The sequence below is a fragment of the Salvelinus namaycush genome, chromosome 22 (assembly GCF_016432855.1).
Source record: "Salvelinus namaycush isolate Seneca chromosome 22, SaNama_1.0, whole genome shotgun sequence".
In the NCBI taxonomy this organism is placed as follows: Eukaryota; Metazoa; Chordata; class Actinopteri; order Salmoniformes; family Salmonidae; genus Salvelinus; species Salvelinus namaycush.
This window is the reverse complement of record NC_052328.1, coordinates 21881600-21953688: the sequence shown is the minus strand read 5'-3', so window position 1 is coordinate 21953688 and position 72089 is coordinate 21881600. Positions and strand designations below refer to the sequence as shown.

Genomic DNA, 72089 nt, shown 5'->3' with positions numbered 1-72089 from the left:
CCTTTTCATACAGACTTATATCCTGGATTTAAAGATGGTTGATTTGTGCATAAAAAACGAACATACAAGAATCTACAGTTAAGTTATGATGTACAGAATCTCTCTCCATTAAGATTCTAGGGGACTTCGGGTGAAATTGTTGCTTCCGTACAACTAAAAAAATGATTCTCTAAAAAGGGATCATGCATTTATACATTTGGATTGGAGCAATTTCATGCTCCACCCTCTCACTCAGGTTTAAAAGCATATTAACCGCATATCAGCATTACGCATAATTACTGAACTCCTCTGATTCTGTGAATATTCATAGAATGACTGCTTTTCAAGCAGCACGCAATTGCAAAATGATACTAATGATGCAGTGGGTGAAACTTAATCTCCCCAGTTTCAGTAAGATTAATCTGGAATGTTTAATATGAGTAAGGATGAGAATATTCAATATGAGAAAATCATGGTTGGTATGGTTTAAATTGGGCCTATACAATTTGAGAAGGAAGTGTAGGCCTGCAACGTCATCCATTTCACTTATATTTGCCACCAAGCAGATTGAAACATGCATAAGCTACTTATGCATTAGTTACTTGCCCACAGGCTCATGACCAATGTAAATTGACTAAGTATTAGGCCTCTGATGTAGGCTACATAAATAAAGTGTGTGTGTGTGCCTGTGATGACGGCCATCATCATGTGACTGTAGTGCGCCATTTTCTCTACTCTGTGTAAGCTACACTTTACACTGAAAACATTTTATTGAGTGTTTTGCAGCGTTTTACCCGCTAATATTTAGTTGATTTGGCTACATTTTTGCATAGATTTTTCAAACGCTTTTTGCAACTAATATGAGCAAACTGCGATTGGCAACATTATGTCTCAGCCATATCCTTTGTAGCCCATTACAGTAATGTTTTTGTTGATATAGGCCTAATTGCATTTGAGTCATTTGAGTTACCATTCCAGTTTTCAAGAAAAAAATCTTACCTGTATCATTACCTTGTTCACCAGAGGTAATTTCCTTGGCGTGCACTCCCAGAAGAGCGTGGGTAGTAGTTTGGGAATAGATGCGGAGTCAATGGAACACAGACGCAGATGTTCCATTGACCAGATTGGCGCACAGTCAACAAATCTGATATAGCGAGGTAGATATTTGTCAAATCTGTCATGATTTATGTATTGGAACTGGCCCAGAACTTCCGCCTAAAATGACATGCCCAAATCTAACTGTAGCTCAGGACCTGAAGCAAGGATATGTATATTCTTGATACCGTTTGAAGGAAACACTTTTTGTGGAATTAATGTAGGAGACTATAACACATTAGATATAGTAAAAGATAATACAAACAAAAAAACATGTGTTTTCAATTTTATTTTAATCTTAGAAATGCAAGAGAAAGGCCATTCAATCAGATACGAGTTTAGGTATAATTTAGAGTCTGACTGATCCTGTGAAGCATTACATTACTATACTATATTTTGTATCAAGTCTGCCAGGAGCTTGCCCAAATGTGCCGAATTGGTCAATTGATATATGTGACTCACCACCTGGATTCGGTCTTATGTAGCAAAATTTGAAATGTTTTTTGTTTTACATTGGATAAAAGTAGAGACTCAGAGCTACAAAATGATATATCCCACACAGCATTTTTGAGGAACAATGGGAAAGTAATCCTACTTTGAAAGTTGATACACTTGTAAACTCACTTTTGAGAAAAGGGCATTTGAATATTTTGGTACATACTGGAGAGCTCTCCTTTGTCTACACCCATTCAGCATTGTTCAGATCCTCTTAAGACAGCCCCAACCATCTCTTTGAGGATTCACATAAACAGTGAGTAGTGTAGTAAAGAATAAGACTAAAAGTGGTAGTTGCCTACAATAAGGAAAAATTCCAGGTAAATGGAAAGTGTCCAGATTAAAATTACCCAGATACACTTGTCGAAATTGATGGGTCATGTGAAAGAAATGCTATAACCCAGAGTGGTGGAAAAAGTACTAAATTGTCATACTTGAGTAAAAGTATAAAACATTTCAAATTCCTTATATTAAACCAGACGGCACAATTGTTTTTATTATTTTTGATTATTGACAGATAGCCAGGGGCACAATGTGCTTAAGTATCAAAAGTTAAAGTACAAATATAACCCATTTCAAATTCCTTATATTAAGAAAACCAGATGGCACAATTGAATTATTTTTAATTTTTATTGATGGATAGCCAGGGGTACGCTCCAACACTCAGACATCATTTACAAATGAAGCATTTGTGTTTAGTGAGTCTGCCGGATCAGAGGCAGTAGGGATGACCAGGGATGTTCTGTTGATAAGTGAGAGAATTGGACAATTTACCTGTCAAAATGTAACGAGTACTTTTGGGTGTCAAGGAAAATGTATGTAGTAAAAAGTACATTATTTTCTTTACAAATGTAGTGAAAAGTTTCAAAAAATAAAAATAGTAAAGTAATGTACAGATACCACAAAAAACTACTTATGTAGCACTTTGAAGTATTTTTACACCACTGCCCAAATGCCTTCACACCAGTACATTAGCATGCTTTATATACTGTTACACATGCACTTATCACATAGTATTCCAAACATAAGTTAAGGCCATGCAACCTGAGTTGAAACCTGAGTGGGTTGTTTTTTTGCACATGTACAGTATATAAACAGATGCATGCACCATATATTTATGTGGTGGACACTTGATACGGTCACATGATATTGTTGTGGTATACATAACACAAAATCATGTTACGACCAAACATATCAATATTCATTTTATATATCAATATTTTGCTAAGTGGAGGGTCTCTACAGAAGGTGTAAACGGTACAGCCAAATGGTTACTTGCATTGTAGCAATATCAGAAATAGTGTCAATATATATCAAATATACAGTATGTACAAGAACAATATCAATAACGATATCAGTGATAGACGAGGTAGTTATATGCATACAATCAGGGGTAAAGTGGTTGAGCAGCAGGATAAAAACAAATAGTAGCAGCAACATATGGCGTGTGTGTGTGTTAGGATAGAGTCATGTGAATAGAGGCACTGCAGATAGTGCTGATGACTGGTCCGTCCAAACCACGCATGAACAAGGGAATCTATATTCGGCGAGCCTGTTTCTGTTCTGCCCTTGTTTTTGGTGCAGGGCATGTGATCTTGTCCCTGATCTTGTCAAAAATATAGTTTGACTAGCTGTGTCCAGTCCAGGTGGCGCTATGGGAGGAAGGATGTCAGCGTTGTGCAGCAGCTGAAACCTGGTGCCGACAGTCCAAAAGCTCCTTGACGACAACACCAGGCTCCAAAGCATGAAAGCGGTAAAACAGGGAATAACAAAACAAAAAATCAGGAGACATTACAATCCTGCACAACATCAATTCATCTCCCAAGTTTAGATAAGAATAACCTCATACAATGAAAATAATTTTTTTACCTGAAGTGCTGGTACTGCTTGATCTGTGGCAGCGGCCTGAAGTACGGAGTCAGGTGTTGTTGACAGCCATAGCTTTCCACCAGCACCGTGCCATCCTCCAGTCCAACCAACTGTGGGATATTGACCCCGTCACAGTGCTGTCCTTCACAACACCAGCAATCTCAGACAAAGTGTTCACTCTGGTCTTTCTGATGCGCTGCTTGATGAGGCCGAAGCACCAGTTAGGGGGCAAACTTGGTGTGGCCTGTGATCAGAAAGTGAAGGTCCGGTCCACCAGGCACAATACCAGAGCACAAACGTGTTCTTGTTTTGGCCACTGCAGTTATCACATTTCAGGTCCACATGTGTTTCCCCAACTCAATACTTGCATGCATAGTTGATGACTCCGCTGCTGCCTTTGCTTGCTTGTGCCAGCTCTTTTTTTGATGACTGTATGGCTGGTGGATTAGAGTCAGGCATGTTCTACTAATTGAAGCTGAAAGACAAATTCCAGATACAAATATTTTAGCATTATTATACAAATAGATGTGAAATGGCATTCTGAGATATGACTACACACAGTTCATACAAGTAATGTTAGCTACTGTAGCTAGCCAGCCATCTAACGTCAGCTGGCTAGCTAACAGCAAGCATTAACTAGCAATACAAACTGATTGTCATAGCTATCTAAAGTTAACCAATAGGTTCAATGTTAGCTAGTTAGCTAGCTAACATTAGGCTATAACTAGCAATGCAAAATGGTATTCTGAGAAAACATCACTAACGTCACACACACCTCATACACTTAAGTTAATGTTAGCTAGCAAGCCAGCTACCTAACCTCAGCTAACACTAGCTAGCTAACAGCAAGCTGGAGTCTTTTGTTTAGACATGTCACGTTGACATTAGCTAGCTAAAACATGAACTATAATCCCAATCCATAGAGTAACGTTACTAGCAATACAAACTGATTGTCATAGCAAGCTAAAGTTAGGTTCAAATAATGTTAGGTTCAATGTTAGTTAGCAAGCCAGCCATACATCAAACTCCAGCTCGCTAGCTAACAGCAAGCTTTAGCCTGCAATGAAAACAACTTTCTGACCAAATTAGAAATGCATATTATCTGTAGCTAGATTCTTACCTGTATACATGGATGAAAGCTTCACGGCAGGCTGCAACCCCTTTTATAAGACATCCTGTGTTTCCGTTTAGTTTGCACAGCTTGTTTGGCCTGTGTTCCACTGATTTCAAAATGTGTTATTTTCAGGGTGGGAGAGAGTCAGCATTGCATGGCAGACAGCAGGGATCCAAACTGTAGATCCCAGTTCCTACATTTAAATATAACAATTGATTTTATCAAACAAAACTATGCTACATTTTATCTCTGGGACCCTCAGGATGACAAATCAGGCCTCTGAATGTAAGTACATTATTTATCTTGCAGTGATAAAAGTGTTTTGTTGTTGTGCACTCTCCTCAAGCAATAGCATGGTATTTTTTCACTGTAATAGCTACTGTAAATTCGACACTGCAGTTAGATTAACAAGAATTTCAGTTTTCTGCCCATATAAGACATGTCTATGTCCTGGAAAGTTGTCTGTTACTTACAACGTCATTCTAGTCACATTAGCGCACAAATGTCCCGGTTTAGGGACACCGATCCCGTTTATGTCCAATTTGGATATATTTGCCTGTTTTCACTGCAGAACAATGAATGGAATTAATGAATGAATATTTTTCTATTCGTGTCAAATTGCCAATTAGCAACCCATCCCTTATGGGATTAATTGACACATAAACAAACATTACAATAATTCACTGTGGTAATTAAATGATCATTCTTCTTCCGGTGTTCTCTATATTGCACATCACATAAAAAGTGAAAAAAGGGTCAAAATCAATACATAATAGTAAATAAGGTTATCCAAACAATAATAACATCCCTAGAGCAGTAAAATAATATACATGCATACATACACACACACAGATACACACACTGTACATACATACATACATACATACATACATACATACATACATACATACATACATACATACATACATACATACATACATACATACATACATACACAAATTAGCATTCGTATGTACATGGAAGGTTAAATTAAATACCAAGATACATAAAGAACAAACTCTCAGCTTTAGGCACATACGGCAGATTTAAATGGTGTCAGCACTGACAACTCAGTACTCAACTAACGCCTCTCCCTTTGGGTCAACGTCAACAGCTGAAGGTGGAACAGAGGACAGCAAATGAGGGAATCATATTCATGTGCAAAACCAAACAAACAGGAAGTGCATACATATAAATACAGAAAAAAGGAAACAGAAGTCATTTGAACCCAGTCTGGTAAGAGAAGATTCATGTAGAAGTTGTCCCTTTCATGTTTAGAAGAAGTGACTGCTAAATGCTAATGTAAAGGATGTCACGCTGCTTGCTTAGTGAGTGCCAGTCGGCACCAAGCAGAAAGCTAGCTAATCGCTGGTGCAAGTGGGGACAGTTCAGGCACACACATCCCCATGTGCTACATTCACCCCTCAAACTTACTCGACAGCAAAACCAGCGCAACTGTAGATCTGAGTCCTGCAATTCTACGTATTTTGACATGGCTTAGGCCTATGACCAGGGTGGGACATTCTTTATAAAAACCACAGTTTAGGTGTATTCAGGATTCTTGGAACATTAAATGAACACACAAAATGTGACTACTTTTAGATTTTTGGGGAATGAAATTTAAAATATGCTAATATTTTTTAGGTGGTTTGACACTTTATTCAAACAGTAATGAAATAAGACAGGCAAATGGGAGTAACAGTGTGGAGGTTGGAAGCAGGGACTGATCCCGGTTCTCAGGTGGAAATTATGCCATACGTGCCGGGGAGTGTTACCACTACCTCAAGGCTCTGCACAAGAAATAGCCCTGCTAGTATTAATGGTTGTTGGCAGTGGGTAACCAAATCATAGATTGCAGTCTCCTTGGCCATAGACTGCTTGCAAAGTAAGGACACAAGCATTTTGTAAGAAAATCCTGCTTGCTCCCCAGGAGGGTTGGCCACGCCTGATCTATGTTTCCCAAGTACTAGGTGTTTGAAAATGTTCTTGTTCATGTTCATTTCTCTAAATCACCTAACCTTCAAGAAAAATATAATGAATATCAATATTCAGGTGGTTCATGCCTACTAGTTGAAGATCCTTTGCCATGATCTTACTCTACATAGACAAAATATGATGTGTTTATGAGTTGTGAGTCCCCTTACCACCTAGCATGTGCACAATACTAAAATGTCAAATTATTTGATTCTAGGAGCATTTAATATCCAATGCTTATTTGTATGACTTATTCAAAACTGTCCATGAACGGCTGCAAAAATACATTTATGATGTCAAAATTGTGAAGAAGTGGAATAATAAAATAAGTGTGGGGAATAACAGGAATGTTCTTGCTGACAAGCACACTAATTACCATATATTTTAGCCCATTGTTAAGAATGAAATTGTTCCACTGATCAGACTAAATAAAGTAAATAAATATTAAAATCTCCTGATGACAAGATGACAATCTGCATCTCACTCTAACCAAATAATTGTTATATTTATTGTCCCCCCTCTAAAAACGTATACTTTTGGGTTAGACAAAATTATGTTCATTGTTACAAATCACGTCACCCTACCAAACTTCCCTGCTAATACATACAGTAGGTCTCTGTCTGCTGCCTTTTTTGTTGTCTCAGCATAAATGCCAATCACTAAACAAGGGGACAAATGTACACATTTATTTAATTATTTAACCTTCATTGAACTAGACAAGTCAGTTAAGAGCAAATTCTTATTTACAATGATGGCCTACCCCGGCCAACTGTGCACCGCCCTATGGGACTCCCAATCAAAGCGGAATGTGATGCAGCCTGGATTCAAACCAGGTATTACACCTCTTGTACTAAGATGCAGTGTCTTAGACCGCTGCGCCACTCGGGAGCCCCTAAATGCAAGTGTGGATTAAATCGACTTTAGTACATGCTGTCAAAAGGCTGCATTCTCCAACAGGGACGGGTGTAACAGCAACCTAATTTTGTTGACAACGTTGTACATAAAACTACGGAAGTCCAGAGAGGTCATATAAAAATATATATATTCCTTGTTATGTTTGCTTGCATGTGATTGACTGTGGTCTTGGGGGTGGCACACAGCCTGGGAGACAGTGCTGCATGTCAGGCATGTTCACTGCTTAGATGCCCCATGAGGGCTTAGTTACCCCATGAGCTCTTAGCTCAAGGTAAGGGACATTTAACTTGCTAACATTCTAACGTACAATATAAACGGATAAAGAGCTCCAAACACAAATGAAAGCATGATGTTAGCATGAAATGTACCATCCCTAAGTGTGGCAATCAATAAACGTATGCACTGATCGACCGTGGCCTCTGCTGCCTCAGCCATACTGTCAATCTATCATCAATAAGCCCACTCCTATTTATAGTTTATCTCGTGATCTCGACAAAACAACTTTTGTTATGTTGTGATCATGAGAAATAATTTGATCTTGACATAACGAGGGAATCATTTTTTAAATTCATGTCCTCTCTGGACTTCCGTATAAAACAGTGCTAATGTGCTACTCTTTTTACAGTTTTATAAACTCAGCTGAGAATATTCTCTCACTCCATTCAGCTCCTCTGTAGTCTTGAGGGGCATTTCTTTAAAACATGCATCCAATCCCCTTGCTCCCTTGCATAACTAGACCAATCATATGCTTCAATGTGCCATGACTGACAGTGCTGTGGCATGACAGGACACTGATAGACGTTCCGCTCGGGATATTTATTACATTTCAGGTGCAGATGCTCTGTTTCAAAACGATTTGGAGCACAGTTGAAAAGTTAATGAGCTTACTATAAAATGGACTAAAAGCAGGACATTTCAATGCGTGAGATATAAGAGGTGTGCCGTGAGAGCGTGAGAAGAGGGTCAATTGCGTGTCTCACGGCCAATGCGGGAGAGTTGGCAGCTCTGCTACTTAGCCTACCTGATGCAACCTGTTTACAGAATGGGGATAGTAAGCCTACAGAATACCACAGTAGAAGTCATAATATCCATAAAACCGAAAGGTCAAACAGGGAAATGGTTCCAAAAACATTTCTCCAATAAGGGATTTTAGAAACAATTAAAATAAGGGCTGTGTTTCGTGTAGACTTACCCTGGTGTGATGTTTTGATAACCGTGTAAACCTCTCTTGGATATCCTTGATATCAATTAGCATTTTCGATTCTGAAAGTAAATAGAGCTGAATATATTGATAAAAGTCACCCTGTCCGAGAGAGATTTACATGGTTATCAAAACATCACGCCAGGGTAAGTCTACACAAAACACAGCCCTTATTTTAAGTGTTTCTAAAATCTCCTATGGGATAAAGGAATGGTGGAAAAATTATTGGAACCATTTCCCTGTTTGACCACTAGATGTTATGGGTATAATGACACCTCCAATGTCAAGTTAGGCCAATTTATTTTGCTCCTTTTTTTCTTGCTTTCTCCTTGGTCTTGAGCACATTAATGCAGTTGCCAATGATAGCTCCCTAAACCTTTGTTCAATAAATTCGGCACCTATTGGAAATCCTCTTGCATCCTGTTCTACCAACCTATCACCTCCTTTGGTCCTGAGACACTGGGAGATTGGGAGAATCTCAATTGTATACTCCTCACATCCTCTCTCCTTACCTCCTTCTCAAAACCGATTGGATGAGAAAGCCAGTCCCTCCCCTCTGACCTTCTCCTCCAATGGGTCTTGAGAAGGAGATGAGGAGAGAGGACGTATGCAATTGAGATTCTCCCACAGTAGACCTGTGTGTGTGTGTGTGTGTGTGTGTGTGTGTGTGTGTGTGTGTGTGTGTGTGTGTGTGTGTGTGTGTGTGTGTGTGTGTGTGTGTGTGTGTGTGTGTGTGTGTGTGTGTGTGTGTGTGTCAAATCAAATATAATTGTATTGGTCACTTAGGCTTACACATACTGTATTTTGTTAATGCTATCACAGGTGCAGCGAAATGCTTATGTTTCTAGCTCCAATAGTGCAGTATTACCTAACAATACACACATATAAATAAAAAAATATCAGTACGAGCAAGGTCCGAGTCCGGAATAAAATGAGAAAAAAAATACATATATATATATATATATATACATACAGTACAAGTCAAAGGTTTGGACACACATACTCATTCAAGGGCTTTTCTTTATTTATATACAGTATATATATATTCCGGACTCGGACATTGCTCATTCTAATATTTATTTTAAAAAATGTGTATTGTTAGGTATTAATGCACTGTTGGAGCTAGACAAATAATAATTTCGCTGCACCTGCGATAGCATAGGCAAAATACACTACATGACCAAAAGTATGTGGACACCTGCTCGTCTAACATCTCATTCCAAAATCATGGGAATGAATATTGAGTTGGTTCCCCTTTTGCTGCTATAACAGCCTCCACTTTACTGGGAAGGATTTCCACTAGATGTTGCTGCGAGGGACCAACTGCTGCTTGCTTCCATTCAGCCACAAGCATTAGTGAGGTCGGGCACTGATGTTGGGCCATTAAGCTTGGCTCGCAGTAGGCATTCCAATTCACCCCAAAGGGGTTCGATGGGGTTGAGGTCAGGGCTTTGTGAAGGCCATTCGAGTTCTTCCACACCAATCTTGGCAAACCATTTCTATATGGACCTCGCTTTGTGCACGGGGGCATTGTCATGCTGAAACAGGAAAAGGCCTTACCCAAAATGTTGCCACAAAGTTGGAAGCACAGAATCGTCTAGACTGTCATTGTATGCTGGAACTAAAGGGCCTACAGTAGCCCAAACCATGAAAAACAGTCCCAGACCGGTATTACTCCTCCACCAAACTTTACAGTTGGCACTATGTATTCGGGCAGGTAGTGTTCTCCTGTCATCCGCCAAACCCAGATTTGTCTGTCGGACTGCCAGATGGTGAAGCGTGATTCATCAGTCCAGAGAACGTGTTTCCACTGCTCCAGAGTCCAATCGCAGCAAGCTTTACACCACTCCAGCCAAAGTTTGGCATTGCGCATGATGATCTTAGGCTTGTGTGCGGCTGCGGAAATCCATTTCATGAAGCTCCTGACTAACAGCTCTTGTGCTGACTTTTCTGTTTCGAACTCGGGAGTGTTGCAACCGAGGACAGACAATTTTACTCGCTACATGCTTCAGCACTCGACGTTCCCTTTCTGTGAGCTTGTGTGGCCTACCTCTTTGCGGCTGAGCTGTTGTTGCTCCTAGACATTTCCACTTCACAATAACAGCACTTACAGTTGCCCGGGGCAGCTCTAGCAGGGCAGAAATTTGACGAATGGACTTGCTGGAAAGGTGGCATTCTATGACGGTGCCATTTTCAAAGTCACTGAGCTCTTCAGTAAGGCACACTACTGCCAATGTTTGTCTATGGAGATTGCATGGTTGTTTGCTCTATTTTATTCACCTGTCAGCAACAGGTGTGGCTGAAATAGCTAAATCCACTAATTTGAAGGGGTGACCACATACTTTTGTATATATATTTTTTATTTTACCAGGCAAGTCAGTTAAGGACAAATTCTTATTTACAATGCCAGCCTACCGCGCCAAACCTTAACCCGGATAACGCTGGGCCAGTTGGGACTCCAAATCACAGCCGGTTGGGATACAGCCTGGAATCGAACCAGGGTTTGTAGTGACGCCTCTAGCACTGAGATGCAGTGAATTAGACCGATGCGCCACTCGGGAGCCCCATATATAGTGTATGTGTAAGCCTATGTGACCAATAAAATGTGATTTGACACACACACTGTAGACCTACTGTGGGAGAATCTAAATTGCATTCTCCTCGCATCCTCTCTCCTCACCTCCTTCTCAAACTCCATTGTAGGAGAAGATCAGAAGGGAGGGACTGGCTTCCTCATCCAATCGGTTTTGAGAAGGAGGCGATTGGATGATGGTGTGTGTGTGTGTATGTGTGTTGCATAGTTGCTCTCGATTTAAGTAGGCCTAATCCTACCAGCAGATGGCTCTGTTGATACTGTAGTATAGGTTTTGTATGAGAACTGGATGACAACATTAATTATCCTTGAATAAACTTGATGTAGGCTAATAATTAAGTGTGTAGCCTTAATTACTTATTTATATACAAAAACTTTAGATAGGCCTTTACATAAAACAAAAACGACACATGTAGGCTACCAAAATAATAATCTCATTTTAATTTGCTTTGCCTTGTGCCGGTTTATAATATCTTTATTACACTTATGCTGGTACTCGTGCGATATCACTTCAAAGCGTAAGGCAAGGTGGTTACAGCAAAAATACTTAATCATAGAGATTATAATGGAACATCCAAGATCCTATCAACATCAGAAATGTGGATGATGCTATGCTCTGCTGCGGTGCTCATTTACAGATTAATGTATGCACCCCGGGGAGGGACTAGTTCGCTCGTATTTGTAACGTAGGGACTGTCATAAGACTTCTCTATCGGCCGAATAGCAAGAGAAATCCTCTCCTAAGAGGTTTGCGTCATGGAAGATAGGCTACATTTTCATATCCACTTCTCATAAACACCAGTGAATAAAAACATTAACGGAGCTTTTATTTCCTCAGACAAGAAATCATATCATTCCTCAAGACGCCGCGAGATCACATTTCCTACGTCTACGGTAAGAATGACTCTGCTTTGATGATGCCACTGTTATTCATATGCCAGCCTGAGCCTCGTTAGCATAAAACCAATTGAAATTGTATTATTGAGATATCACTCTAATGTAGGCTATCCATAGCCCACCCAATCATGTTTGACAATTAAATCCGTGTCAACGAGCTCTTTAAATAGGCCTACCGCATTAAGGCTAACGTTATATGGCAAATGTCAAAACATGTATTATCAGATTGTCCATGTAGCCTAGGTATATTGTGTGCTATCTTCGAATGCAACATGAATCAATCGATATGTTGCATACCGCTGTTCCTTAAATTGGCATGAGACAGAGGTTACCCCATGTAGGCAACGCCTACACACAGCCATACAGTAGCAGCCTACGCTACAGTAAATGTGGGTTAGTGGAGCAAGCCCGCGCCGCTTGCTCCCACCAAGAATATTCACAAATGCATTCATTGATAACGTTTGATAACTGGGAATCTAAACATTTTTAAATGGCACATTTACTGAGCCTTCAGTAGCTCATATTCACCAGCAGTAGACTCTCACAACCAGGGCCGGCTCCAGGCATTAGCAGTCTCTTTGGGCCCCCGCATCTCAGTTGGGGTCTCAATTTACAGTTGAGCGTTAGAATAGGAGAGTACACAAAGTTCAAGTTCAGAATTTGGTTGTGCATCAGAAGTTGTACTCTTGTTTTGTCAGCTACTGACAGTCGCTCAATTAGCCATGTCAGCTACCCATTTTTAGATTGGTTAGTTAGTCTAGCCAATTATCTACACTTTTAGTAAACATTCCCTAATACCGACCGGGCACACAGGGCACATGCCCAGGAGCCCTGACATCCAGGGGGTCCCCATTTTTATTTTGTGAGTTATCTCACTCAGATATCATTAATATGGCATAAGTCGTGGCAAAATGTGTAGAATTGCAGGAAATTTGCTTTAAAACTGCAAAAATGTCTCTCAACCCGATGGCAAAATATGTACAATTGCAGGAAATTAACTTTAAAATGTACATTTTTCTCTCCGCTGTCAAGAGGGGGACCACAAAAATATTTGCCCGCTTGGTGGGAGGGCCTCTCAACCAAATATTGCTTAGGGCCCCCAAAAGGCTAGAGCCAGCCCTGCTCACACCTTCAGTGAAGGAGGTTGAGGTTAGTCCACCTGGTCTAGACAGAGTTGTGAAGGCGTGAGGAGCAGAGAACACATTAATGCATATTTATTAGTAGGCTATCGAATACCGCAGGTTGCCTAATGTCTAGCTGTGCGTCTAAAAATGTGCTTGATACTGTAATTGTTCGGGGTGCAGTAGATATGTTATTGTCAAATAAGTATTATACAAATGATTACTCTTAATTTTTATTGTCAGTTAAGAACAAATTCTTATTTAGAATGACGGCCTACACCGGCCAAACCCGGACAACGCTGGCTGGGACAATTGTGCGCCACCCTATGGGACTCCCAATCACGGCCGAATGTAATACAGCCAGGATTCGAACCAGGGTGTCTGTAGTGACACCCCTAGCACTGAGATGCAGTGCCTTTGACCACTGCGACACTCGGGAGCCCCAAGTACATAATACATAAGGACATGGAATTGTGTAAATACTTCAGCAATAACTTGTGCTCAACTCTGCATATGTTTATGTGTGCTCATCAGTGAGGTAATATTGACTTTTCCATCTTGTGCATAACAGGAGCCTGCATTTAGCCTATCAGACAGCTTTCGGGGGGATTGATTGATTGAATGAGTGAGTGAGTGGATTTGTTTGCATACCTTTCTAAAAATCCGGTCCTCTTAACAAAGGCACATAATTGAAAGGATATACCATATGCAACGAGTAATTGCTCTGTGTAATGTAAGGAAAACTCTATTAGCCTGTATAACAGTAAATAGACTATGCGGCCACATTTGGCAGTAATTGGTCCATTATTTGACGTAGGCCTAGCATTCAAATGAATCAATGTTCTCACGCATGAATTATAGATGTTGTTCATTCACAATATCAGTGTAATGTCCTTCAGCACTATCCCTGATCAAATGACCCAATAAAGCTAGATCATTTTAGACTGATATACAGACGCTTTATCCAGAAGTCTATGAATAATATATTGGCTGTGATCTTCTTTCTCGACCTGGAGATATGTGGGATGGGATTAGATACAATGTGTTGCTCAAATGGAGATTATTAATTTCATGATTACTTTTTTTCCCCATGTCCTGATTCACAGTCCGGGGGTTGGTAATCACTTCAATAACAGTGTCTTGCAGGTTTGTCTTTTGCTCAATTGCAATCCAGTTAGGCTGCGTTTAGACAGGCAGCCCAAATCTGATAGTTTGTTTTTGCTAATTGATCTTTTGACCAATCAGATCAGCTCTGAAAATCTGATTGGAGCCTTAAATACTTTATCTGAGACATTTCAAACAAATGGCATAATACGTGTATTTTGTGGGGAACTTGGACCTTTGCAAATGCGTACTATTCCCATGGAGTAACAACAATACCCTTTATGCTTTTGCTTGGACAAAAGATTTTACCAACTGGTTTGGTATCTCCTCAGCATTCAATATACTATGTCCACTCTTACAAGAAAGCAGAAGGAAAGGCTGATTGAAACAGCTTAGCAGACGTGTTTATTGGTTTGAGTTTCCTCAAAATGGTTTAGCATTGAGTAAGCCTACCGTGTCTTCAGAAAGTATTCACACCCTTTAACTTTTTCCATATTTTGTTATGTTACAGCCTGAATTTAAAATGTATTAAATTGAGATTTGGTGTCACTGGCCGACACATAATACCCAATCATGTCAAAGTGCAATTATGTTTTTAGACATTTTTACAAATTAAAAGCTGATATGTCTTGAGTCAATAAGTATTCAACCCCTTTGTTATGGCAAACCTAAAAATGTGCTTAAGAATTCACATAATAAGTTGCATGGACTCACTCTGTGTGCAATAATATTGTTTAACATGATTTTTTAATGACTACCTCATCTCTGTACCCCACACATACAATTACCTGTACGGTCCCTCAGTCGAGCAGTGCATTTCAACCACTAAGACCAAGGAGGTTTTCCAGTGCCTTGTAAAGAAGGGCACCTATTGGTAGATGGGTAAAAACAAAAAGCAGACATTGAATATCCCTTTGAGCATTCTGAAGTTATTCATTAAACTTTAGATGGTGTATCAATACACCCAATCACTACATAGATCCTAACTCAGTTGCCAGAGAGGAAGGAAACTGCTCAGGGATTTCACCATGAGGCAAATGGTGACTTTAAAACTTAGAGTTTAATGGCTGTGATAGGAGAAAACTGAGGATGGATCAACAATATTGTAATTACTCTACAATATTAACCTAAATGACAGAGTGAAAAGAAGGAAAATATCCCAAAACATGCATCCTATTTGCAATAAGGCGCTAAAGTAAAACTGTTTAAAAAAAATGGCAAAGAAATTCACTTTATGTCCTGAATACAAGGTGTTATGTTTGGGGCAAATCCAACACAACACATCACTGAGTACTACTTCATATTTTCAAGCATAGTGGTGGCTGCATCATGTTATGGGTATGCTTGTCATCGGCAAGGACTAGGGAGTTTTTTAGGATAAAAAAATGGAATAGAGCTAAGCACAGGCAAAATCCTAAAGGAAAACTTGGTTCTGTCTGCTTTCCAACAGCCACTGGGAGACAAATTCATCTTTCAGCAGGACAATAACCTAAAACACAAGGCCAAAAATACCCTGGGGTTGCTTACCAAGACAACATTGAATGTTCCTGAGTGGCCTAGTTACAGTTTAGACTTAAATCAGCTTGAAAATATATGGCAAGACTTGAAAATGGCTGCCTAGTAAAGATCAACAACAAACGTGACAGAGTTTGAAGAATAAAACAAATAATAATGTGCAAATATTGTACAATCCAGGTGTGCAAATTTCTTAGACTTACCCGAAACACTCACAGCTGTAATCGCTGCCAAAGGTGATTCTAACATGTATTGACTCACGGCTGTGAATACTTACAGTTGAAGTCGGAAGTTTACATACACTCAGGTTGGAAGCATTAAGCATTATTTTTCAACCACTCCACAAATTTCTTGTTAACAAACTATAGTTTTGGCAAGTCGGTTAGGACATCTACTTTGTGCATGACACAAGTAATTGTTTACAGACAGATTATTTCACTTATAATTCACTGTATCACAATTCCAGTGGGTCAGAAGTTTACATACACTAAGTTGACTGTGCCTTTAAACAGCTTGGAAAATTCCAGAAAATTATGTCATGGCTTTAGAAGCTTCTGATAGGCTAATTGACATCATCAATTGGAGGTGTACCTGTGGATGTATTTCAAGGCCTACCTTCAAACTCAGTGCCTCTGCTTGACATCATGGTAAAATCCAAAGAAATCAGCCAAGACCTCAGAAAAAACATTGTAGACCTCCACAAGTCTGGTTCATCCTTGGGAGCAATTTCCAAATGCCTGAAGGTACCACGTTCATCTATACAAACAATAGTATGCAAGTATACACACCATGGGACCACGCAGCCGTTATACCGCTCAGGAAGGAGGCACATTCTGTCTCCTAGAGATTAACATACTTTGGGGTGAAAAGTGCAAATTAATCCCAGAACAACAGCAAAGGACCTTGTGAAGATGCTGGAGGAAATAGGTCCAAAAGTATCTATATTCACAGTGAAACGAGTCCTATATCGACATAACCTGAAAGGCCGCTCAGCAAGGAAGAAGCCACTGCTCCAAAACCGCCATAAAAAAGCCAGACTATGGTTTGTAACTGCACATGGGGACAAAAGATCGTACTTTTTGGAGAAATGTCCTATGGTCTGATTAAACAGAAATAGAACTGTTTGGCCATAATAACCATCGTTATGTTTGGAGGAAAAAGGGGGAGGCTTGCAAGCCGAAGAACACCATCCCAACAGTGAAGCATGGGGGTGGCAGCATCATGTTGTGGGGGTGCTTTGCTGTAGGAGGGACGGGTGCACTTCACAATATAGATGGCGTCATGAGGACGGTAAATTATGTGGATATATTGAAGCAACATCTCAAGACATCAGTCAGGAAGTTAAAGCTTGGTCGCAAATGGGTCTTCCAAATGGACAATGACCCCAAGCATACTTCCAAAGTTTTGGCAAAATGGCTTAAGGACAACAAAGTCAAGGTATTGGAGTGGCCATCACAAAGCCCTGACCTCAATCCTATAGAAAATTTGTGGGCAGAACTGAAACAGCGTGTGCGAGCAAGGAGGCCTACAAACCTGACTCAGTTACACCAGGTCTGTCAGAAGGAATGGGCCAAAATTCACCCAACTTATTGTGGGAAGCTTGTGGAAGGCTACCCGAAACATTTGACCCAAGTTAATCAATTTAAAGGCAATGCTACCAAATACTAATTGAGTGTATGTAAACTTCTGACCCACTGGAAATGTGATGAAAGAAATAAAAGCTGAAATAAATCACTCTCTGCTATTATTCTGACATTTCACATTCTTGTTAAAGTGGTGATCCTAACTGACCTAAGACAGGGAATTTTTACTAGGATTAAATGTCAGGAATTGTGAAAAACTGAGTTTAAATGTATTTGGCTAAGGTGTATGTAAACTTCCAACTTCAACTGTATGTAAATTGTATATTTCTGGCAGTGGGGTGCTTTGGATAACTACTGGCTGTATGCGAACGAGTGATGTGCGTTTGGACCAATACTGTCTGTATCCAAGGCTCAGCCAATCATTCACATATAAATAGAATGCAGCATGCGACTGAAGAGAGAACAAACAATCAATTTGCTAGTTACAGCATCAGCGCGCGTTCTGGAAAGTGGAGAGTGGAAAGGCAGTTTGCCAGTTTAAACCTGTTTGGGCGCATGAACCGCTAGCGGGACACCTACGACAACATCCGGTGAAATTGCAGAGCGCGAAATTCAAAATACAAAAATCGTAATATTAAACATTCATGAAAATACAAGTGTCATAAATCATTTAAAAGCTTAACTTCTTGTTAATCCAACCGCGTTGTCAGATTTCAAAAAGGCTTTACGGCGAAAGCATAGCGTACGATTATCTGAGGACAGCGCCCCACATCAAAATACTTTTTCAACGTGCACAGGCGTCACAAAATCACAAATAGCGATTAAATAAATCACTTACCTTTGAAGATCTTCCTCTGTTTGCAATCCCAAGGGTCCCAGCTACACAATGAATGGTCGTTTTGTTCGATAAAGTCCTTCTTTATATCCAAAAGGTCTGTTTAGTTGGTGCCAATGATCTCAGTAATCCACTTGTTCAACATGCATACAAACGAATCCAAAAAGTTACTGGTAAAGTTCGTCCAAACAAGTCAAACGATGTTTCTAATTAATCCCCAGGTACGCTAATATCTAAATAAACGATAATATTTAAGACGGAGAATAGTATGTTCAATAGGGAAGATAAATAACGAAGTGCGCGCAACTCATTCACGCGCCAACAAGACTACTTTTCTAATGAGAGACACCTTGTAGTTTGTCCAACTACTTGCTCATTTTTCAAAAAACAAGCCTGGAACCCTTTCTAAAGACTGTTGACATCTAGTGGAAGCCATAGGACCTGCAATCTGGGTCCTATCTATTTGTATTTCCCATAGGCTAGCACTGAAATGGCCTGTGACCTCAAAAAAAAAATCTGGATGGATTTCGCCTGCCATATCAGTTATGTTATAGTCACAGACATTATCTTAACCGTTTTAGAAACGTCAGAGTGTTTTCTATCCAATGCTACCAAGTATATGCATATCCTAGCTTCTGGGCCTGAGTAACAGGCAGTTTACTTTGGGCACGTCAGTCATCCGAAATTCCGAACAATAACCAGTCTACCAAAGAAGCAGCAGCGCGTCCCCTGAACAATACTGAAGAGGTAGGTGAGAAGCTTGACCACGGAGACGGGGGGTGAGAAGGTGATGAAGCCTACTTCATGAGCTGTAACCAAAAAACAACTGGCATTTGTAAAGTTTGAGGTGAGGGAGAAAGTGTGGTGGAACAAGTATTATTAGCATTGTTAAGTATCTTCCTAGCTGGATCGAATTCTCCGTTAGCTTGTCAGAGAAATGTTGAGCAACTAGCCAACGTTACAACATCAGATGCTATGTAACCTAATACTCTAATTCGCTATAGTATTAACTGGTATACGACTCCTTGCTGTTCCTCAAGTTATAACGCGTTAGTTGCTTACTGGACCCTGGCAATCTGTGTGAAATGTTAACTAGTTAACGAACTAACTACTATCTGTGAACTAATGTTTTCCCTCTACAGTATGTGGTTAATTTTCAGAATGAGAGAATTAGGTGAAAATGAGGCGTTGCTTGTTAAACAAGTAGATTCAGAGATCAAGTGGAGCTGGAGCGGGGCCTGGCTTTGGCTTAAGCTGGATGTCACTATAGAGTTGAAAGGAACACCACACACTTTCCCTCTTTCTCACTTTTTCAATACAGTGGATGAAAAGGTGAATACTCTCTGCCTGAAAGAGATCAATTATGCCAACAAAGGTTATCATTCTCTGCTGGCACATTGTAGAACAGATGTCCACAGGCAGAAAGTGTACAATGTAATAATGTGCAGTGTAGCCCAAATATATTGGTTTTTTTTGTGTTTAACTTGACAATAACGCGTGTGTGATTGAGGGGGGATTATTACATTTTTACTCTGTGAATGTAATTTTTTTTTTTGTAACACAACAAAATGTGGAATAAATCAAGGAGTATTAATAGTTTCTGAAGGCACTGTATACACTTCCTCTTTTTGACTCAACTAACCAGTGACCACATTAAGGCTGAACCATCAGCTACACCCATGCATGAGTATGTCAAATGTTTTAAAAAGGGGTTTCCTGTCTTCATCTCCTTTTCTTTATCGGCACCAATTTGACAACACAGAATAGGTTAAATACATGTGTAGTTGAATTAATCCCTTGTTGCTCTTATCTTGAGAGTAAAGGTATCATTACTCGTTGTTTACTACAGTTTGTTCATACACTGAAACACATACAGAACACGCCCATGGTTGCACAGAGTTGTTATATGAATTTCAAGATCCACTTCCATGCTCTGACATTGTTTGCCGAAAAAATTCAGATTGCAATCTGTCTGAAGAATAATTCAATGGTTGCCATAGATGTGCAATTATATTACAGCTATAAAATCTCTTCCTGCTGCCTTTACAGTCCCATCAGGCATGAGGCTGGACAATAGAGCATTAGGGTTGGATGGATGAAAAAGGTATGGTAGGGGAGGATGAGAGGGAGAGATTAGATGAGAGGAAGTGGATATCGATGAATTGGCCATCTCTAAGGAGAATGAGTCTAGAGAGAGGTCAAACAAGCCATTTTCCATGCTAATCTGAAATGGGAATTGGCTGTAAACTCAATCAATCAATCAAATGTATTTATAAAGCCCTTTTTACATCAGTCGATGTCACAAAGTGGTATACTGTTTAACATTCCATGATATGTTGTCAGTGTTATCAGATTTACAGACAATAACACTAGGGAGGACACTGGGAACCATGTTGACATCACTGTGTTTGCAAATGGCAGAAAATAAACACAGAGGCTACCTCATCCATCTGTCATCATTCATATTTTGTGTTTCAGTCATTCAAATCTTTGCAAAGATTGTGTTGCATAGTATTGGCAGGAAGTGTTAAGGTGGCTCGCTTATATCAAAATTGATTAATTGTCAAAGAAAATACCTTTTTATTTTTAACTGCCCTGTATACCCAAAGGCAAATATTGCAGACCATACATATTGAGTGACGCTTGCAAACCACCCTGGTATGTGTTCTTCTAAAGCTGACATAGGGGGTGCATCTGAGCTTATTGCTACTTTCAATCTGTCTTTGAGCGGCTGGTAATTACAATTGGGAGAATAAAGTTAAGAGGCTCTAGAATGTTGTTACGCATTTGATTTAGTCTGCCTTGCGTCATTGAAATAAGATGCTCCTGTCGATTAGGAGGCCTGTTGGCGTGAGGGAAAGAAGAGGGAGAGAAACCTTGTGTGCACTTGTATGCATGTGCATAGGCTACATCTGTTTATGGGGGAGTGAAAACATGACACGTTGAAGTATCAACCTCAATGTGCATTTTACAATGCATTAGTCACCCTGGAGCAAACCAAGTTGATGAGGTACGCCTGGCCTTGCACTGTCCCTGTGGTATAAGCCGTGGGAGGAGGTTGGCTTGCTAAAGGAACACACAACAAAGTTTCCTTGTTGTCATAATGATACATTGTGTGGGAATGGATTTGCTCCATTTGCTCCATGTTCCTTATATGGATTGTGGGACTGGGATGTGTTGGTGATACCAACCCTATATCCTCTGGTATAATAAATGGACCTTGCCATAACATTACTGTAATAGACAGTTAGTAGCAGCATCACAGTGAGGGGCAAGGTCATCAACAGGATGACCACCGTCAAGTCGTGATTTCATGTTGTGTGTTTTACATCAGATATCGTTCAACAACTTGATGTGTGCTGATCTGACTCAGTGGAGAGGATGTTCATTAATAGGGGATGCCAGTGGTTTCAGTGAGTAAATGACGGGGGAGAGAAGGAAATGTCTATTCACTTTAATGAGCCCGTCTGCATCATAACACGAAGAGCTGTTTAGCAGTCATGAATCCCAACTGTGAGAAGCTAACTTGGAACATTAGAGACTGAAACTGTAAAGTGTGTTTTATGATTATGACACTAGTTACCATGCATTTCTGTTCAAGTTGAAACCCACATTGTAGGATGATTTGTTCAGTTGTTATGCTAATGATCATGTTTGGTCCTGGTCCTGCCTTGGCTGTGGCCTAGAAGTGTCATTTTTGGTCCGCTGAAACTCAAGGGTGGGGATCTCTGGAGTCAGTGGTTGAGGTTTGCTCTTCCATCCACACTCTAACTCAATCACAGTCATTCATGACATGATATGCAATATCTGTGATGATAAATATGTATACCGTTAGCATTTCAAATGCACACATCCACTTTGCAAAAACTCCACAAACTTCTCCACACATCCGTGTTCAGTATCTCTCTGGAATCGGCAGACCACAACTACAGATGTTAGTAGCTTATGTTATGACAAGGAATGTTAGACACCTGTCATTTACTGTAAAATACAGGTTCAGATTTGTTCTCATACATGTACTGGGATGAGGAGAATCTGAACCTGTATTTTACAGTAAATTACTGTGTAACTTGTTTATTTGCATGTCACAAATTCTGCTTGGTAACTGCTACTCCATTTTTGCTGTCAATCTTCACTACCATTTCACAGGATGCAATTATATACACGCATCAATCAATATCGCAGTTCTTATCTTGTCATTGAGGTTTGGACCATGAGTAAAATAGCAAATCAAATCAAATGTTATTTGTCACATGCGCCGAATACAACAGGTGTTGACCTTACAGTGAAATGCTTACTTACAAGCCCTTAACCAACAATGCAGTTTTAAGAAAAATGGCTAAAAAAAAAAGAAATAAAAGGTACAACTAATTAAAGAGCAGCAGTAAAATAACAATGGTGAGGAAATATACAGGGTAGAGATCGACCGATTATGATTTTTCAACGCCGATACTGATACTGATATATATATTTGTAATATATATCAGTATTTGTAATAATGACAACTACAACAATACTGAATGAACACTTTTATTTTAACGGGCGGCTCTGGCAGCTCCAGACTGACGGGCGGCTCTGGTAGCTCCGGACAGGAGGGCGGCTCTGGCAGCTCCGGACAGGAGGGCGGCTCTGGCAGCTCCGGACTGACGGGCGGCTCTGGCAGCTCCGGACTGACGGGCGGCTCTGGCAGCTCCGGACTGACGGGCGGCTCTGGAAGCTCCGGACTGGAGAGAGAACCTGGAGGGAGGAGACGGAGAGACAGCCTGGTGCGTGGGGCTGCCACAGGCCCCACCAGGCTGGGGAGACCTACAGAAGGCCTGGTGCGTAAAGGAGGCACCGGATAGACCGGGCTGTGGGGGAGCACTGGAGCCCTGGTGCGCAGCCTTGGCACCACTCCTCCAGGCTGAATGCCCACTTTAGCCCGGCCCCTCCAGAGTGCAGGCACAGGTCGAACCGGGCTGTGGGGGAGCACTGGAGATCTGGTGCATACCACTCGCACCTCTCCCTTAGGCTCAATGCCCACATTCGCCCGGGCACAGGCGGAGCGCAGGCATAGGGCGAACTGCACCCTCCCAGCGCCCCGGAGACACAGTACGCAAAGCCGGCGCAGGATACCCTGGGCCGAAACGGCGTACCGGAGACCAAACATGCTGAGCTGGCACAATCCGCCCTGGCTGGATGCCCACTCTCGCATGGCACTTGCGGGGGGCTGGCCTATAGCGCTCCGGGCTATGAGCGCGTACTGGCGACACCGTGCGCTTCACCGCATAACACGGTGCCTGACCAGTACTAAGCTTCTTCCGGTAAGCACGGGGAGTTGGCTCAGGTCTATCGCCTGACTCCGCCAATCTCCCCGTGTGCCACCCCCCAATTTTTGGGGGGGCTGCCTCTCGTGCCTGTTGCGCTGCCTTACCTCATATCGCCGCCGCTCAGCTTTAGCTGCCTCCAGTTCGTCTTTGGGGCGGCGATATTCCCCAGCCTGTGCCCAGGGTCCCTTGCCTTCCAATATCTCCTCCCATGTCCATTTCTCCAGATAGCGCTGCTCCTCCTTACCATGCTGCTTGGTCCTTTTTTGGTGGGTAGTTCTGTAACGATCGTCGTCTTCTTCAGATGAGGAATAGGAAGGATCGGACCAAAACGCAGCGTGGTAAGTGTCCATGTTAATTTGAATAAATAAACTGAACACTGCAATAACAAAATAACAAAAGTGAAACAACGAAAATCGAAACAGTCCTGTCAGGTGAAACAAAGACAAAACAGAAAACAACTACCCACAAACACAGGTGGGAACAGGTTACCTAAGTATGGTTCTCAATCAGAGACAACGATAGACAGCTGCCTCTGATTGGGAACCATACCAGGCCAAACACAGAAATACAAAAAATAGAACAAAACATAGAATGCCCACCCCAACTCACGCCCTGACCAAACCAAAATAGAGACATAAAAAAGGAACTAAGGTCAGGACGTGACACACTATAGTATTGCCAGCCTAATCTCGTGAGTTGATAGGCTTGAAGTCATAAACAGCGCATTGCTAAGAGATGCTGGCAAACACAGTAAAGTGCTGTTTGAATGAATGCTTACGAGCCTGCTGCTCGCAGGGATGCTGTAAAATGATTTACAGTGAAAAAACAGTGCTGTATTATACAATATAGCATTCTATTGTAAATGAATGAGCATACAGAAATGCAGCCACACAGCTATATTATATAATTACAGTAATTTGCTGGCAACTCTGCTGCCAGTATAATGCTATGATCTCTTGTTGATGTCACCTGTTAAATCCACTTCAATCAGTTTATACAGTATATGAAGGGGAATTGACAGGTTAAAGAAGGATTTTTAAGCCTTGAGACAATTGAGACATGGATGCATATGTGTGCCATTCAGAGAGTGAATGGGCAAGACCAAATATTTAAGTGCCTTTGAATGGGGTATGGTAGTAGGTGCCATGCGCACCGGTTTGAGTGTGTCAAGAACTGCAATGCTGCTGGGTTTTTCACGCACAACAGTTTCCTGTGTGTATAAAGAATGGTCCACCGCCCAAGGAACATCCAGCCAACTTGACACAACTGTGGGAAGCATTGAAGTCAACATGGGCCAGCATCAATGTTCCCTCCAATGTTTTGGGGGCCCTGAGCAAATTTTAGGTATTGTGAGCGGAAACTTGAATGTTGTGAGAAGACAGTAGCCAATAGGCTATTCTGGCTATTTGAGCATAATATAGGCCTACCAACAAAACCATTGGAGCAAATCCCATAACATTTTCACATGGAAATAGCTTTTGATTTCTATAATATATCCTACAGTAGCCAGTATGTGATGTTCAACGCAGGCCTACATTGCATGAGACTTTTAAAAACCTTTTTACATTATGAAGGGCTTGACATTAATTCATGTTTTTTTTTACTGGTCTGTAACACCACGGGCCAAATAGGTGACTGTAACAAATGTGCACACTCACAGCTCTGCGCTCTGATCTGAACGGATCTGAAAATCGTATTCACTCACTGGTGATTGAAAGACCGTTAGTGGGCTACCCCAGCCAATAGGATTCTACTCTGTTGCGCTCCAGCCAATAGGATTCTACTCTGTTGCGCTCTGGCTCTGCCTAGAACAAAATCACAGACTTAATCTTGCAACAGAAATATCTAATTTACTTAAGTATCCACCATAAGTATTTACATAGACACACCTTTGTCAGCAATTACAGCTATGAGTCTTTATGGGTAAATCTCTAAGAGCTTTCCACACCTGGATTGTTAAAAATCCTTCAACCTCTGGTTGTTGATCATTGCTCGACAACCATTTTCAGGTCTTGCCATAGATTTCAAGTAGATTTAGTTAAGTTAAAACTGTAACTCGCCCACTCAAAAACATGCACTGTCTTCTTAGTAAGCAACTTCAGTGTAGATTTGGCCTGGTCTTTTAGGCTGTTCTGCCTTACCAAGCAAAAAGACAGTAATTCCTCATAGCGTGGAACTGAGAAAATGGCTTTTATTTACCTTGGTTTCACAGTAACTTTACACAGTTACTACTAACATGACCACAATTTTCTCCAAAACACAGTACAATAGAGGCAGGATTAAACATGATTGAACATGTATTTAGTGTAGCAAAAATGACATTAGCTCATTTTCGACCAAATGAGCAGTTACTGCAGTTTTGCTTGGTAGGGCAGTATTGTCCTGCTGAAAGGTGAATTCATCTCCCAAGTGTCTGGTGGGAAGCAGACTGAACCAGGTCTTCCTCTAGGATTGTGCCTGTTCTTAACTCCCCATGTCCTTAACGTTTACAAGCATATGCATACCATGATGCAGCCACCACTATTCTTGATATGGAGAGTGGTACTCAGTAATGTGTTGTATTGGACACTTAGTATGTAGGACAAAAAGTGAATTGCTTTGCCACATTTTTTGCAGTATTACTTTAGGGCCTTGCTTCAAACAGGATGCATGTTTTGCAATATTTGCATACTGTACAGGCTTCCTTCTTTTCACTCTGTCAGTTAGGTTAATATTATATTATAATTACAATGTTGTTGATCCATCCTCAGTTTTCTCTTATCCCAGTCATTCAACTCTGTAACTGTTTTAAAGTCACATTTGGCCTCATGGTGAAATCCTTGAGCGGTTTCCTTCCTATCTGACAACTGAGTTAGGAAGGACGCCTGGATCTTTGTAGTGACTGGGTGTATTGATACACCATCCAAAGTGTCATTTATAACTTCAGCATCTTCAAAAGGACATTCAATGTCTGATTTTTTTATTTTACCCATCTACTAATAGGTGCACTTCTTTGCAAGGCATTGGAAAACCTCTCTGGTCTTTGTGGTTGGATCTGTGTTTGAAATTCACTGCTCAACTGAGGGACCTTACAGATAATTGTATGTGTGGGGTACTCAGATGAGGTAGTCATTCAAAAATCATGTTAAACACTATTATTGCACACAGAGTGAGTCCATGCAACTTTTTGTTTGACTTGTTAAGCAAATTTTTACTCCTGAACTTATTTAGGCTTCCTATAACAAAGGAGTTGAAAACTCATTGACTCAAGACATTTCAGCTTTTCATTTTTAATCAATTTGTAAACATTTCGAAGAACAGAATTCCACTTTGACATTATGGGGTAGTGTGTGTAGGCCGGTGACCAAAAAAATCGATTTAATCCATTTTGAATTCAGACTGTAACAACAAAATGTTGAAAAAGTCAAGGGGTGTGAATACTTTCTGAAGGCACTGTGTATACACATGAATATTTGGTCTTTAATATCACTTGCACTTCTAGAGGCCTTAACAAACGTTTCCAAAGTTGCCGTGACTACAGGGCAAAACAGACCAAGGACATTGCAAATAGACGTGTTAGCTGCCGAAAACGATGTGCACGCTTCAATGGGGCAGAAGGCCGTGTATTGTGATTTTTGAATGGCAAGATCGGGACAGATAGCTAGCAACAATGACAAGAAGCTGCCATGTGAGGAATCGTAGGTGGCTTGTTTCGGCTAGTTTTATCTTGACCATGATAACATGTCTTGTTTTCAGGTGTTTTGACTGATGTCATGTCTATGCTAATATAGCTAAAATTCGCTATCTCAGGGGTCTTCAACCTTTTCCTGCCCAGGGACTCCCTCCCAGGTAAACCGGCGACCTAGGGACCCCCATCATACATTATCAAAACATTTTTTTGTCTTGTCATCAGGTGAATGATAATTTCAAGGAGTAATCAACATTTTAAAATAAATTGATTTGGTAGATAGTTTTTCATTATTTTGAACTCACCACATTATAATTGGATGAGGAAGTGTAACTCTAACATAGCCTATTAGCTAGACTGTTAGCCCCAAACACATTTTCACTTAGAGCAGCTGTTTAGCTGGTTAATCATAGGTTAGCCATGTGTTGGCAAAAATGTACTGTATGTTCAAGTCAAGAAAGCTTACCAGCAGCTAGCCTCTTAGCTACGGGAGACATGTATAACGTTACACATTGATCTGTAGAGATCTCTCAGAGCGAAGAGGCTAACCAACAATCAGCGGCACTTGCCGCACTCGGGCGTCATGCACCAATTATTTTAGAGGTGGCACGAAGTACGTGAGGATGAAGCGAGGGTGTTTGGAGATTTTTTAATTTTCAAACACCTGAAACAGCACTTTCCTGCAATCTAGAGCCACAATCATTATGCCTAATTCTATGTAAGGTTAGGTTATCTAAGCATACCTATTTACCTGTTCAATTGTGATTTTAATGAGGGTGTCATTCGGATTGTTATAAATCACACAGTATTAATCTGCAGGTAAAGTTAACCAACCAGCTAGCTAACAGTAGGCTTTAAATAGCAATGCAAACTAATTTCTGACAAATTGAGATACGATTTATAACATTAGCTGGCGTTAGATACCAAGCAACTAACATTAGCTAGCTAGCTATGTTTAATGTTGGCTAGCTAACATTAGCTAGCCAGTCAGTTAACGTTAGCAAGCCAGTCAGTTAACATTAGCTAGCTTGCTAACAGTAGGCTTTAACTAGCAATGCAAATAACATTGTAACAAAATTAAATACAAATATTATCTGTACACGAAGCTAATGTTAGCTGTATACGTGAATTCTTCCCCAGCCGACTGGAACTCATTTGATTAAGGAAAATGACCTCTGTCTGCTCAGCTTTTATCATGTTTTTCCTTGCTTGTTATTGTTCATCTACAATTTAGTTTTTCACAGTCTTGTATGGAGTCTGTCAGTAATTACTATATTTGTGACTTTCAGTGCTGTTGTACTTGTTTGAAAAACTCACTTATTTGTCATGGGGCAATCCTTTTTATGTAATTATGTTGCCATTCCAAAAACTCAACTCACAGAAAGTAAAATCACACCCATCTTTTTCTGTGGGGGATCCAGGGAGATTATCTATGCTTTGGCTATCCAGAGCATTTCATTAATTGTTAGAAACATCCTTTGTCATGGTATAGAAACAGACATGCACAACAGACACAATGTTGTAATGTGTATATTTAAATCCTTAGGACATATACTAGGACCTCATCGTGATTTTTAGTAATGTTGCTAAAATGTTTATTTCATGTGTTCAATGTTTCAATGTTTATTTCATACATTTCATGTATGTTGTAGTCTCATCAGTAAACTGGTCAGATTAAGATATGGACTTAATCCACACTGCTTCAATTAGAAAAATGTATTCTTCAGCCCAAAAAATGATTACATTAAGAATATGTAGATTTATTAGTTTATATATTTTTGTTCTGCGATTAGTCATTGTACAAAGATGGGAAACATTCAGCCAGGGTTAATCCACTTAAAACCATTTTAAGAATATAAAGTAAGTTTTATGTTTTCATACATTGAAGAATGTAAACAGCTGTCTTGTGTTGTGTAGCTAAATATAGTGCATTCGGAAAGTATTCAGACCCCTTGACTTTTTCCACGTTTTGTTACGTTACAGCCTTATTCTAAAATGTATTAAATACATTAAAATCCTCAGCAATCTACACACAATACCCCATAATAACAAAGCAAAAACACGTTTTCAGAAATGTTTGCACATTTTTCAAAATAAAAACAGATATACCTTATTTACATAAGTATTCAGACCCTTTGCTATGAGACTCGAAATTGAGCTCAGGTGCATCCTGTTTCCATTGATCATCCTTGAGATGTTTTTACAACTTGATTGGAGTCTACCTGTGGTAAATTCAATTGATTGGACATGAGTTGGAAAGGCACACACCTGTCAATATAAGGTCCCACATTTGACAGTGCATGTCAGAACAAAAACCAAGCCATGAGGTTGAAGGAATTGTCCGTAGAGCTTTGAGACAGGATTCTGCCGAGGCACAGCTCTGGGGAAGGGTACTAAAAAATGTCTGCAACATTGAAGGTCCCCAAGAACATTGTGGCCTCCATCATTCTTAAATATAAGTTTGGAACCACCAAGATTCTTCCTAGAGCTTGGGAGGTGACCAAGAACCTGATGGTCAGTCTGACAGAGCTCTAGAGTTCCTCTGTGGAGATGGGAGAACCTTCCAGAAGGACAACCATCTCTGCAGCACTCCACCAATCAGTCTTTTATGGTAGAGTGGCCAGACGGAAGCCAATCCTCAGTAAAACGCACATGAAAGCCCGCTTGGAGTTTGCCAACATGCACCTAAAGACTCTCAGACCATGAGAAACAATATTCTCTGGTCTGATGAAACCAAGACTGAACTCAATGGCCTGAATGCCAAGCGTCACATCTGGAGGAAACCTGGCACTATCCCTACGGTGAAGCATGGTGGTGGCAGCGTCATGCTGTGGGGGTGGTTTTCAGTGGCAGGGACTGGGACACTAGTCAGGATCAAGGCAAAGATGAACAGAGCAAAGTACAGAGATCCTTGATGAAAACCTGCTCCAGAACACTCAGGACCTCAGACTGGGGCGAAGGTTCACCTTCCAACAGGACAACGACCCTAAGCACACAGCCAAGACAATGCAGGATAGCTATATACAGGGGGTACCAAGTCTCTGAATGTCCATGAGTGGCCCAGCCAAAGCCCAGACTTGAACCCAATCGAACATCTCTGGAGAGACCTGAAAATAGCTGTGCAGTGACGCTCCAACCTGAAGTGACGCTCCCATCCAACCTGACAGAGCTTGAGAGTATCTGCAGAGAAGAATGGGAGAAACTGCCTAAATACAGGTGTGCCAAGCTTGTAACATCATACCCAAAAAGACTTGAGGCTTTAATGGCTGCCAAAGGTGCTTCAAGTTCTGAGTAAAGTACTGAGTAAAGGATCTGAATACTTATGTAAATGTGATATTTCAGTTTTTATATTTAATACATTAGCAAACATTTCTACAAACTTGTTTTTGCTTTGTCATTATGGGGTATTGTGTGCAGATTGCTGAGGATTTTATTTATTTATTCAATTTAACAAATCTTGGATAAAGTCAAGGGGTCTGAATACTTCCCGAAGGTCCTGTATGTGTTTAGTCTGACTCAATCAAATCAAGAAGGCCAATGAACAGTGCATTGTACTTAAACACAATATTGTGTTTTCAACTATTGTGCAATGTAATTTTTGTTTACTGATTCAAACCAATGGATGAGAACCTGGGACAGAAAATAAGTTTATATTGGGTACTATCAACTGGGATAAGTAACTGTTTTTAGCAGCTTTGGAATATGAGAAACCTTATCATGTAACCTAATATAAGCTTATTTTATGTCCCAGTTTCTCATCCATTGGTTTGAATCAGTAAACAAAAATTACATTGCACAATATTCCCACCTCGGGTTGCAAAGGGATGGAATTTTTACTGGAAACTGTCTAAGTTTACCAGTAAACTACCGGAACTTTGGTATCTTTCATGATTTTATGGAATTTTTCATCTCATACCAGCCACTCGGTGACACTGGCTACATAGCATATAATAAAGTAGGTTTTCATATGATTTACAATTTTAAAGATGCACTATGCAGAAATGGCTTCCCCATTTCCTGGTTGCTAAAATTCTAATAGTTCGCCTAATTTCCATTCATGTGACAAAACAAACAAGTATTGTGTAGAGAGCAATGCTCCCTCTAAGCCGTGCACCTCCTCCAGGACTGCCACGCAGAAGAAATGCCAGGCTGCACGGATACCCAAGAGATTGAACTTCACTGAGTTCGCCCCATATGTTTTTACTATATAGATTTAAAAAAAAATCTGTGATCAAATAAACATTATATCAGCCCCTTTTCAATGCAACAAACCAAAACAAATCTAACTTTGCAGGATTTAGTCTGTTTTGTTGTAGGCAAAGCCAGAGCGCAATGAGGTAGAAATCTATTAGGCGCTGTCTTTCAATCACACGCAAGTAAATGTGGTTCTCAGATCAGTTCCGGTCAGAGTGCAGAGCTGCAAGTTTGCACATTTGTTGACATTAGATCAGCAATGGGGAGTTACTCCTTCATACTGTATCTCAGTGCTTGAGACGTCACTACAGACACCGTTGTTCGAATCCAGGCTGTATCACAACCGGCCGTGATTTGGAGTCCCATAGGTTGGCGCACAATTGCCGCAGTGTTGTCCGGGTTTGGCTGATGTAGGCCGACATTGTAAATAAGAATTTGTTCTTAACTGACTTGCCTAGTTAAATAAAGGTTAAATATAAAAACAAAAAAAATATTAAAAAACAAGCAGAAAGCAGATGAATGCCTAGCTTGAGCCGTCTATGCCACATGCTCCCTTCTCATGCTTACAATCAATGTTCACTGGAAAAGATTCTTGAACATTCTAAGTCCTGCATACTCCCCTCCAACCAGGCATGCTTTGTCAACCAACTTGTTGCAGTCAGAACATGTCAGTGCAAGAAAAGGTCAATGTCACTATTGACAAGGCAGAATGTGTTGCTGTGATAGATGCTCCAATGTATGTGGGGAAGGTATTATCGATGACATTTTCTGCACTCCCCAGCCAGTGTTTTACAAAAGCATTGACACAAAAATCAACAGACACATAAGCAAATTCATTGCAGATGAGCTGATAAGTATGTTTTGCCGTAGTTACAGACAATGTGGTAAATATGAAAGCAGCATGGAGAAAAGTCGAAGAAGCCTTCCCTCACATCACTCCAATTTGCTGTGCAGCACATGGTCTCAATCTTCTCCTGGGAGACATCATGGGCCTGGAAACCATGCAGACCCTGTACAATAAAGCCTACAAAGTAGTGAAATATGTCAAAGGGAAATGGATGGCCTCAGCAATGTTTAGAGAAAAACAGTGTGAAAACCAGAATAACACCTCTCTCAAACTGCCCTGCAAAACCAGATAGGGCTCCTCTGTAATAACGTGCACAAGCCTTCTAGAAGGGAAAGTGTCCCTGCAAGATATGGCCATCTCAGAGTCCATAGAAATTAATTCTACCATCAAGAAGACATTCCTTGAAGATGTGTTTTGGGAGCATGTTGGCAACTACCTGACCTTACTCACTCCAATTGCGTCTGCCATTAACCAGGTGGATGGAGATGGGGCAGTCTGGTCAGATGTTTAATGGCTCTTCACAGATCTACGTGAGCAGATTGGTGCTGCACTGACAACGTCTTTGCTGGATGAAGCCGAAGACGAGGCAGAAGATTGACAAAAGGCAAGACTTCTGCACCAAGCTCATCCATGCAGCTTTTTGCTAAATCCAAAATGTGCCAGAAAGCCTCCAATCCTATCTGCGGAAGAGATAATGTCAGCATACGACATGACTTCAGTCATGGCACACCACCTTCAGCTGGATGAGGGAAAGGTTCTGGGGAGTTTGGCCAAATTCAGGACGTAGGATGGCTTGTGGAAAGATGATGGGATTTGGACTTCCGCTGAACACATCAGTGTGTCAACCTGGTAAAAGATACTCTGCAGCTTTGAAGCCTTGTCCTCCATTGCCTCAGTCATACTGCAGATACCACCTACATCTGCTGCATCAGAGCGCAATTGGTCACTCTATGGGATTGCACACACCAAGGTAATTTTAGTTTTTATAATGAATTGATGATGTGCTGGTTTTATTGTCACTGTATTTGTGTATTTATTGGTGTTCTATGTATTGTACGCATCTTTTCTTGGTGTCCAATAGGCTGACCAACGAAAGGGTCCAGCAAATGGTGGCATTTCGTTCCAATCTGAAACTGTTTGAGCCAATAACACGTCACAACACAAGATGAATGTGACTCAAAAGAATATACACTTGAAAGTGACTCAGAAGAATATACACTTGAATGTGACTCAGAAGAATATACACTTGAAAGTGACTCAGAAGAATATACGTACACTTGAAAGTGACAAAAGATACACTTGAAAGTGACTCGGAAGGAAATAAGAATGACGGAGGCCAATCCCCCGAGTACTAATGTCTGGAAAGGAGAATGTAATAACAAAGTAAAGCCCTGAATATATTTAATTTAATTTAAGATTATTTTCAACAAGAAAAGCCACCATTTCCATATATCAGAAATACCTGTATACTGTATTTCTAAAAGCTATTTTTATTTTACTATGTGAATATATCTTTGTTGCAAATGTTGTGGCTGCACTGGTGGCAGTAGTTAAAATTCATGATGTTCTATGTGATCTATCTACTCATGGACAAGATGGACACAGATGTAAATAATGTGAACAAAATATGAATACATTTATTTTTTAAAGGATTAAAATATAAATTACCAAAGTTACAAAAGATTGCCATCAAGTCCATGTGAATTATCAAAGTTACTGAATATTCCGGTAGCTTTGGTAAACAACCGGTAGCTTTGCAACCCTAGTCCCACCCTTGTTCCTAGAGGCCCCATTCACCCATCATGGCTCTGTATGAGTGGGCTTCTCCAACTGGGATCACTGGTTCACCTCTGCTCTGACTCAGTGGCCGGTCACGAAACAATCTGGCTTTGTGTCTCCACCTGTGGGTAGAGGAACCCTGTGTTGGGAGAGAGGGAGTATGTGGGCACTCAGAGCCATGTTCTCTCCTTCATACATGGCTAGAGCCATAGAGTAACGTCACAGTCAAGGCTTTGTTTTGGGCACTCAGATTCCAAAATGCTACAATGTGTAGCAATACTTAGCTTTTTAGACCACATTGGAATGAAACACTGCCAATTCCAAATATGTATAGAATTGGATATGTTTTGTCTATGCCATGCCAATCACAGTATTGTAAAGGTGTTAGTCTTGGCTATTTTGAATATTTTTTGTGAGTATTTATTGTCTCTATTGTTGAGAGTTAACATAACGGATTGTATATTCCTCACACTTTTCCTCTGAATTTCTGTCCGTGGGTGGGATTAGATTGGTATGCTTAACAATTAATAGCTCTTGAAATTGACATGTATTGCTTTGCCATGCTGTGTGGGCTAGATTAAAGTGGTTTGTCACAGTCCAAACAAAGAAACAGAATAACACACACACACAAACACACACACACACAAACATACACACACACACACGTGTGAACACACCGCTTCTCTCTTTCTCTCGCTTTACCACCCTTCCTTCTCTCTTACCCACAAAGTCTAGAATAGTACAATCTCTCTCTCTCCAGTACAGTTCACTCAAGTAGACAGACTCCCACTCCTTCTGTACACAGGAAGTAGCTTCATTAGTTTGTTCATCCCTTAGACTTTTCCTCTGTCAGGCCCAAACAATGAACAGGAGAAAAATCCCTATGACTAACAAGCAAACAGAGTGGAGTCCAGGTCATGACTTTATTCATTTAATTCCCTGGTCTTTTTAAAGCTACTTTGAATGTACTATTTCTGGGGTTGTCACCATGGTGAGGAAGTAATAGAGCTTTCTATAGCCCCTTTAAAAGCAGCAACCATGCTATTAACTGGGATCTAACCTTTTTTTCTTGTCTTTCTTCAGGTGGTATGCATTTATGTAGGTCACTGAACTCGAGCCTACTTTACTCTGTGACATGACCTAAAACCCTGAAGTCCCCTGAAACCCAGCTACTGGACCTTAGCTACAGGAATAGTGTGTCCTGATCACATCTACTACTCTCCCACCAGACCCTGTACCTCCTGAGACAATGTGAATGTGGACTGGGTTGTGGGTACAGAATCCCAAGGGGCAAGTCAGGAAGAGAATCGGACCTTCTGGCTGCTATGGACTATTGGATTAACTCCTACTGAATCCGGTCAGCTCTGCTTTTAACCTGTGAGTAACCCCTGAGTCGATTTCATTTCAACTCAGGCAATTTAGGACATCAATCTAAATTCATTATTTTAATGTAAAGGGACCCTTGTTTTCAATTAGGATTTCAATTCAATTCCTGAATTGACTTTGTTGACCCTGACCATGCTCCCGACATAATGATTAGTGATGTATAGGAGATTACGAAAATAAGATTATGTCACAGCTTCAATATTAATGCATATTATGCTGTGATGACTTGTATGGATGGATGCTTAGCGCATGTTGGCTGAAAACAAAGCCCATAACCGAGAGGCTCAATACAGTATTCTTCTGAACAGACAAATATTCAACCTTCCTTCATACCACAACAACAGAAATATAGCCGTTCATTACGACAATGGATTTCATCGAGTTCTGAAGCGTGGAGTGGTGATCCAGATTTTTATCTGTAGCATGGCCTGCTACTTGCCAGTGAAGCCACCCTTCGCTTTAGTACTGTTTCTGTTTGTCTAATAGGGAAGTTTCTCATTATAGCTGCTAATACATAGCTTCTGAAGCCTCTCATCTCTCCTCTCATCCTCCCCTCTTTTTACTCGCTCCACTGACATGTATTTGTTCTCCAGGTCCAGTGTCTGCTCTAACAGACAGCCATGCTTCTGTGGTTGCTCTCCACTGTCTTTGTTCTCTCTCTCCTTGTAAAAAAAAAACAAACATTTTGTGTGTCATCCATCTTTAATCCCTGAAGCAAAGATGCTGCTTTTAGGTTTTATTGATTCATGAAGAAACCTGAACTTCAATGGATGTGGGTTGGGATGTCACATAAAGATGAATGTTTTCTCTTTGTTTCCTAAGACAAAGGGTACACTAGTCTAGCCTGTCTGATGGAATCTCTTTGAAATTGGAGATAAGGAACGAGTTCAAGGGCAGTAAATGGATTGCTATATTTTGGGTGCCTTTTTTATGCTTGGATCAAATTTTGCAATCCCTGTATGCTTGTATCACCATGTCCATTGGTAAAGAACATACACAGAACATATTTATATGCCTGTGGGTACAGTATCCATTGTCATCTGACATTGGAACCCGTAAAATATGTTTTAATAATTTATAAATCATGATGTTTTTAATCTAAGGTTCATTCACTCATCACAATGTGCTCTTCAGCTGGGTTCATTTGGATTCATGTCAGGCCGTAAACCATATTGTACCTATAGCCACTTCATGTCAGGGTGGATATTGTGGTCACGGTCATGTGCAATTCCAAATTCAATGCATCCTGTTTGTCAGATGAATGCTCCGTTCAGTTATCCATGCAATCCTGTGTGTGTGTGTGTGTGTGTGTGTGTGTGTGTGTGTGTGTGTGTGTGTGTGTGTGTGTGTGTGTGTGTGTGTGTGTGTGTGTGTGTGTGTGTGTGTGTGTGTGTGTGTGTGTGTGTGTGTGTGTGTGTGCAGATGTGCAATAGCTTTTCAGGGCTTCCTGGAGTAAAGTAATGATGAAAAATAGGATTTTCCACTCAGGGTTATGGCTGGGATTAATATTTACCCACCTATAACCGTCAGTATTTCTGAAGGTCAAAATAGATTAGAGTGGATTCATCACATTTAAACAGTTACTTTCACATCATTTGAAGCACATACTGTACATTTGGCCACAGTACAAATTTACATAAACAATTTTGGCACAGTTTAGTGGTGAATCAAGTGAATGAAGCCAGTCATTGGCTGTCCAGAACGAATTAAATTAAATGTGACTAAAATATGAACGAATGTTCTGGGTGATTCCATGCCAGGAAGGCCCGAAAATATTTTGGGGTATCTCAGATTGTTTTGGAAATTATCACTTATCAAACATGCTTCCTCTCAAGTTTCTATGCTTTTATTTGTATCGCAAACCATTTTTGAGAAAATCATGATGAAAGTGGCAATTTTAGGCCCTTTTTAAAACCTATACACACGCCTCCAATGTAAGACCCTATGATCTTTGAACCGTACATGATACAGACAACATCATTGTGTCATTATACTCCATATAGTGTGCGCTAAAATATGGAGTATGTCTGGATTCTGAAATACAATTTTTCACATTAATTTATTCAACATAAAAACAATATACTCTACAAGTACATCACATTTCCAGAGTGGGTGCACTGCTAATTTTGCAGTTATGATACATTTTATGAGCACCACCAACACAGTGAATGGAAAAATTGATTCAAAGGGTACTTACACCCTCTGCTGGTGATTTGCTGAATGTGATTGGTTAATGACCTAATGTAAATTTCTATGTAGAAAATGTATAAAAATAAGCTAAATCTAAAAAAGATATATATTAAAGAATAAGGCACAAGAGGTGCTATGTAATGAATACAGTCACAGGTAAATGGTGTTGTTTGCATCAGGCCAGTCAATCCATTTACCTTACTGTATTAACTATATAGCACTGACTTGCATGCCTTGTTGCTTTTATAAAACTGTTACCAACATATTAAAATAACAATGATTTACATATTTTCAGTAGAACCGTTATTTGGATATGTTCATTCATACAATTGTATCCTTCTACCCGAAGTAGTCGGGACAAAAATCTGGTTGTCAGTTTTTTTGGTTATGTTGCTATGCAAATCCAATCAAATCCAATCAAAGTTTATTGGTCGCATACACAGTTTAGCAGGTGTTATAGCGGTGCAGCGAACTGCTTATGTTACTAGCTCCTAACAATGCAGTCAAATGGCAAACAGCTAAAATGTAAACAGAAATACAAAAAAGGAAGGCAATAAAGCAAGAAAGGCAGGACAAATCCGATGAACAACCCAAATAACACTGTTGCAGTATAAAAAATGCAATCTATTCATATATATACCGGGGAAATGTACACAAGATAAACTAAGAATGATATGTACAGCAGTAGATATATTAGAGTGAGCTATGTCAAGAATCCAGTATATAAATAATTATGCGGTGCATAAACAGTGTAAATACAATACAATGTACTGTAGTAGAAATATTAGAATAAGTTATTTTGCTCAGATTTCCTCAGAATAAGTGTTTTTCTCAGATGTCCTTTATTAAAGTCCCCAGCTACAATAAATGCAGCCTCAGTATATGTGGGTTCAAGTATGCAGATAGTCCAGTTCCTTGAGAGCCGTTGCGTGTCTGCTTGGGTAGGGAATGCAGGCTGACTATTCAGGCTGACTAACGTTCTTGTCATTTACAAGCTCGCCAACTTCAGCTAACACAGTCATGTCAAACATTGCACCTAGAATGACAGTAAACTAGCCGCATTTACTTGGACATATCCATAATAATGACATTGATGCGTGATTTTGCCTGGCTCAGAAAAAGTTAAGGTCTCGTCGGGACAACGGTTACTCTATGGTACAGGGGAGATTGCATTTCAAAAGTGAAACATTGTTTCTGAGGTCGAACAGGCAGACAGACAGCAAGGCTTATTTTAACCCCCATTTATACAAACCAAATGGTAGCCTAGAAGCAAAGGGGAATTAAAGATGCACTATGCAGAAATCGCTCCACCATTTCCTGGTTGCTAAAATTGTAATAGTTCGCCTTTCGGTTTGTGACAAAACAAGCAAGTATAGTGTAGAGAATCATTGTACCATCTAAACCGCAGTGAAATATATTTTCCATAACCAAAAATAGTGTATTTTCAGCTGTTTGAAGCTGATGTACAAAACTGAAAGTAAAAGACGCAAAAACGAAACTTAAGAACGGGCAGTATAGAAATAGCGCACATCTATGTGAATTTGGTCATCATCCAAAAAAATTACATATTGCAGTTTTAATGTGCAAGTTGAGATAATTCAAGAGGTGATTCCAACAGCAACATGAACTAGATTATATTGTTATGGAGGTGCAGTGGTAATTCAGATGGAACTGTTAGCAGGCATGTGTGTGCCTGTGTTGCAAATACAGACAGCATGGCTTGGAATGCTGCTCGTCCACTCAGCATCCAGGATCCAAACAACCCATTTTTCGAATCAAATGTCAAAGACATTTCTTTTGGAAAAGTTGTATTATTACATTTCCTTTAAAAACGGCTCATATATATTTTTGTACATCATTTAGACACATAACTGAATAAAAGCATAAAACACAGCATTTGAATATTACATGTAAATGTGTTAAAAAGTACATGTTAAAGACAATAGAAACAACCATGAATAAAAGTACTTTTCTTTGTAAATACCTCAAATCTATAAAAGCCATTTAAATGTGTACAAATGATTTAACAAAAGTAAAACATTTTTAAGACATGAAAACATGTTTTTTTTAAAGTCACATTGTTAAAAAGCTGTCTTTGGTTCTTTGAACAGGAGCGGGGTGGTGGTTATCAAACTCGCCTCCTCCTGCTCTTCCGAATCAATTACCGTCCTTCGGGGCCCAGAGGAGATCCCTCCCCTAGGCGCAACGCCCTAGGCGCCGCAGCGCTGTCAGGCCGTGGCCGCCGGGACCTTGGGTGTTGTGGAGGACCCTTTGCTTGGGGTCGAGGCCCCCTTTCTTCTGTACCACCCCAGGGCTTCCGTGGCTACCATGGACACTGCCTGGGGGGTGGTCTCTACTCGTTTCGCTACGAGCAGGTTGCGGGAGGACCACAGTGCTTCCTTCGGACACGTGAGGGTGGGCCAGAGCTTGGTGAAGGCCTTTTATGGAATAGGCCTTCGGCCCACCCCATACAGCACGAGCTGGGGCGTTAGATCCTCCCCTACTGGCAGACACGGGGAGATCAGGGGGCCTGCTTCCTTCCACAGCTCCCTGGCGGCTCTGCACTCCCAGAGCAAGTGCCTCACCGACTCCTCTTGGTCTCAGCCTGGTCGGGGCACGCGGATATCCTCGCCATGCCCCGGGAGTGCATAACGGCCCTGACCGGGAGGATCTCGTGGGCGACCATATATATATATACATATATACATACATACATACATACATACATACATACATACATACATACATACATACATACATACATAATACATATATTTGTTTTATACCTCTTCTACATAGAAATTGACATTATAGGTCATTAACCAATCACAAGCAGAGGGAGTAAGTACCCTTTGAATCTATTTTCCCATTCACTGTCTTGGTGGTGCTCATAACTACTATCATAACTGCAAAATTAGCAGTGTAACCACTCTGGAAATGTAATGTCCTTGTAGAGTATATTGTTTAAAACAATGTCTATAAAATGTTTTATTTTTAATAAATTAATGTAATAAAATTTTATTTCAGAATCCAGACATACTCCATATTTTAGAGCACAGTATACAGAGTATAATGACACGATGATGTTGTCTGTATCATGTACGGTTAACAGATCAGGAGGCATGTGTATAGGTTTAAAAAGGGCCACTTTCATCATGATTTTCTCTGAATTGGTTTGTGATAGAAATGTAAAAAGCATGACAAGCATCATTCCTCCCAATGAAGTTTCTATGTGAGAATTGCCAGAACAATCTGAGATAACCCAAAACAATGTGGGTCTTCCTGGCGTGGAATCACCCTTCTTGTTCATTGTCTCTAATGGACAGGAAGGAAAAACCTCTCAAATCTGAAAGCTCCTGTACAGTACGTATCCAGTTGGAATGGAATACATACTTTTAACTGCACATCTCTGCTTTAATTAATACTACAAATAAATTAAAAGGTTACAAGTCTTCTGTAGGGAAAGAGCATGCTATTTTTAATGGCAAGCATTTTTCTCAGGGTCTGTCATGCTCACTTAGGTTTGCGTGTAAGAGTTGAGGTGAGACCGAGCTGTTCTTTTTTTGAATGCAGCTGTCATCAGTTTCTCCACATCCTGCATCTTTCTTATAAATACCATTCATTTATTGAGTTACTTTATGATATTGAGTTTTGCAACTTTCTCTTTTTGGTTTTGGTGCATTGTTGTAGATATATACATCTATTCATATTTAATGAATTACATTATGTATTAATAACATTACCTGCATGGAGAAATCCTTGTTAGGTAAATGCATTTTTGAATATGGTAATAACATATCATGCAATGCTTGAGAATTGCTACTGCAGCATGCTAAATACCATTGAGGCAGTCTCATTGAGTTTGGGAGCTTTTATAATCAGCAATAATAATTACATTGTAGTTCTGGGTCCAACTCTTAACATACTTTTGATAGCACTGAGAAGGACTGCTGAGTTGAAGGATTTAAATGAAGTAGCTTTGCCCTCCTTCTTTCCCAGTTATCCTGCCATAGCCCAAACCTGTTTCATAACAGGGCAGAATTCAATCAAACATGCACTCTGGAAAACAAAGACTGCAATGCGGGAAGGAAACCTAAATGTGCCTAAACCGTGTGATATACAGTGTTAGGCTGTATAGGAATGGCAGAATCATTGATGCCTTCATGGTTAATGTTGTGTGTAGCCCAGTATGGTGGAATGCCAACACTGTGAGTGAATGTGTTTTTGCCCAGTGGAGTTCTGCAGGGAGCAGGTGTTGACACTGTCAGCTTGTTAACACTGGGGAGAGATTGGGCACCTTCAACACAGTGTGGCACATATGCAGTACATGCCCCTTGGCTTTGAACATATGTGTGTGTGTGGAGGGGGTGAGATTGAGAGAGGCATATGTGTTTCCAAAAAGTCACAAATTAGGCCTTTCAGGATGACCCACTTCTAGTGAAGCTACTAGATTTGAAGTATGAATGATGAGGTCTATGCCAAACAGCTTTTTCTAAGGCTAAGGAGACATGTAATATAAAGTGATGCTCTCTAGTCTGCGCATGGATAAAACACTGGGCAATAACTGTTCTCGTATATAATACATTGCATTTAAATAGATTTGCCCAGGAGTGAGGGAATTATAGACCGACTGCTAGGAAGATACAGAGAGGTAGAAATGCATAGTTTGGGATAGAAATGCAATGCAGGTAATAGTGATGAAATAGAGAAAATAAAGCCATGATGACAGGACAGCTATCAGCTTGAAGGAATCAGTGTATTAAGAAAGAGTGAAGATTCTTGGCTCAATATGGCTCAAAACAGATGGCCTTGTTCTCTCAGCTTCTGCCCATTGACATGAGTGATCCTTTTTTTTCTCTCAGACCCCGTGTTTCATATATTAAACTCTCCATTTTCAGTTAAAGTGCATATGTATCCTTGTAATTGCTTCACGCTACATAGTGCTACTCAATGGGACCAGGAGTTTCCTCATTCCTCTTCCTTCAGATGGATCGATCTGCAAAAATGATATTTTTCTCTCTGTTTTCACTGTTTCTCACTCCCCCTATCCAAGCACTTCTCATTGCTATTTCTCTCTGTGTGAGACTGCAGTGTGAGATTCACATCCCTTGAGCTTGTTTAGCTCTTCTCCAGTCTGTCTAGGACTACAGGGGATCTGATTTCTGCCGTCTATGAGATAGTGCTTCCTGTTACCTTGATATGTGTATTTTAGGGATGTGAGATCCGAGGTGATGCACCATACTGCTAAGGGGACATGCTAGGACAGGACAAGAAATGGATAGGATACAAGGAGTTACACAATCATACGGACAGAGGGCCTGCCATCATCCCCTTATTTTCACAGACAGCACTGTCATCACCAGGCCAGGATTTGCTTGTATCGTGGGCGCCCTCTAGTGGAATTAAGGAAGCATCACAGCTTCTGCATTCTCTTACAGTATTATGTATTCACTCATGTTCTGTTTATCTCCACAGTCACAATGGTGTTGTTTCTGATTGCAAATACAATAACCTTGAATAACTCCTTTCATGAGAACCAGACTTCAGGTAACTAACTCCCGCATGAATAGTGAATTAAACAGAACAATCAGCATTAATTAACTTGATCATAACTTTAAACAATTGGTAGACCAATAGCTCAATTATCTATTAAAATGGTTACATGTAAATATTGACAACACTTTTTGTATATGTAGTATACAAAATAATGTTTGTATCTTTGTTTCCCAGAAAACCCCACCCCCCAGGGTGCCCATGTCCTTCCCTCTACGCTGATCTCTCTTCTTCTCATCATCATCATTCTCCTGACAGTATACTTCCTAAGGTAACAAACAACACTGGATGGCTTCACCCCACCCCCACCGTTTTCTTATCAGCCCAGACTACCCCCACTCTCTGTGTGTGTGTGTGTGTGTGTGTGTGTGTGTGTGTGTGTGTGTGTGTGTGTGTGTGTGTGTGTGTGTGTGTGTGTGTGTGTGTGTGTGTGTGTGCTCCAACAGCTGCTCTACCAGTTAAACAGAAAACAAATGGCTAGCTGGGTCAGATCAGACCATGCTCTCACCCATTCACTCACTCTGTTAACTCCTCTCTCAGTGGTGAGGATACTATCTGCTTCTCATGAGAAAGAACAGCTTTCAGTTCAGATGGTGGGTTTCTATTTCTACTGACTTGTTGAGCTGAAATATTATTCTTCTGGGGTTAGGGTCAGATAACGTTTTTGTTTCGTTTCCATTCTCTGTTCTCTCTCACCCTCTGGTTAGGTTTAGAAACCACAGGAAGGCTCTTGTCTCTCAGAAGACTCCAAATGGCTTCTTGGAAGATCAAGGTATGTCTCGACTTCATTATGTTGCACATTGCCACGTACATCTTACGTATACAATATTGCATTTGAACCATTGAGTATGTGTTGTGGGATGTGATGCGAATCTTAGGTTGTGTGTGTACAGTAGTCCTTTTTGAAATTCCATACTGATTGAATCTGTGCTCTAGATAAGTCATCACAATCAAAACAGAAAGTCAAGTCTATTCTGTAGAGATATCCTACGCTGTTGGCGTATGCTGGTATTGAGAGCTGTCAAGACATGAACCGACAAGTCTAAATAATAATATGATTCACAGTCTTCATTGCCACAGTTGAAGCAAAATACCTTGTAATTAATGTAACTTTCACATGTAAAGTACAATGTTGAGTAAGTAAGTGAAGTGTGAGTGAAGAATTGAAGACCCAGACAGTTGTTTATATACATCTCTTGTATGAGGTCACCCTCCATATGGTCACCTCATCATTTTTTACATTTTAGTCATTTAGCAGATGCTCTTAACCAGGGTGACTTGCAGTTGTCACCTGCGTGTAATGAGATGATCTAGTTCTGTCTCTAAAAAGAGAGAGGCAGAACTTTATTTATTTTTTCACAATTCTTGTACTGAATGTAAAAACATTGACGTTCCAATGTTTTTGTTTCACACAGGAGAGCAGACAGTGGTCCTCCTCCCACGATCCCCCTCTCCATCCAAGAGGTACTTCCCCATCCCCCTGGACTCGCTGGAGGACGAGTTCCGAATACGCTCGGCAGACGACTGCAAGCTTTTTAGAGAGGAGTTCAATGTAGGTTCCTTTTCAAACAACACATAGTGCTTACAGTAGTAATGTGATACCTTCATAGTGTGACACCTAATAATGTAATGAAGAGTTCATACTTCTTTATGCTGTTACATATTATGCTGCATGTCTGAAGGCTTCATGACTGGCTTAGTTTGAACCCCTGTGTTCGTGTTTGTGTTGTGTCTGTATAGTCACTGACCTGTGGCTACCACCACGGCTCCTTTGAGGAGGCTAGCAGGGAGATCAACAGGGACAAGAACAGATATCCAAACATCCTACCATGTGAGTGATGGAATTGTTATGGGAATACATTTTGTAACCATTAAACCCACTTAAAGGGCAATTCCGCTACTTTTCAACTTCCTATTCATTGTCTCAAAAACATACATGAAAACGGCGCGTTTCTATGGTATTTCTGGTTAAAAAGAATAAGAAAGCTCCTAAAAAATGCTTATCTGTGACATCACATGGTAGGATAAAAAGTAAGAACAGGGATTTTTCAAAACCTGCAATGCATTTCTAGCCAGCGGGAGGTTATTTCCTTGCTGATGTCATCGAGTAGAACTTTTTAACTTCATACTTTTTTCTACAAAACTTAGAAATGCGCCATTTTCAAATATGTAGACACTGTTATTGTGCTAGAGCTAATGAAAATTACATTGAAAATTGTGGAATTGACCTTTAAGAGTAGCTTGAACTTTTTTGAGATAAAGCAGTTTGATAACATAATGAAATAATTTTAAATAGGCGTACTTATTTTCCTAGTACAATTTTGTCTCTTTCTTACATTTTCAACAGATGACCATTCCAGAGTGTTGTTAACGCAAATAGATGGGCATTCTTGTACGGACTACATAAATGCCTCATACATAGATGTGAGTTGTTGATATTTACTCTGTATTTCGTTCTGTCCCATTACGGATAATTTAAATGCGTCCAGTATAACTTCCTTTCTCACTACGATCTAATAAACTCAGCAAAACACCTTTTTGTTTTTAACCAGGGTTATAAAGAGAAGAACAAATTAATTGCAGCTCAAGGTGAATATAACTTTGTACAACCATTTTGTGCAAAATACTGTACAACTAGAGGATTACTGAATGGAAATAAACTTATTTTATGTAAGCATATCATTTTTCTAGCACCATAGGCCTATTGTATAACTAGTATGTCCACTTACATCTATGTAGTAAGTGTCACTCTCTTTTCCATAGGCCCAATGCACGACACAGTGGCTGACTTCTGGCGGATGATTTGGGAACAGAAGACTGCTACTATAGTGATGCTCACTAACCTGAAAGAGAGAAAAGAGGTGAGTTTCTCTTCTCTCACTTTGGCTGCTCCATTATCTGCGTATACAACCAGTAAAGAATCTTCAGATTTGCTAATGGGCTCTCATGTTAGATGTTCTTAAGGGCCTTTGCTAGGCTCTTTCTTGTCTTCCCACACCTCAAGGTCATGAGTATAATTGATTTGACCCTCTCCTAACTTTCCCAATCCATACAATGTGTCACCCCAAATTACTTGGCATCACATTTTATTGAACCTCAAGGGGCTGATCAATAAAGAACAAAACAGGGGGTTTAGCTCCACCAAACAGAGATGGGGGATCGATAACTAAATAATTGTTGATAAAGTTGTCCAAGGCTTGATTATAATTACTCTCATTAACGGTCTAGAAGATCAGAGTGATGAACTTATTGACTGACAGACAATCACCTATGTCCACGTCTATCACCTATAAATAGAGTTTCTGGTCACTAATATGAATTCCCATAAAAGTCTCTTTCATTCATATTGGTCAACTATAGTTTGTATTTTTTTTGCTTTGCTGAATGTCCATTTTTCCTCTCTTCAGGACAAGTGTTACCAGTACTGGCCAGACCAGGGCTGTTGGATGTATGGGAATGTGAGGGTGGCAGTGGAGGACTTTACTGTACTGGTGGACTACACCATCCGCAAGTTCTGTGTACAATATGTAAGTATCATTGTATGTGCCTACATGACAACCCTGCACAGGATCCCTCACTTTGAAATACACGATGTGTGAAACCCTGTGACATTTACAGTATATTTTTCTAAACGATTGATGTGTTTTCCTGTTGTTGTAAACAGCAGGGGAATGATGGCCCAAGGGCCCCCCGCTTGGTCACCCAGCTCCACTTCACCAGCTGGCCAGACTTTGGGGTGCCCTTCTCCCCTATCGGCATGCTCAAGTTCCTCAAGAAGGTGAAGACAGTCAACCCGTCCTATGCAGGACCCATCGTGGTGCACTGCAGGTACTGAACCAGGGGAGGAGACTGGGGATTCTAACTGGAAAAGCTCGTCTACAAGCTGTACTCAATGAAGGCTATAGTAGTTAATTTAGTTCCTTATGACATGTATAACTTAACACAATCGTAGTGTCAAATTGACCTATCGTGGTGTCTAAAAAAGTATGCCAACCCTCTTCCCTTTATTTTGTATTGGTATGGCTGGAATTTCAAAGCACATGTCATGTAATATGAAACCACCACATCACTGAAGTCAGAGACGTGCAGGAACAACTGTTGAAACAGGTGTTGGTATTGGGGCTTTGCTTTCTGAATGGGCCTCATTGATTGGTCTCCAACACCCTAAGCTGGCATCCCTGACTGCTGTCTGTGTCACTGGCCCTTAAAACACTATGGATCTTGTTGGCTTGTGGACATGTAGCAATTTAGAATATTGGTTGTAAATGTAGCAATTTTTTATATCGCTTGTGGACATGTTTCAATTTAGCATTTTTATGCCATACCACAATCAACATTCCTGTGGAAAACTCAGCCACAGAAATACAGTGCATTTGCTTTGAATTGAATCATCAAACTTTCCTTGGAGGTCTATAACAATGTACGGGTCACTCTTCTCTCCTGTCCCTTGTCTTTCCCTAGTGCTGGGGTAGGTAGGACTGGGACGTTCATCGTCATAGACGCCATGATTGACATGATGCATGTGGAGAAGAGGCTGGATGTCTTTGGGTTTGTGACCAGAATACGGGAGCAGCGCTCTCAGCTCGTCCAGACCGATGTAAGTGTTCTCTGACAGTTCAATGTGTTAATTCAGCACAAACAAGCAAAGATGCCTCATTTACCCTATCTCTCTCTGTCTCCCGTTCAGATGCAGTACTCGTTCATCTACCACGCCCTGTTGGAGTATTATATGTATGGGGACACAGAGCTGGATGTGTCCTCTCTGGAAGGCCACCTGCAGAAACTCCACAACACCAGAACACCCCTTGACAAGCTGGGCCTAGAGGAAGAGTTCAGGGTAAGTCCCAGTCACACAATTTTCTCTCCTTTTCTAAGTTGTCTCCCAGTTCTAGTCACATTTAAATGACGGTAGCCATCTCTCTCAAGTAGTCCTAATTTCACCCCATATCCTCTCCTCAGAAACTGACCAATGTACGCATAATGAAGGAGAACATGAGGACTGGAAACCTTCCTGCAAACATGAAGAAGAACCGTGTGCTTCAGATTATTCCATGTAAGGAATACTCTAACACTCTTAACTTTTCAGTAATACGTCACAACCCTACCACCATCAAACTCTTAGTGTTGTATCAAATATTATACATTTTAAACTCTCTGAAGTAGTTTTACTTTTGGAATGAATTTACTGTAGTTAAATGACACAAATGACACACGTTATTAAACTATTGTTGGAAATAAAGTAAGTTAAGTTATTTGCTTGAACACAGATGACTTCAACCGGGTTATATTATCAATGAAAAGGGGCCAAGAGTTCACAGACTACATCAATGCATCATTTATTGATGTAAGTATTTACTGAGCACATTTTAAGACTTAAGTCCTAACTTTCTCCAGAGCCCTTTATGTAAGTATATGATGCGCTAAACAGTATGTTATTTTCCAGGGATACAGACAGAAGGACTACTTCATCGCTACCCAGGGTCCCCTGTCTCACACGGTGGAGGATTTCTGGAGGATGGTGTGGGAGTACAGGTGTCACTCTATCGTCATGCTCACTGAACTCAAGGAGAGGGAACAGGTAAAGATCCCACTGTGGCAAGAGTTAACTGCAACATAATCATTAAAAGCTGTGTTTTACTTTAGTAACAGTCATCAAAATTGTTCAAAGGTTGAAAATACAATTCTAATAAAAGCAACAGCTGGACAATGGATGAAGATACTCCAAACTTTTGAATGTTTTTAAATCCATCAGATATTGACAGAAATATAGCACATAAAACATTGTACTAGCGCAGACAAATAATTAATGGAGTTCAGCTATTTTGATTAATGTAAAAATGCTTTTCTAATGCACTCATATGTGACCGACCACCTTGATTCGGTCTTACAGTGGTTCCTCCTTTAAAAGTTGTGTAGAACCTTGCAGGCTGCTGCAGCATTCTGTGGCACATTATTTAATTGTCAGCCATTTTTTCTGTAAAATGCAAGTTAGTGCTAGTTTGACCACTAGAGGGCATCTTTGAGAAGCATTTTATAGTCTTCCATATTGGCATTACCGGAGATTTTTAAACCTTTTTTGTAATAACATAGTATATGGGATTGATTTTAAGAAATTTGGCTTCATTAATTTGATTAATATTATGGTGTTTCTATCCCGAGAAAAAAAAATTCTGCGAAAATATGGCGCTGTACAACGTGACGGTCAGGGGTAGGCTACAGCATAAGAGGAATGGAGGATTCTAAATTGTTTGCCTTCATTAGACAACTTTGTTCCAATATTTCTGTAAATCAGTGATATTCATTCCCATAGTAATTCATTATGGATCCATAACTAAATCCACATCTGCATTTTGAAAGTATTTTTATCATGATTTATTATTTAACCTCTGGGATATGTGGGACGCTAGCGTCCCACCGGCCAACATCCAGTGAAAATGCAGAGCGCCAAATTCAAATAAATTACTATAAAAATTTAACTTCCATGAAATCACACATGCAATACACCAAATTAAAGCTACACCTGTTGTGAATCCAGCCAACATGTCAGGTTTCATAAAGGCTTTACTGCGAAAGCATATGATGCTATTAATTGAGGACAGCACCCCAGTAAACAAACAGACAATCCTATTTCAACCCTCCAGGCGCAACACAAAATGCAGAAATAAAGATATAATTCATGCCATACCTTTGACGAGCTTCTTCTGTTGGCACTTCTTCTGTTGGTCCTTTTGTTCGATTAATTCCATCGATATATATCCAAAATGTAAATTTATTTGGCGCGTTTGATCCAGAAAAACACCGGTTCCAACTTGCGCAACGTACCTACAAAATATCTCATAAGTTACCTGTAAGCTTTGTCCAATCATTTCAAACTACTTTTGTAATACAACTTCAGATATTTTTTTACGTAAATAATCGATCAAATTTAAGACGGGATGATCTGTGTTCAATACCGGAGGGAAAAAAAGTGTAGCTAACTTTCAGGTCACGCGCCTCTAAGAGTACACTTCCCTCGAGCCTCATTCTGAACAGTGCTACTTCTTCATTTCTCAAAGGAAAAACCTCAACCAATTTCTAACGACTGTTGACATCCAGTGGAAGCGATAGGAACTGCAAGAAGGTCCCTTAGAAATCTGGATTCCCAATGAAAACCCATTGAAAAGAGAGTGACCTCAACATTTTTTAAATTCTGAATGGTTTGTCCTCGGGGTTTCGCCTGCCAAATAAGTTCTGTTATACTCACAGACATGATTCAAACAGTTTTAGAAACTTCAGAGTGTTTTCTATCCAAATATACTAATAATATGCATGTCTTAGCTTCTGGGCCTGAGTAGCAGGCAGTTTACTTTGGACATGCTTTTCATCCGGACGTGAAAATACTGACACCTATCCCAGAGAAGTTAACGAAAGCATAAAAATGCTGATGAAGAAATACAGTACTGTGCAGTATATGCTTTTACATTTGGATAATAAAGCATTTAAAGCATTTTGAAGATATAAGCCACCTGCATTTGTTTATTAGGCTACTGTGCAGTCTGACAAGTAAACATAGCCTACAATACATACTGTAGTAAACATGGGAAAGTGCCTAATTCCTTACATAAGGGAGAGCAGGCCATGTCTGTACTAGAGAATACGGGCACGCGGGAGACTGGGGTTCAATTCCCAGACAGGGAGGAAGGAGTAGGCTGTCCTTGTAAATAAGAATTTGTTCTTAACTTCTCTGCGCTACGGATCCCTTTAGCGGGATCATTTTCCTAAACAACTTATAAATTACTAAAAATATTTATAATCATGCAATCACAAGTGAAATATACCAAAACATAGCTTAGCTTGTTGTTAATCCACCTATCTTGTCAGATTTTGAAAATATGCTTTGCAGCGAAGCAATCCAAGCTTTTGTGAGTGTATCAATCAATGCTAGAACAGCTAGCCCCAAATTAGCATGGTCACGAAAGTCAGAAAAGCAATAAAATTAATCGCTTACCTTTGATAATCTTCGGATGTTTGCACTCACGAGACTCCCAGTTACACAATAAATGTTCTTATTGTTCGATAAATATTACTTTTATAACAAAAAAGCGCCATTTGGGTTGCGCGTTATGTTCAGAAAACTACAGCCTCGTTCCGGTCCTGAAAGGCAGAAGAAAATTCCCAAACGTATCAGATTCAAAAATATTACACCGAGGCCTGTACTCTGGAGCAGGATCGATTTGGAGGTGGAGGGTCCATCATGGTCTGGGGCGGTGTGTCACAGCATCATCGGACCGAGCTTGTTGTCATTGCAGGCAATCTCAACGCTGTGCGTTACAGGGAAGACATCCTCCTCCCTCATGTGGTACCCTTCCTGCAGGCTCATCCTGACATGACCCTCCAGCATGACAATGCCACCAGCCATACTGCTCGTTCTGTGCATGATGTCCTGCAAGACAGGAATGTCTGTGTTCTGCCATGGCCAGCGAAGAGCCCGGATCTCGATCCCATTGAGCATGTCTGGGACCTGTTGGATCGGAGGGTGAGGGCTAGGGCCATTCCCCCCAGAAATGTCCGGGATCTTGCAGGTGCCTTGGTGGAAGAGTGGGGTAACATCTCACAGCAAGAACTGGCAAATCTGGTGCAGTCCGTGAGGAGGAGATGCACTGCAGTACTTAATGTAATGTAATGTGTTCAGTTTATGTCAGTTGTTGAATCTTGTTATGGTCATACAAATATTTACACATATTAAGTTTGCTGAAAATAAACGCAGTTGACAGTGAGAGGACGTTTCTTTTTTTGCTGAGTTGATATATATATATATTTTTTTTTTTCCCCCTCAGAACATTAACCATGTGTAGGTAGATACGTGTGTAGGTAGATGTGGAAAGGTAGATACAAATTATTTGTTGCAAGTTGGTTGGGGGGGGGTTCACACCAAGCTCGGCTATTAGTATTAGACAATTCTTTAGTAAAGGAGGTTGAATAGTCTATTGTTCAGCTAATAGCCCATCCTAGAAGCGTTGTTAGCAGCATTCACAGCCTGCTACGCTTGTGAAAAACGAATAATAATACTTTTCCCCCTTTCCACTTGTTAAAGAGTCCAATTCATAGTGTTTTTAGCCACAATCGGCCCCAACCCCAATTAATACATTTGTGCACAGTCGATAGTGTGCTGGACTTCGGGCTAGAATGTTGAGGGTGCGAAACCTGCTCCCTGCTTGTTTCATTACATTATTATGCCGTTCTCAGAGCAAATACCCTGGATTGTTACTCCCATCTCGTTCCTTGCCCTCTTCCATGCGTCATTCTCAGCCTGAGTGGCTTGTTTGTGGGCGTGCTGGCAGGATATCGCAGCACCTTCGGTGGTGCGTCAAGAATTCAGCATAGCATGTTTGTATGAAGGTCTGGTTATTCACAGGCAAATAGTAATATGCTCTAAACCGCTCTGGTGACAAACACAATTTGCTGCCCTGTTTTCAATCATCCACATGGCTGGGAGAACCTCCTCAGATTAATGCAGATGAAGGGAGTTAGATATGCATAAGAAGTGTAGTGTACTGTTTTTTTCTGTATATATGAATTACAAATCAACCTTTACTTAAATCATGTTTCCAGTCTATTGCATAATTACAATGTGTAATCATTGATGTCCCAGGAGCAGGAGTGGTAAACACTGTTGAAGTGTATAATTGTAATACATACATGCAGACACAGCATCATTCAAAGAATGGAGTTTGATACACCTGGTATTGGATATGACTGAAAAAAAACGTGCTAAATAGTGATTTTCGTAAATTAACTTTATGACAAAAGAATATGCACAATCATTTGCCTCTACATGAACTAACATATTCCTCTCAATTTTAAATTTTTTGCTTGACTCATTATGACGTTATAATTACTTACATTTACTTCCACCGTAATGATTTTGTCAGACATCTTTGCTGAAGAAAGTCACCAGCAACGGGTGGTATAACGTCAAATTCGTCCTTGTAACCACTCTATATGATTTGTCATATAAAAACCTTGGGACCCAAATGCATAATGAGTGCTCTAACTCTCCCCTGCGATGGTCTGGAGCAATGAAGCCGTGACGCTGGGTACCTCTAAGTCCCGCGGCGTAAGCTCGCAACTTTTAAAGGAGGAACAACATGTAGCAACATTTTAAAGTGTTTTTTACATTGGATAAAAGCAGAGACACAAAGCTACAAAATGGAATATTATACATTGCATTTGAGGAACAATGGCAAAGTAATTCTGCTTTGAAAGTTGCGAAACTTGTTACCTCACTTTTGAAAAAATGGCCTTTGAATATTTTGGTACCTACTGGAGAGCTTTTCTTTGTCTACACCCATTCAGCATCGTTCACACCCTCTTAACCTTTAGCCCCCACCCAAACTCTAACCATTTTACTCGCCCTAGCAGAACTGGTTAGGCTGTTTTCATGTTGGTGACTAACTGTGCTGCTGGTAACAATTTAATAATAAAAAAATTGCTGACATTTACTGACACCGGCCATTCATCAGTTATTCTGCGCTCTGGCACACTCAGATGAGAGTGCTCTGAAATCGGAGTAGATGGCCAGACTGAATTTACGAACGCAGCTGAAATGGTTACTTGCATAGTGGAGTCTTTTGTTAAGACATGTAGGTAGCTAGCTAGCTAAACAATTAACCATAATCACAACTCATGACGTTACTACCCTGCATGAATCTGCAGGTAGCTAACCAACGTTTATCAACAGTTGTCGCAGTGACATTCTATTGAAATGGATACTTGCATAGTGGAGTCTTTTGTTAACCTGTTCGGCGTGCAAGCCCGACGTCGGTACACTTATGACAACAGCCAGCTCAAAGTGCAGGGCGCGAAATTCAAAAGATATTTTTTTTAACCCTTTCACACGTACCATCACACGGGTGTGATCGTTCTACAGTGGTCCCTGAAGCGTACGATCACACCCGTGTGATTAGAACACTCATTTAGAACGCTCGTTTAGAACGGCCAGTTTCGAATGACGCAACAATCAGCGTTTGAGCTGGCCACACTTTTTTCAGAAACTATTTACACAAACACAGTCCTTACAAAGTTATGTCCAGAATGTGAGCAGTTTATTTTTGGATTCAATGTTCAGATATTCACAGAAGAATATATAGCATAACACAATCATCCTAACCGGAAAAATGTAGGCTACATTTGTCCTAGCGCTGAGGAAAGATTGACCCAACACAAGCAGTCATATTTTCTAACTCTCGGCTGACATAAACTACAATATGAATTAGCTAATAGCAATTACTATGTATAATTAATCACATCACGGGTGAGCACACCATTGATCGAAATAATTAGGTAAAGCACTTTTTAGAAATCGAAAGTAATCCGACGATTAGTTTCAGCGCGCAGCCATGCATTTTTTTCCTCACAGAAACCGAAGATAATAAGAGAAGACGAGATGAGTTTGGTCTGTTTATAGTATGCATGTTGAAGGGGTGTGTCGTCTACCGTCGTTCACATCCCACCATTCATTTCCGGAAGTCCTCAAAAAACGAGTGAACTCTTACTCACCTCATTTTGTTATAACATCTTTGGTCAAACAGACGATTACGTGAACCCAGAATGCATTGAATGTCAACAAACATGACTACACAGCTGGAATTAGCTTAGCTCATCATAATCAGTACAACCTTCAAAAAAGTATTTTACACACATAATATGTGCCCATTACAATCTGTGCAAGAATCGGAATGCATGATTTGTCACCTAGATTTGAAAACATGTGAATAAAACCGTAAATACACAAATAATTGCCACACAAAACATTTTCTGATAGTGATTTATTGATACAAGTGGCGCGTGCCGGCAGTCAACCACGTACCCTCTCACTCTAAACCATTCAGTGTTGTTGTTTATGTATGTAGCTAGTGAGATGAGCTGAAGCATTAGCAATGTCTTTCAAAAGGAGACAACAAACAAATGTGGAAATTCTGGAGATTTTTTAAAATTCTGACAATGAGTCTGAGTATGAAAGTCAGGAATCAGATTCTGACAGTGACAGTGAGGAGCTGCCCCCCAACCTTGTAGCCATTGAGAACCCTGAATCTGAATTTCCCTTGTCCACTGACAAAGTCCCAGTTCCCTTTGAAGATGCTGGTGGTGATGGAGGCATACCAACAGTGGATGAAGTACAGGAGTTCTGTGGTAGCTGGAAGGCCACCAGTCATTTCACCCCTTTCACCCCTCCTGGCCCTGCTGTTTCACCCCTCCTGGCCCTGGTGTTTGCTTTGATGAGTCCCAGTCTGGAGTGCAACGCCCCTTGCCATTTCCAACTGAGGCAGAGTGCTTCAAGTTGTTTCTGACAGAGGAGCTGGTGGGAGACATAGTAGAGACCAATCGCTATGCCTTGGAGCTACAGGATAAGAGAGAGCCAGGAGTGGGGGACAACCACAATTAGTGAAATGTATACATTCCTGGTGACAGTAAAGACTGCTTTCTAGTTCTGCTGCTATGACTGCATTTCATCAACGCTACTACCATCCTAAATGACCCGTTATACAAAATAAGAAATGTTAACAGCTGGCAGTAAAGTGGCATGACAAACGAGACGTCCATGTCCTCTCCACTGTCCATACAGCAACCATGTCGGCCACAGGGAAGGTGGACCACCTGACGGGAGAGAGAAACAAACGTCCATGTCCTCTCCACTGTCCATACAGCAACCATGTCGGCCACAGGGAAGGTGGACCACCTGACGGGAGAGAGAAACAAACCAGACAGAGAACCATCAAACCAGACTGCGTGCTTGACTATTACCTCAAAATGGGGGCAGTGGATAAGGCTGACATGATAAACAGCTTTGTGGAATGCACTCAGAAAACGACCAAGTGGTATAAGATATTTTTCCAGGGTAGCGTCAAAATACAACATGCCAATACTTCTGACGCATTTAGCATTGTTTTACAGAACTAATAGAATAATGTAACTAGCTACATAAGCACGATTGAATATAACACCATAAAAGGTGAGTAACATGAGTAACGTTACCTAGCGTGTCCGCGGTTATAAGGAATATACACAAATATATTATGCTCCATTCACACAGTGAGCTACAGTAGAAACGGTATAACACGACACAATAACGTAATTAGGCACTTACTTTGATAGAAACGCAGTCTTGATTTGAAGATGGGTGTCTGGAGTGACGCCTCTAGCACTGAGACGCTGTGCCACTTAGGAGTCATAAGGCCAGGGTAGCTTCAAAATACAACACATGCTAATACTTCCCTGACGCAATTAGCATTGTTTTCCAGAGCTAATAGGAGAATGTAGCTAGCTACCTAAGCATTGAGTATAACACCATAAATGTTATGAAATGAGTAACGTTACATCGCGTGTCCGCGGTTATAAGGAATATACACAAAAACATGATGCTACAGTAGAAACGACATGCAGAAACTATTATAACGTAATAAGGCACTTTGATAGAAACGCACACATTTCCAAAGGTATTATTGGTAACGAAAACAACGTTGATTTCGATGCAGGCGACAGGTGGAATAATATGAACACGTGTATGCAGGACGGCAGATGAGTAAATGTCCTGCACAAACAATTGAGAAGTGTTTGGGGAATTTTGTCCGGGTCAGAAATGTCCAAAAAATTAATTTGTCCGCAAAAGTAAAAATGACTACTTTTATGAGAATGAATGAGGCAGAACACACCTCATTTCAAACTGTTATTAGAAAATAATTTTAAATTGACAAATAAAAACAGGCTGCGTGCTTTTGTTTGAGGGCAGCGCGGATGAAATGTACTGTTACATAACAAACACATTCTGGAATGGAGAGAACTTTCTAATATCACGTGCATAAAAAAACTCACGCTGGGGCGACCGTTAGAGATATTTGGAACTCACGCATGAAAGGGTTAAATATTTAACTTTCACACATTAACAAGTCCAATACAGCATATGAAAGGTACACATCTTGTGAATCAAGCCAACATGTCCGATTTTTAAAATGTTTTACAGGGAAGACACAATATGTAAATCTATTAGCTAACCACGTTAGCAAAAGACACCACTTTTCTTACTCCATCAGTTTTTTACTCCATCAGTAGCTATCACAAATTCGACCAAATAAAGATATAAATAGCCACTAACCAAGAAACAACTTCATCAGATGACAGTCTGATAACATATTTATTGTATAGCATATGTTTTGTTAGAAAAATGTGCATATTTCAGGTATAAATCATAGTTTACATTGCAGCTACAGTCAGAAATCGAAAGCACCGAAAGCAGACAGAAAAATTACAGACACCAACGCCAAATAACTAAATACTCATCATAAAACATTTCTGAAAAATACATAGTGTACAGCAATTGAAAGACAGGCATCTTGTGATTCCAGACAATATTTCCGATTTATCAAGTGTTTTACAGCGAAAACACAATATAGCGTTATATTAGCTTAGCACAATAGCAAACATAACAACAGCATTGATTCAAGGCAAAAATAGCGATAACGTAGAAACCACCAAAATATATTAATTTTTTCACTAACCTTCTCAGAATTCTTCAGATGACAGTCCTGTAACATCATATTACACAATGCATATAGAGTTTGTTCGAAAATGTGCATATTTAGCGGCACAAATCGTGCTTATACAATGAAAATAGTGTCCAAATACTCAAGCAATCTGTCCGGCGCCATCTTGGAAAGGCCCCTATTCTTATCGAAAACTATTCATAAACTTGACTAAAAAAATACAGGTTGGACAGCAATTGAAAGACAAATTAGTTCTTAATGCAATCGCTGAATTACATTTTTAAAATTAACGTTACTGCGCAATGCAGGGTGCGATAAAGCAAGGCTACACTGCAAGTAATGGCGTCTTATGCATTTTACTTTTTCCAACAGAACAATGAATTATCAGCATAAATAGTTCTTACTTTTGGATGAACTCCCATCAGAATCTTGGGAAAGGTGTCCTTTGTCCAAAAGAATCGTTGCTAGGTTGGAGAACGTCGTCTTCAACGTTGCAATTAGCGGTAAACAATAGCCATGTGGGCCAGAGATACCCAACTTCCTACAACGTCACGAAAATAAATACCCGAAAATCGCAATATACTGACATAAACTGATATAATTCGGTTTAAAATAACAACATTACGATGTCTTTAACACCTATATCGAATAAAAACAGAGCCGGATATAACTAGGAGCTAAAACAAGAGCTTCTAACATGACATGCCAAGACCCTCCCTGCGTCAGAGCGAAGAGTGGAAAGATGGGACATTTCGGTTCCAAGCAATTTATAACCTTTGGGAACTACGTAGAAACTCCATTTCAAGTCTCCCTATTCGCTGACACCCAGGGGAAGGCGTATGCAGTGCATTTCAACCAATAGAGGACAGGCAAATTAATACACAGGTCTCAGAACAGCCAGCAAAATTCTGCATTCTGACATACACATAGGAAAATTGCTCTAAGTCGAGTTCTGTTTCACCCACAGATATAATTCAAACGGTTTTAGAAACTAGAGAGTGTTTTCTATCCAATAGTAATAATAATATGCATATTGTACGAGCAAGAATTGAGTACGAGGCCTTTTTGAAATGGGCACCTTTTATCTGGCTACTCAATACTGCCCCTTGAGCCCAAAGAGGTTAAGACATGTAGCTTGCTAGTTAGCTAAACAGTGGACCATAATTTCAACTCATGACATTACTGCATGAATCTGCAGATAGCTAACCAACCAGGTTCAACGTTAGCTAGCTCACATTAGGCTATAACTAGCGAAGCAAATAGCTCTGAGATATGAATAATAAGATCATATACGTAACGTTAGCTAGCAAGCTAGCCAGCTAACTAATGTTAGCTAGCTAACAGTACACTTTAACTTGAAATAACAACCAGTTTCTGTCAAAATTAGAAACGTGTAATATCTGAAAATGTAGCTAGCTAGACTATCTTATCCGTATACATCATGGATGGATGCGTCTCCTGTCGGATGCCATAGTTGCCCTTAGTTTGAAGATGTAATCCGGAGAACGGTGTTTTCTCCATCTCCTTAGCTATCATACTCGAATTCCACTGATTTCAAAACTCAGTCTTCCAGAAAGTGGAGAGCAACACTTATGCAGTTTTACTACGCAATACATTTTTTAAACGCCGCGTTAGACAGGATTACCTACACATACTGACCAGCTCAAATAGAGCGTGCTATATGGCAGACCAATCCAAACTCATCTCTCGGCATGTCCAGCCCACTTATTACCTCAGCCAATCATGGCTAGCGGGAAGGTTGTTGACTTTTTTTGTGTCTAAACCAACAAGGCTCTTCATTTAACTATTTTATTCGTATTTACAAGTTTGTTGTTAAGGCACATGAAAGTTCATGTGTTCGAGAATGCATTTCTGCCAAAAAACGTATTTGGATCACATATATACATTTTCTTAGTATATCAGGTATTTTGTTTTGTACTTTGTGATAAAATAAAGAATTATATGTGCCTCATTTGCATATAGACTGAGTATACCAAACATTAGGAACACCTTCCTAATATAGAGTTGCACCACCCCTTTTGCCCTCAGAACAGCTTCAATTCTTTGGGGCATGAACTCTACAAGGTGTCGAAAGCGTTCCACAGGGATGCTGATCCATGTTGACTGCAATACTTCCCACAGTTGTGTCAAGTTGGCTGGATGTCCTTTGGGTGGTGAACCATTCTTGATACACATGGGAAACTGTTGAGTGTGAAAAACCCAGCAGTTTTGCAGTTCTTGACACACTTCTTGGCTCCCGAGTGGCGCAGCGGTCTAAGGCACTGTATCTATATCTATGCAAGAGGCATCACTACAGACCCTGGTTCGATTCCAGGCTGTATCACAACCGGCAGTGATTGGCCCAGCTTCGTCCAGTTTAGGATTTGGCCGTGGTAGGCTGTCATTGTAAATAATAATTTGTTCTTAACTGACTTGCCTAGTTAAATAAAGTTTTGTTTTTAAACTACACTGATTGAAGTGGATTTAACAAGTGACATCAACAAGTGATAATAGCATTATACCGGCAGCAGAGTTCCCACCAAATTACTGTGACATCAATAAGGGATCATAGCTTTCACCTGGATGAATCTATTCAGTCTATATCAAAGAGCAGGTATTCTTAATGTTTTGTACACTCAATGCATATTTCCACACTGAGGTTGGAATAATACTTTGAAATTATGAAAATTATGATAATGCCCTTTTAGTGTAAGAGCTGTCTGAAAAGACCACCTGAAATTTCTGTCTATTTTGGTGAGATGGAGTTTTGGCCTTCCTGGTGACATCACCAGGTGGTAAATTAGTTAATAGGCCAATAAGAAAGAGAGTTCCAAACCTCTCTGCCAATAACAGCTAGTTTCCAGTTTTCCCCTCCCCACTCAGACCACTCCAAGACAGTCCTAACAAAATTCTTGCTTGAGAAATTGCTCTTTGTTAAGATGCTATTTTTGTTTATTTTTGACCATTTTAATTGAAAACAATCACACTAAGGTACTTAATTCTTAACCAGAAATGATTTGATATTGGGATAAAAATGACTGTGCTGCCTTCAGTTCGAATTAACACCAGCCCTGGTATAGAGGAACAGAGAGACTGTATAAATGTAGGTCCATTATCATTACCTTTTCTTTAAACCATTATCATTTCTACACGTTTTGATGTGTTATTTGTCATTTAAATGTAGATTGAGGTCGTTTTTCCCACCCGTGGGCCATGTGTTTGACACACCTGCCTTTCATCAATCTGTCCCTTTCCCCAGGACAAGTGTTTCCAGTACTGGCCAGCAGAGGGCACTGTGACATTTGGAGACTACACTTTGGAGCTGAAGGGGGATGCACTATGTGACACTTTCACTCTGAAGGACATGGTGCTCACATATGGACCAGTGAGTTTCCTTCACATAAACAAGCTACCTGATGTGCATTTTAAATATATTATTTGTGATGTAAGTCATTTTTGTCCTTGTGGATGACTGGGTTTGGTCCTCTAATCAATGGCTTTCTGTTATCTCAATTTGTGTCTTATCTTGAGCATGTCAAGTTCATGTTATGTTTATTTTTCATTATCAGGTATACTAATGTATGTAATGATGAAACACATGTTTCCAATCACCAGGAAAAGCAGTCACGGCACGTCAGGCACTTTCATTTCCACGGCTGGCCTGAGATTGGAATACCGGCAGAGGGAAAAGGAATGATCGACATCATTGCTTCAGTGCAGAGACAGCAACAACAGTCTGGAAACCACCCTATTATAGTACACTGCAGGTAAGGAACAGGTACTGTTAGCACAAACCAAATCTGGGAGCCGCAAAACACTCCCATTACTCTTTCAACTGACCTTTTTTTCTGACATAAAATATTAGGATCATACCAAACACAAAATTATGTTTCAAAGAATATAGATGACTTTTTACATTTTTGTCACTCTGTAATATCCGTTTCAATACATTATACAGTACATATAGCCTTTGTAGACTCTGTTTTATAGCCCAACTCTTTATAAAGACTTTGCTGTGAAAGCTATGATCAGAACGTACATAGCTCCAGGTGAAGTACTTCTAATGCAGCACGGCCCGCTGGGATTGATCCAATCCACTGATTCACAGTCAATTAAAACCTCTCAAAGTGAAATCTCCTACGACTCCTGCTTTGATTAATCTGATAGAATGAGCTAACAACAGGAAATGGTGTCTTCACTCTCTCTCATATTCATTCATCAGGGCCTGTCTAAAGAGGGGCTTTTTAAAGCTTTTTCTCCTCCGCTGGGAATGGGGGCTTGCCCATTACAACCCCCCTCTCTCCTCTACCTCTCTCACTGGCATTGTAAGCACTGACTCAATCCAAAGAGACTGAGAGAGCTACCAGACGCGCTTTAGTGTTAGCGTTATTAGTACTATTAGTCAAAGGTCACCTTTTCTTCAGCAAATGTTTTTCAATACAAATGGGAAAGACTGGGGTAAGCTGTAGGGTTCACAGTATAGCCCTATGACTAGGGGAATGGGAGACTAGGAAGCTATAGATCCATCAACTCTACTGTTAGAGATCTCTCCTATCAACCACCAACTAGACAAATTACCTGTGTTGTTGAGCACTAAGGAAATCCAGCACTGTAAAGACATAATATGTTGTAAATTCGGTGCATTGCTTTGGCGCTCGATGAAGTGCAATCGGCATGATGGAGAACTGGTAGACCCCTGACAGTGTACGGAATGTAGTATACTCCCTTGACTCACGTTCAGTTCTAAGCACATATTAAAGGCCCTCTAATGGTAGTTACTGGGCTTTAGAGCAAGCGTATCTGTAGCTGTAGATGCTGATGCTGATGGTTCTGTCCTGGGTTTATTTCTCAGTGCTGGTGCGGGTCGGACCGGTACATTCATCGCCCTGAGTAACATTCTGGAGCGGGTGAAAGCAGAGGGCCTACTGGACGTGTTTCAGACAGTCAAGAGCTTACGCATGAAGAGACCACACATGGTTCAGACTGTGGTAGGTATTATATATTGTTGTATAAACGCATTGTTTTTCATTGTAGGATACCATTTAGTCATAGAGATTCAATGCATGAGATAGAGGTGAAATACATTCAAATTATCTTCAAAAGATGGACAATGATGCTTTATTCAAATATTGGTTTGCCAACTGTATTTCAAGTGATTTATGGTCATGTTGTTCGTTATTTTTGTCGTTTCAGGAACAATATGACTTCTGCTACAGAGTGGTTCAAGATTTTGTTGACATTTTCTCAGACTATGCCAATTTTAAATGACAATATCTGCTATATACCCATGTATATTTCCATGTAACATATGCAATTTTGTCAGAACCTTCTTTTCTAAGCTCTTTCAAGCTCTTTTTACACTTTGCACTTACCCACAATACTTAAACATATTGGACCATATTTTATTATACATGTAACTGCCAAAATAAGGAAATGAGGGATACAAAGAATATTGAAAGCAGGTGCATCCACACAGGTGTGGTTACTGAGTTAATTAAGCAATTAACATCCCGTCATGTTTAGGGCCATGTATATTCATCCATTATTTTGGCTACCATGGCTATGGCCCGATAGGATGACAATGCCCCCATCCACAGGGCATGAGTGGTACCTGAATGGTTTAATGAGCATAAAAACAATGTAAGCCATATGCCATGGGCGTCTCAGTCACCAGATCTCAACCCAATTGAACTTATGTGAGATTCTGGAGCGGCACCTGAGACAGCGTTTTCCACCACCATCAACAAAACACCAAATTATGGAATTTCTTGTGGAAGAATGGTGTCGTTCCAGACACTTGTAGAATCTATGCCAAGGTCCATTGAAGCTGTTCTGGCTCGTGGTGCCCAACGTCCTATTAAGACACTTTATGTTGGTGTTTCCTTTCTTTTGGCAGTTACCTGTATATGTTTGCTTGTCTGTCTGTTTGTTAAAAAGAGCCCAAATGAACATTTATTATTATCTCTATTTAGTCACGGACGTTTCAACTAGCTTTGTCTCCTCAGCATTTGTATGTCAAATGTTTTGAATTGAAAACGTAAGGCCAAAACCGGTGTGAAGGGTTTAATTGAATAGGTTCTCGGACTCAAGACAATACTGAAATGTATGTTAATATGTACATACTGTGTGTATTAATTAACTTATGCATATAATCTTTTTCTATTTATATAATGTAGAATTTTATGTACATTTTGAGTTTTACTGATAGTCTATGCTGAAAAAATGACCATGAGATTGCCTTTCGTTGCCTGTGGTCTGTACTGTAGCCATGACACATTCTGTAGAACTCCTGCTGTTGTAAAAATACACAACCTGTCATGAGAGTTTGTGACAAGTGACTTAACAAATTAACATTCAGTATTTGGTGTGTATGTTGTCTGTTTCATCATAACAGTCTATTGAGTATCCAATGGAAAACAATCAATTTGGACAACTTTGAATTGCCATCTGTTTCAAACAGCAATTTTGATCTGACCTCACTAACAAATGGCTGTTCATATGGACACGGTTGTAATAACTTTTGTACAACTTTTTTTTAAACTATATTGGACCTACCATTTCAGCATTTGCATGTTTGAATGAAACAGTGCCATACAAAGATTAGAAAAATGTTCTGATCAAGTTAAAATTGTCACCAAGTGACTTCAACTTCAATATACACAAAATGTGTATTGAATGTATAGAGTTCTCAACTAGAAAAGTGTAATTTAGAGCCAGGCAGCAATTTTCCACTTGGTAAGTATTTATAGCCACAGTGCTCTCATATCACTAAATAACTGGGTTATTGATAATAGTAATTGATTCATGGAAGTTTCAGGAAGATATTTTATTGAATTTCATTGTGCTGTAGTTTACTGTGAAATCTATATTTTAGCAATGGTCATAAATAAATAGAATTTAAATTCAAATTACCCGGTTACCCAGTTATTAAGTGTTAAGGCACTCCACAGGGCTATCCTTTTCATGCCAAAGGTACATTTATGGATTCATAGCCTGTTAGGTAAAGATACAAGTGTAAGGATTATGTAATCACATAAGGGTCAGAACATTTAGAATCAGTCTTGTGTACAGAGTATGAAATTGAGGCATAATGTAGCGCTCAAGCATCTTGTTCCTGTATATCTCTTGTCATAAGTCTGTATGGAGTTAACATTTCATTTGTAAAATCTGTCCGCAATAAATGCATTGAAAATAAACAAATTTGCCATTAATTTCTGAATATTTGTAAAAGATACAAAACAAAGTCACTTTTTTTGTTGACCAGCAGATATTGTTTCATTTACAAACATTACATATTTTAGAATATGTACACTACCGTTCAAGTTTGGGGTCACTTAGAAATGTCCTTGTTTTTGAAAGAAAAGCACATTTTTGTCCATTAAAATAACATCAAATTGATCAGCAATACAGTGTAGACGTTGTTAATGTTGTACTACCGTTGAACGGTAGTGTTCACTGACTTCACCTCTTAACACATTACAAATATGTTTGTTTCCATCAAATGCAGTTTGAAGCTTATGCACTAAGCAGGTGCTGTTAGTGACATTTAGTGTCCATTAGGCACTTAGTGTTTCACACCTGTGGAGAAGGGATTCTAATCCTGATGACACAGACTGTTCCATGTCTAACGACTCTATAAAAGGGACTCATGATTATTCCCACCACAGTGTAGGAAGGAATACACAGAACGGAGAAAGTATGTGATTCATATAAATATATTTGAAATTATACTAATGTGCATTTGTGGGTAGTTCATATATACTGTACAATGTGCATATTCAATTGCAAGATGATCGCAAGCTTATGTTTGATGTGAAAATACATTTTTGACTATCACATTTAGCTGGTATTTGACTAGCTTTCTTTCCAGCTCCCATGGATCTTAGCAACAGAATGGTCGTGCAGGTGGTGGTGTTGGCGTTGGTAGCTCAGGTCACGCTCTCTCAGCACTGGTCGTATGGCTGGCTACCTGGAGGGAAGAGAAGTGTTGGGGAGCTGGAGGCCACCATCAAGGCAAGTACTATTTACCTCTACCTGCAACTACTGTAAGCAGCTATGTCTACATGTACATACTGTACATGTAATTGTCCTTTAAGGAATTCTACTATGTCTTGAAAAGCTGTGAACATTTAAATATAGCATTTATAGGGATAGTTTGTGTGGAATATTTGTTCAAGAGGCCTTTTCAAGAGTACATAGGCAATGTATATTAATTAAACTCTGTAAGGGTGTTGCATAAAGGGTATATGGGTAATAGCATTACAAATTCCTCCTACATATTGCTATCCAGATGATGGACACAGGAGGTGTAGTGGCTCTTCCTGAGGAGACAAGTGCCCATGTCTCAGAGAGACTGAGACCGTATGATGTAGTAAGTAGTCATTTTAATTTATTAGGTTAGATATTGTATTCATTGTATTCCTAATGGTTTCATCTGAAGATGCTAAATTGTCTCCTTGTAAAATATGTTGTAAACAATATACCAAAGTATCTGAAATAAATGTTTAGATGAGAGTATTGGCTGACAAATGGAAATCTTCCCTGAATTTAGCAAAGTGATACCTATAAATGTAGGGAGACAATGTTGCTCATGTCTGACACATCAGTATAATATAGATATACAACATAAACTAGACTTCTGAAGTTAACGCTTTGATTTCCCTAGATATTGAAGAAATGGATGCCCCATAAATAAAGAACTGTGAGACCATTATTCACAAAAGAAGCAAGAAGACAACATCAAGCAGACATTCAGCATCACTATCAACATCAATGATGGAGCATTCAACTACAGTTCTGTCCATTTCCAACAAACATCACATTTAGATTGATGTTATTTACTTGAAGTATAACACTTTAACCTTCTGTAAAATTGTAATAAAGAGTGATTCAAAAAGAGAAGTATCTTTGTATGTCTATTGAATGTCCTTACAATACAGGAGCTTAAGTGTCCTATCCAAATTTCAATTAATCAATTCGTGATCCATCCAAATTTTTAGGTGGAGTTGACAGACCATGAATTGATTATTACCATACATTTGCTTTCTATGACCGACAAGCATGATCAACTTGTGATACAACAATCTTAGCATGACAACAGCTGGTAATTAAGTCAATTTATAAAACATCTATGGTGTCATTAGATTGAAACAGGGGTTTATGTCCCTTTTGTAATTAGATTATAGATTATTGCTTGTCAGTCATGCATAATTTCAAAGAGAAAATCCACAATACCAGGACATTTGTTTCACCTCAAATTTCTGTGAGAGTATGTCACTTGTTGAATAATTTAATTTTGCATAGTTAAAAATAATTCTGAAATGTCATGAGGGTTGACATGTTTTGCCAGGACCATAGGCATCACAAAAAGAAAATGTGTTAAAACTTTCATGTCGTTCAATAAATTGCTGTTAATTATAAAAATTGGAATTGCATATCAGGCAAGGAAAGGAATTAGCAGGGGCATATGTTTTAAAGAGAACTAATTTCTGGCAAAGCCCCACAGACAGGGTACCGTACTAATCGCGTAGTGTATTAGGGGCCCATGATTCATGAACTGTACTGACACGAGGGACACCCTACACTGTTAGCGCGTGGTTGTGATGCACACCAATGAACCCAGACCACTGGTACTTTTGGGAAAAGGTGAACCGTAAAAGCATATAGAATTATAAAGAAATGAAATCACTTTCCATTGAACTTTCAGAACAATGGTTCTTCATTTGTGATACCTCACATTGTTAGTTTAATATTCATGGTTCAATTTGCATAATGCAATACTTTTCTTTGATGGGGAAAGACTTATGTATTTTACTTTAAAGCATACTTTACTCATTTTTGCTGCTGGAGAACATGCTCCAACTATTGCAACTAAACACATCTATGATTTTGCTGGTTATAGTGGTTATGCCTCTTTTGCTTGTGTGATTCTTGGTTTATGTTTCTCCAGCTCATATATTTTAGTTTTTTTCATACTTTTTCACTCAATTAACACAGAACCGGTTCATGAGGCAGGTTAGTGGTAAATATATGTGGTTAATATATGTTTAGGTCTACCCACACATTCATTGTATATTGTTCCAGTTGTAAGCACCACCTTCTTAAATCCCCCTTGCCATCTTTTGTTTGAAAATATAACTTTCTTTTCCAGTTTAATTGCACATCTTTTAATGCATTTTTATTTCATTTTTTTAGCTGGTATCTATGTTTCCAAATTTGATTTAACCTCACTTTCTCCTTCCCAGACCCCCTGGTGGATATTCACTTTGTTTACCTCAAATTAAACTTCATATTGTTTACAACCTCTTAGTCCCTGAACATTTTATAGCATTTTGGATTTATTAATTAATTTATTTGTGGTAATGATTGGAGTGTTGGGATTCATTTCAATGTTGCCCTCATCTGCATGAAAATTATATAATTAACTTTTGATTAACCAGCTCGGCAGAGTTTGCTCCCCTATGCACACTGGTGAATGGTACCCACCGCATTCTAATGACTGTTTTCCAATTGAGTGGTGACCTTTTCATCAAAGACCTGCAACCGGAGTTAAACAACAGTGGCAAATAATCATAGTGGAGACAATGGTAGAGGCCGGCAGGCTAGGATGTCATCTTTAAATATAACAACAGAGATGAAAGCAACCTTATTGGGCTTTAGTGATGGTGGCGGAAAGCCAAGTGCTTGTTGGTTGGCCATTGTTCAAGCTTTGGAGGTCACATCCATTGGCGCATTGAGAGGGAAAGGACAGGAAGGTAGAATGGTGCATTGTTACTTGTCCTCGCTCGGAGGGAATACTATTATCAAGGGCAATACATTTTGATTCTTTGTGCCATTTATTAATCTTCAAAACAATACTTTTTTTTGATAATAGCTTCAGGAAAAAAAGAGTCTGAAAACCCGTCCATCCGAGGCTAAAGCATTTCATTCAAGTGCATCCGTCAATCAAGTACATCCAACAAGCATCCATCACATCATAATCAGTTCAGATGATTATCTACAGTATAACATATTGTCTCAATATGCTATTTTCATACATTCATCATTTAGACCAGTTAAGATTGAGTGTATGATAAAGTTGTACTCCATAGTAGGTGACTTATTATTATGTCTCTTATTATTAACAGCTTGGTGAATTTCCCATGAGGTAACTGTGAGACGGAATATGAACTGAAGTTCCATGTGGGTAGTAGGCTACTATGTTCCCGCAGGCTATAGAGAGAAGCAAAGTCAGTCTTCAGAAAGAGTTTAAATGCCAGGGAGGTCGTGATACTTCAGAGGGTACTTAAAGGCATTTTAGCATCTCATAGTCAGTATATCCATCAAGGAACTTGGGATGACAAGGTTATGTGATGGTATGAGGACTTTGTGAAATCATTAGCCTATTTGATGAGACAGTCTATATTATTTGGCATTTCAACTATGACAGCGGTGCTGAAAAAATTAGAATAATGATTATGTTATTGTTATACTTTGGACTCTGAACAACGAAGCACCATTGCGATAATGTAGTTACTATGCCACCCCCCCACAAAAAAAAAATTTGCTCAATGAATGAAAATGGTTTCATAATATGCCACATATTTATGTTAACGTTTTGTCATATCCACATTTCCCCACATGGTGACACTCTTGAGCTGTCCGATTATGAATCTGGTCTACACCTCATCCAGCACTTCAATCATACAAGTTGAACATTCCTCAAAATCAAACAAAGAATTCAATCAAACGGCTGTCACTTCAACCGATTGCAACATGCATGTTGTATATGTTGTTGAAAACATGAAGAATACACACTATATATACACAAAAGTATGTGGACACCACATCTAATTAGTGGATTCAGCTATTTCAGCCACTCCCATGGCTGACAGGTTTATAAAATTGAGCACAAAGCCAAAATGGGCAGTTCAATGGCCTTACAGAATAGCTTAGTGACTTTAAACGTTGCAACGTCATAGGATACCACCTTTCCAATAAGTAATTTTGTCAAATTCGTGCCCTGCTAGTGCTGCCCCGGTCAACTGTAAGTGCTGTTATCGTGAAGTGAAAATGTCTGGGAGCAACAACTGCGCCGCTGCGAAGTGGTAGGCCACACAAGCTCACAGAACTGGACCGCCGAGTGCTGAAGCGCATAGAAATTGTCTGTCCTCGGTAGCAACACTCACTACTGAGTTCCAAACTGCCTCTGGAAGCAACGTCAGTACAAGAACTATTCGTCGGGAGCTTCATGAAATGGGTTTCCATGGCGGAGCAGCCGCACACAAACCTAAGATCACTATGTGCAATGCCAAGCATCAGTTGGAATGGTGTAAAGCTCTCTTCCATTAGACTCTGGAGCAGTGGAAATGCATTCTCTGGAGTGATGAATCACACTTCACCAACTGTCAGTCCGATGGACGATTCTGGGTTTGACGGATGCCAGGAGAACGCTACCTGCCCCAATGCATAATGCCAACTGTCAAGTTTGGTGGAGGAGGAATAATGGTCTGGGGGCTGTTTTTCATGGTTCAGGCTAGGGCCCTTAGTTCCAGTAAAGGGACATCTTAACGCTATTCTAGACGATTCTGTGCTTCCAACTTTGTGGCAACAGTTTGGGGAAGGACCTTTCCTGTTTCAGCATGACAATGCCACCGTGCACAAAGCGAGGTCCATACAAAAATGGTTTGTCAAGATCAGTATAGAAGAACTTGACTGGCCTGCACAGAGCCCTGACCTCAACCCCATCGAACACCTTTGGGATGAATTGGAACGCTGACTGCGAGCCAGGCCTAATCACCCAACATCAGTGCCCGACCTCACTAATGCTCTTGTGGCTGAATGGAAACAAGTCCCAGCTGTAATGTTTCAACATCTAGTGGAAAGCCTCCCTGGAAGAGTGGAGGCTGTTATAGCAGCAAAGGTGGGAGCAACTCCATATTAATGCTCATGATTTTGGAATGAAATTTTCAACGAGTAGCTGTCCACATACTTCTGGTCGTGTAGTGTATTTTTTATTGTTGAGGTAGGGTTGCACTCCGCTTGCAATCCGTTTGAGCGGCACATGCTGCTGTTTTCACAGAAGGATTTGCTAGGCTGAACAAAAGTACATAAAATACGTACTGTAAATACACATTTAATTTCTTAGTTACTGTAACGACAGGCATTTGCCACAAGAGGAATTTTCTACGGTATACGGCAGTTATTACACTAGACTAGGCTCCTTTATCCTTCTATGCTGGCAGGGAACCTTCCTGTTGAGAACCGAGTTCTATCCTTTGATCACAGAACAGTGTTAAAGCACTGGGAGAAGGAGTAGGTATGAAATATGAATGAATACAGCTGTGTTCTGATGGATATGTCTCAAAGTACCCCAGTAAGGCACTGCTAAAGGCAAGGAAATCTGTGTTTCAGAAATATTATCTTACCAGTGTGTTTCTTTCAACCATCCTAATGTGTGGTAGTTTTTCAATGTATGTTAGCATTGTTTTGTTTGCACATACAGTGCATTCAAAAAGTATTTAGACCCCTTGATTTTTTCCACATTTTGTTACATTACAGCCTTATTCTAAAACTGATAAAATATGTTTTGCCCTCATCAATCTACACACTATACCCCATAATGACAAAGTGAAAACAGTTTTTAGAAATGTTTGCAAATGTATTACAAATAAAAAACAGAAGTACCTTTCTCAGAACCTTTGCTATGAGACTTGAAATTGAGCTCAGGTGCATCCTGTTTCCATTAATAATCCTTGAGATTTTTCTTTGACTTGATTGGAGTCCACCTGTGGTAAATTCAATTGATTGGACATGATTTGGAAAGGATCACACCTGTCTATATAAGGTCCCACAGCTGACAGTGCATGTCAGAGAAAAAAAACAAGCCATGAGGCACAAATCTGGGGGAGGGTACCAAGAAATTTCTGCAGCACTGAAGATTCCCAAGAACACAGTGGCCTCCATCATTCTTAAATGGAAGAAGTTTGGAACCACCAAGACTCTTCCTAGATCTGGCCACCCAGCCAAACTGAGCAATCAGTGGAGAAGGACCTTGGTCAGGGAGCTGACCCTGAAACCCAAAGGTCACACTGATAGAGCAGGAGAACCTTCTAGAAGGACAACCATCTTTTTTTACCTTTATTTAACTAGGCAAGTCAGTTGAGAAAAAAATCTTATTTACAATGACACCCTAGTGGGTTAACTGCCTTGTTCAGAAAATCAGAGTTTTACCTTGTCAGCTCAGGGATTCAATCTATCAACCTTTCGGTTACTCGCCCAACACTCTAACTACTAGGCTACCTGCCACCCCTGAAGCACTCCAACAACCAGACGGAAGCCACTCCTCAGTAAAAGGCACGCCAGCCCGCTGACTTG

General features: G+C 40.0%; 2 protein-coding genes across 2 annotated transcripts; both read left to right on the top strand.

The window, feature by feature from the left end:
• Nucleotides 1–43779: 43779 nt before the first annotated feature.
• On the top strand, nt 43780–63081 carry LOC120017936 (receptor-type tyrosine-protein phosphatase epsilon-like). Its single transcript, XM_038960893.1, has 18 exons — nt 43780–43808; nt 43923–43987; nt 44631–44767; nt 44956–45046; nt 45563–45639; nt 45768–45804; nt 45979–46076; nt 46623–46742; nt 46880–47043; nt 47677–47812; nt 47903–48052; nt 48175–48268; nt 48483–48559; nt 48659–48793; nt 60994–61119; nt 61350–61501; nt 62587–62722; nt 62928–63081. Exons 1-18 carry the CDS (start codon nt 43780–43782, stop codon nt 63000–63002), a joined length of 1899 nt encoding a protein of 632 aa, XP_038816821.1. The 3' UTR covers nt 63003–63081.
• A 2313-nt stretch (nt 63082–65394) lies between these two features.
• Nucleotides 65395–66625, top strand: gnrh3 (gonadotropin-releasing hormone 3). Its single transcript, XM_038960891.1, has 4 exons — nt 65395–65434; nt 65605–65747; nt 66025–66105; nt 66400–66625. The coding sequence occupies exons 2-4, from the start codon at nt 65610–65612 to the stop codon at nt 66427–66429; spliced, it is 249 nt and encodes an 82-aa protein (XP_038816819.1). The 5' UTR covers nt 65395–65434; nt 65605–65609; the 3' UTR covers nt 66430–66625.
• Nucleotides 66626–72089: the final 5464 nt, after the last annotated feature.

What these genes read in the sequence shown, in the direction of transcription:
- LOC120017936 (XM_038960893.1), top strand. Translation starts at nt 43,780, where the DNA reads ATGAGAAAGAACAGCTTTCAGTTCAGATG. An exon ending in AACTCAAGGAGAGGGAACAG is followed by an intron (nt 48,794 to 60,993) that starts GTAAAGATCCCA and finishes CCCTTTCCCCAG; the next exon opens with GACAAGTGTTTCCAGTACTG. An exon ending in CACACATGGTTCAGACTGTG is followed by an intron (nt 62,723 to 62,927) that starts GTAGGTATTATA and finishes TTGTCGTTTCAG; the next exon opens with GAACAATATGACTTCTGCTA.
- gnrh3 (XM_038960891.1), top strand. Translation starts at nt 65,610, where the DNA reads ATGGATCTTAGCAACAGAATGGTCGTGCAGGTGGTGGTGTTGGCGTTG. An exon ending in AGCTGGAGGCCACCATCAAG is followed by an intron (nt 65,748 to 66,024) that starts GCAAGTACTATT and finishes ATTGCTATCCAG; the next exon opens with ATGATGGACACAGGAGGTGT. An exon ending in GACTGAGACCGTATGATGTA is followed by an intron (nt 66,106 to 66,399) that starts GTAAGTAGTCAT and finishes TGATTTCCCTAG; the next exon opens with ATATTGAAGAAATGGATGCC.